The sequence below is a fragment of the Bos javanicus genome, chromosome X (assembly GCF_032452875.1).
Source record: "Bos javanicus breed banteng chromosome X, ARS-OSU_banteng_1.0, whole genome shotgun sequence".
NCBI classification, from domain to species: Eukaryota; Metazoa; Chordata; class Mammalia; order Artiodactyla; family Bovidae; genus Bos; species Bos javanicus.
The window spans coordinates 36421639-36493727 of NC_083897.1; the positions used below are offsets into that span (position 1 = coordinate 36421639).

At 42.2% G+C, this 72089-nt stretch overlaps 1 protein-coding gene and 1 long non-coding RNA gene across 2 annotated transcripts; one reads left to right on the forward strand and one right to left on the reverse strand.

Moving 5' to 3' along the window:
• Positions 1-12467: 12467 nt before the first annotated feature.
• On the reverse strand, positions 12468-30071 carry LOC133242741 (uncharacterized). The gene is made up of 2 exons (XR_009734891.1): positions 19234-30071; positions 12468-19051 (listed from the first exon to the last, which is right to left on the reverse strand). It is a non-coding gene; the product is annotated as an uncharacterized LOC133242741 (long non-coding RNA).
• Positions 30072-36911: 6840 nt separating this feature from the next.
• On the forward strand, positions 36912-53323 carry LOC133242742 (uncharacterized). Its single transcript, XM_061408884.1, has 2 exons — positions 36912-41985; positions 42393-53323. Exon 1 carries the CDS (start codon positions 39706-39708, stop codon positions 40618-40620), a length of 915 nt encoding a protein of 304 aa, XP_061264868.1. The 5' UTR covers positions 36912-39705; the 3' UTR covers positions 40621-41985; positions 42393-53323.
• The last annotated feature ends 18766 nt before the right edge of the window (positions 53324-72089 follow it).

Genomic DNA, 72089 nt, shown 5'->3' on the forward strand with positions numbered 1-72089 from the left:
TTTTTTTGCTTTTTATTTAGTTTGCAATTTGAAAGATGTTAAAGTCAGGTAAAATAAGATAAGATCAATTCATCCATTCCAGAAATATTTGTGGACTACCTACTTTGTGCCAAGGATTCTCCTGGGCACATCAGTTGGGACAATACAAAAGAACTCCTGGTTTTGTGGAACTCTGTTGGAAGGAGTTAATATCATGCATGTTATGAAGCAGTTCTTTACTTAATCCTCTTGATAATTACATACTTTAAAAACATTTAACATAAGGAACTGAGCACTAGAGCAAGCAAATGACTTGTGAACATCACATATCCAAGAAAAATCAGGGCCAAATTTATAACCTAAGTTTCCATTTTACTTTCTAGATAACGTCAGGAAATGGCATTGTTCTTGTTACAGAATGATGATGCTACATTTGAGTGAAGAAAATTTCGAAAGCAAATGGGAAAATAACAAAGCAGAGCCCCAGTCCTGCCTGTTCAAAATTTTTAGGATTTAATGGGCAATCAATGATTTCGGATAAATCCTCTTTTCTCTTCCAGTATTCAGGGCAGACATGGCTTAAAGCTCAACATTCAGAAAACGAAGATCATGGCATCCAGTCCCATCACCTCATGGGAAATAGATGGGGAAACAGTGCCAGACTTTATTTTTCTGGGCTCCAAAATCACTACAGATGATGACTGCAGCCATGAAATTAAAAGACGCTTACTCCTTGGAAGGAAAGTTATGACCAACCTAGATAGCATATTCAAAAGCAGAGACATTACTTTGCCAACAAAGGTTTGTCTAGTCAAGGCTATGTTTTTTTCCTGTGGTCATGTATGGATGTGAGAGTTGGACTGTGAAGAAGGCTGAGCACTGAAGAATTGATGCTTTTGAACTGTGGTGTTGGAGAAAACTCTTGAGAGTCCCTTGGACTGCAACGAGATCCAGCCAGTCCATTCTGAAGGAGATCAGCCCTGGGATTTCTTTGGAAGTAATGATGCTAAAGCTGAAACTCCAGTATTTGGCCACCTCACGCGAAGAGTTGACTCATTGGAAAAGACTCTGATGCTGGGAGGGATTGGGGGCAAGAGGAGAAGGGGACGACAGAGGATGAGATGCCTGGATGGCATCACTGACTCAATGGACGTGAGTCTCAGTGAACTCCGGGAGTTGGTGATGGACAGGGAGGCCTGGCATGCTACGATTCATGGGGTCGCAAAGAGTCGGACACGACTGAGCAACTGATCTGATCTGATCTATCATCTTAGATGCTGGAATTTGTATGAGAGTCAGAATACTTAAGGCACTTAGATCCAATATTTTAGACAGGGCTTTGTTTACAGAGATCCTAAAATAAATAGATGAAAATTTGTAGTGCATCTTGCTGCTGCTGCTAAGTCGCTTCAGTCGTGTCCAACTCTGTGCGACCCCATAGAGGGCAGCCCACCAGGCTCCCCCATCCCTGGGATTCTCCAGGCAAGAACACTGCAGTGGGTTGCCATTTCCTTCTCCAATGCATAAAAGTGAAAAGTGAAAGTGAAGTCGCTCAGTCATGTCCAGCTCTTAGCGACCACATGGACTGCAGCCCACCAGGCTCCTCCATCCATGGGATTTTCCAGGCAAGGGCACTGGAGTGGGGTGCCATTGCCTTCTCCGAGAGTGCATCTTAAATCATAAGAAAAGAAGCCCATAGGAACTAGATATATGAGAATGAAATAAAGCAGTACATCTTCTTCCCATGTAAGGTCATGTTCTAATCAGAAAACAGTTTTTCTTATAATCTATCCCTTCCTGTGCATATGGATTCAGTTGAGTCTGACTCTCTGCGACCCCATGGACTGTAGCCCATCAGGCTCCTCTGTCCATGGGATTCTCCAGGCAAGAATACTGGAGTGAGTTGCCATTTCCTACTTCAGGGGATCTTCCCAACCCAGGGATTGAATCTGCATCTCTTACATCTCCTGCACTGGAAGTGTATTCTTTACCACCATCCAACTAGGAAGTGTCACAATCCGTCTCTTTGAACCTATGCAATAAATGTGTATTTCAGAAGAATTATATAGCTTGTTATTATACAGTTAAATTCATCTCTATTTTTCTATAATTTCCCTCTTTGGGGAGAGAATTAGATAATAGTATGTTGACTACACACTGTAATTAATATCAATAAAAATTAAAATAAAAATAAGCCAAACATTCCCAAAGCACGTTTTATTTTGACCTTGATGTAGTCTCTTCTTTTTGTTTTGTTTTATATGGTTTACCTTAAATGATTTCCTTCATTCATATGGATTTAACTTCCTTACTATATACTTCAGTAACTTCTGTTCTGAATTGTCTTCTGAGGTCTTTGGCCATATTTTTCAGCTACAAGCTGGATATCCCATTCTGAATGACACAGAGGCAATTGAAACACAATGGGACTGGAAGCACATTATCTTTTTCCATTCAAATTAATGTCCCTTCTTGTATTCACTTAAGCCAGTTAATGTCTCCACAATCTATACTCCATGTTCCAAGATAGGAAAATAGAAGTCATCCTTAGTTACTTATTGTTTTGAAACTCCCATTGTCAATATGTCTTGCCAATTCCATTCTCGTAACCCAGATGCACCCTCTCTAATACATCCACAATGCTTTAGTTCATGTAGTACTGGGAATTTTGAAATATTAACCTATCATAGTAATGATTTACCCACATGAGAACAACAGTGCCATTGGAAGGAGACACGCATGCAATTACTGATTCTGATAACTGACTATAAAATAATCTGAGGATATAAGTGGAGTGACAGATAACAAAATGTTGTAGGTTCAGTGTATTACAGATCATAGAGTGATTGAGGAGTGTTTTAGACTTTATTCTTTCCAATAACCACAACTCTTCCACAATTCCCATTTCCAAAAGCTAGGTGGTTACAGTTAAGGAATAAGACTGTGAAAGAGTCATCATTATTGGAAAGAATAAAGTCTTAGGATATGGCCATGGGAATGTCTGGGCTTCTCAGGTGGCACTGGGTTGAGAAGATCCCATGGAGCAGGAAATGGCAACCTGCTCCAGTATTCTTTCCTGAAAACTTCCATGGAGAGGGGAGCCTGGAGGGCTACATCCATGGGGATGCAAAGAGTCAGGCACAACTGAGGAACCGAACACACACACGTGGGAATGATTGAGTAAGGGGGTGGAAAGTAAGTTCACTGGAGTAGATGAAAAGGAAATGAGAGGACAGGGGACTGTTTGGACCATCTTTGCTTATATTGAAATTGCCCGTAATTAAGACAAGAGTTGTGTGTGAGAGAGTGACAGCCAGCCAAGGGTCTGTAAATGCCTGCAACAAGGATGAGGGGCAATGGGGTCTATGGTGTGAAAAGATGAGATATTCTGCAAATGGAGGCATTTGTGTTGATGGTGATCATTTCCAAGGTTTCCAGAGAATGAGTTTCAGGAGTTGAGGGCAGGTCAGACAAATCGTCAGAAAATAGGATGCAGAATGCCTTTCAGAGTCCAGGAAATGAAGAATGCTTGACTCAGGACTCTTGGCTTCTTTTCATAACTGTCATTAACATATATAAAAAGCAGGAGGATATGTATGTTTTTCTTTTTCATTCTGGTAAAAAGCATATAACATTTAAACTCAAACTTTTAAGTGTACAGTGCACTCTTGCTAAATAGATGTCCACTGTTGTACAGCAGACATCTAGAAATCGTTCATCTAGGTGCAGAACTCAGTACCCATTGCAAAGCAACTCCAAAGCCTGACAACCACCATTCTACTATCTGCTTCTCTGAGTCTGACTAATTTGGATAACTTATACAGATGGAATCATTCAGTATTTCTCCTTCTGTGACTGGTTTATTTCACTTATAGTGGTCTCAAGTTTCAACCATAGTGTAGCATATGACAGGGTTTCCTTTCCTTTCAACGTTGAATAATATTCCTTTGTATGCATATCTCATACTTGAACCATTCACCTGTTAGTGGACGTTTATTTGGTTTCCGCTTATTGTCTGTTGTGAATAATGCTGCAATAAACATGAGATTGCTTGTATCTATTCTAGATCCTGATTTTATTTCCTGTAATAGATACCTAGAATTGAGATTGCAGGGTAATATAGTTGTGCATATTTTTAATTTTCTGAGGAAACATCACACTGCTTTCTCTACTGCCCACAGCAATTTACATTCCCACTGGCAATGCAGGAGAGTTTCCTTTCTCCACACCCTCCTGACAGAACTTACTTTCATTTGTCTTTTTGATGATAGCTATTCAGGCACGCTAAAGCGCAGGTGGCTGCGGCAGGCACACTAAAGTGCAGCCGAGAGGAGCCACCCCACGTCCGAGGTCAGGGACAGAAGCCGGGAGGACCCCATACCAGAAGGGCGACGGCCAAGAGGAGTTACCCCGCATCCGAGGTCAGGGGCGGTGGCCGGGAGGAGCTACCCCACGCCCCCACGCCCCCACGCCTGAGGCCAAGGGCGGCGGCAGGGAGGAGCAACCCAACTTCCAAGGAGCTGTGGCTACACGGGCACAGGAGGGCCTAGAGGAGCTATCCCACGTTGAAGGTCAGGAAGGGGGCAGTGAGGAGATACCCCTCATCCAAGGTAAGGAGCAATGGCTGCACTTTGCTGGAGCAGCCATGAAGAGATATCCCATGCCCAAGGTAAGAGAAAACCAAGTAAGACGGTACGTGTTGGAAGAGGGCATCAGAGGGCAAACACACTGAAACCATACTCACAGAAAATTAGTCAATCTAATCACACTAGGACCACAGCCTTGTCTAACTCAATGAAACTAAGCCATGCCCATGGGGCAAACCAAGATGGGCGGGTCATGGTGGAGACGTCTGACAGAATGTGGTCCATTGGAGAAGGGAATGGCAAACCACTTCAGTATTCTTGCCTTGAGAACCCCATGAACAGTATGAAAAGGCAAAATGATAGGATACTGAAAGAGGAACTCCCCAGATCAGTAGGTGCCCAATATGCTACTGGAGATCAGTGGAGAAATAACTGCAGAAAGAATGAAGGGATGGAGCCAAAGTAAAAAGAATACCCAGCTGTGGATGTGACTGGTTATAGAAGCAAAGTCCGATGCTGTAAAGAGCAATATTGCATAGGAACCTGCAATGGCAGGTCCATGAATCAAGGCAAATTGGAAGTGGTCAAACAAGAGATGGCAAGAGTGAATGTCTACATTCTACGAATCAGTGAACTGAAATGGACTGGAATGCATGAATTTAACTCAGATGCCAGCAGGAATCCCTCAGAAGAAATGGAGTGGCCATCATGGTGAACAAAAGAGTCTGAAATGCAGTACTTGGATGCAATCTCAAAAACGACAGAATGATCTCTATTCGTTTCCAAGGCAAACCATTCAATATCACAGTAATCCAAGTCTATGCCCCAACCAGTAATGCTGAAGAAGCTGAAGTTGAATGGTTCTATGAAGACCTACAAGATCTTTTAGAACTAACACCCCAAAAAGATGTCCTTTTCATGATAGGGGACTGGAATGCAAAAGTAGGAAGTCAAGAAACACCTGGAGTAACAGGCAAATTTGGCCTTGGAATACAGAATGAAGCAGGGCAAAGACTAATAGAGCTTTGCCAAGAAAATGCACTGGTCATAACAAGCACCCTCTTCCAACAACACAAGAAAAGACTCTATACATGGACATCACCAGATGGTCAACACTGAAATCAGACTGATTATATTCTTTGCAGCCAAAGATGGAGAAGCTCTATACAGTCAGCAAAAACAAGGCCAGGAGCTGACTGTGGCTCAGACCATGAACTCCTTATTGCCAAATTCAGACTTAAATTGAAGAAAGTAGGGAAAACCACTAGACCATACAGGTATGACCTAAATCAAATCCCTTATGATTATACAGTGGAAACGATAAATAGATTTTAGGTCCTAGATCTGATAGATAGAGTGCCTGATGAACTATGGAATGAGGTTCATGACATTCTACAGGAGACAGGGATCAAGACCATCCCCATGGAAAAGAAATGCAAAAAAGCAAAAGGGCTGTCTGGGGAGGCCTTACAAACAGCTGTGAAAAGAAGAGAAGCGAAAAGCAAAGGAGAAAAGGAAAGATATAAGCATCTGAATGCAGAGTTCCAAAGAATAGCAAGAAGAGATAAGAAAGCCTTCTTCAGCAATCAATGCAAAGAAATAGAGGAAAACAACGGAATGGGAAAGACTAGAGATCTCTTCAAGAAAATCAGAGGTACCAAAGGAACATTTCATGCAAAGATGGGCTCGATAAAGGACAGAAATGGTATGGACCTAACAGAAGCAGAAGATATTAAGAAGAGATGGCAGGAATACACAGAAGAACTGTACAAAAAAGATCTTCACGTTCCAGATAATCATGATGGTGTAATCACTGACCTAGAGCCAGACATCCTGGAATGTGAAGTCAAGTAGGCTTTAGAAAGCATCACTATGAACAAAGCTAGTGGAAGTGATGGAATTCCAGTTGAGCTATTCCAAATCCTGAAAGATGATGCTGTGAAAGTGTTGCACTCAATATGCCAGCAAATTTGGAAAATTCAGCAGTGGCCACAGGACTGGAAAAGGTCAGTTTTCATTCCTATCCCAAAGAAAGGCAATGCCAAAGAATGCTAAAACTACCACAAAACTGCACTCATCTCACACGCTAGTAAAGTAATACTCAAAGTTCTCCAAGCCAGGCTTCAGCAATATGTGAACCGTGAACTTCCAGATGTTCAAGCTGGCTTTAGAAAAGGCAGAGGAACCAGAGATCAAATTGCCAACATCCGCTGGATCATGGAAAAAGCAAGAGAGTTCCAGAAAAACATCTGTTTCTGCTTTATGGACTATGCCAAAGCCTTTGACTGTGTGGATCACAATAAACTGTGGAAAATTCTGAAAGAGATGGGAATACCAGACCACCTGATCTGCCTCTTGAGAAATTTGTATGCAGGTCGGGAAGGAACAGTTAGAAATGGACATGGAAAAACAGACTGGTTCCAAATAGGAAAAGGAGTATGTCAAGGCTGTGTATTGTCACCCTGTTTATTTAACTTATGTGCAGAGTACATCATGAGAAACGCTGGACTGGAAGAAACACAAGTTGGAATCAAGATTGCCAGGAGAAATCTCAATAACCTCAGATATGCAGATGACACCACCCTTATGGCAGAAAGTGAAGAGGAACTAAAAAGCCTCTTGGTGAAAGTGAAAGTGGAGAGTGAAAAAGTTGACTTAAAGCTCAACATTCAGAAAACGAAGATCATGGCATCCTATCCCATCACTTCATGGGAAACAGATGGGGAAACAGTAGAAATAGTGTCAGACTTTATTTTTCTGGGCTCCAAAATCACTGCAGATGGTGACTGCAGCCATGAAATTAAAAGACGCTTACTCCTTGGAAGGAAAGTTATGACCAACCTAGATAGCATATTCAAAATCAGAGACATTACTTTGCCAACAAAGGTTTGTCTAGTCAAGGCTATGGTTTTTCCTGTGGTCATGTATGGATGTGAGAGTTGGACTGTGAAGAAGGCTGAACGCCAAAGAATTGAAGCTTTTGAACTGTGATGTTGGAGAAGACTCTTGAGAGTCCCTTGGACTGCAAGGAGATCCAACCAGTCCATTCTGAAGGAGATCAGCCCTGGGATTTCTTTGGAAGGAATGATGCTAAAGCTGAAACCCCATTACTTTGGCCACCTCATGTGAAGAATTGACTCATTGGAAAAGACTCTGATGCTGGGAGGGATTGAGGGCAAGAGGAGAAGGGGAGGACAGAGGATGAGATGGCTGGATGGCATCACTGACTCGATGGATGTGAGTCTCAGTGAACTCCGGGAGTTGATTATGGACAGGGAGGCCTGGCGTGCTGGGATTCATGAGGTCACAAAGAGTCGGACACGACTGAGTGACTGATCTGATCTGATCTGATCTGATTCTGATGGGTTTGAGCCTCCCTGGTGGCTCAGGTTTGATCCCTATATGAGGAAAACCCCCTGGGGAAGAGAATGGCTCCCCAATTCCAGTATTCTTGCCTATAGAATTCCTCGGAAAGAGGAGCCTGGTGTGCTGCAGTCCGTGGGGTGGCAGAGAGTCAGACACAACCAACAAATGACACACACGCACACCAGCATTCCAAAAAAAAAAAAAAGCATTAATGATTTTGAACTGTAGTGTTGCAGAAGACTCTTGAGAGTCCCTTGGACTGCAAGGAGATCAATCCAGTCAATCCTAAAGGAAATCAGTCCTGAAAATTCATTGGAATGACTGAAGCTGAAACTCCAATACTTTGGCCACCTGATGGGAAGAACTGACTCATTAGAAAAGATTCTGATGCTGGGAACGATTGAAGACAGGATGGGAAGGGGATGACAGAGAATGAGGTGGTTGGATGGCATCACTGATTCAATGGATATGAGTTTGAGTAAGCTGCAGGAGTTGGTAATGGACAAGTAGGCCTGGATGCTGCAATCCATGGGGTTGCAAAGAGACAGACATGACTGAGTGACTAAACAACAACAATGCCGCATCAGATGTATGATATGTAAAACCTATCTCCATTTCTTTAGGTTGCATTTTCACTTTGTTTTTTTAATTGAAATTTAATTGGCTTACAGAATTAGTAACAGTATACAGCATAGTGATTCACTATTTTATAGATTATACTCCATTTAATGTTATTTTGAAAAAAATGGCTGTATTTCCCTGTGTTTTGCAATATGTTCTTCTTGCTGATCTATTTTACACATAGTAGTTTGTATGTGTTAATCCCATACTGCTATCTTGCCCCTCCCCACTGATAAACACTAATTTGTCCTCTATATCTGTAGGTCTGCTTTTTGTTCTTGTTCTTACATTCACACAGTTCAGTATTCAGTTCAGTCGCACAGTCATGTCCGACTGTATGCCACCCAAGGAATGCAGTACGCCAGGCTTCCCTGTCCATCATCAACTCCAGGAGCTTACTCAAACTCATGTCCATTAAGTCAGTGATGCCATCCAACCATCTTCTTCTCTGTCATCCCCTTATCCTCCCACCTTCAATCATCCCCAGCATCAGGGTCTTTTCAAAGGAGTCAGTTTTTCGCATCAGGTGGCCAAAGTTTTGGAGTTCCAGCTTCAGCATCAGTCCTTCCAATGAATATTCAGGACTGATTTCCTTTAGGATGCACTGGTTGGATCTCCTTGATGTCCAAGGGATGCTCAAGAGTTTTCTCGAACACCACCGTTCAAAAGCATCAATTCTTCAGCGCTCAGCTTTCTTTACAGTCCAACTCTCACATCTATATGTGACTACTGCGAAAACCATAGCTTTAAATAGATGGATATTTGATAACTCCTTGCTACAAAAATAAGATTCCTTTCTGGCTGACTAGGAGACACTTTCCCATTTTGTTCATTTTACCTATTGTAATCGTCTTTTCAAATCAACTCCCTCATTTCTTTAGAGCATATTTATCTCTTATCCAAAAAAGCTTACAATAAAAGGCAATTTATAGCCTTCAGTCCCTGCCATGGTTAACTTTATTTGTCAATTTGGCTTAGCCATAGTTCCTGGATAGGTGGTCAAATGTGTTAAGTTCATGTAACTACCAGCACAGTCAAGATGTGGAGTTATTTTGTCATGGAAAAGGATCTTCTTTGTGCTTCTCTTTTATACTTTCACTATCCACTGCACCCTGAAACTATGAGAGAATTTTAAGTAGAAGAGTAGAAGGACCTGAGAGCTGTCAACTGGAACAAGGATGTAGCTTATACAACTTCAGGTGCTCTAGAAGGCTTTGACAAAGTAAGTGGCATGTGAATGATTATTGTTTATTTGTTTCATTTTTAAGGTCATTATTTTTAGAGCAGTTTGATTCACAGCAAGATTGTGAGGAAGGTGTGGATATCTCCCATATATTCCCTGTGTCCACACATGTATAGCCTTCTCCATTCTCAACATTTTATCCAAGATGGCAGAGTAGAAGGACATGCGCTCAACCTCTCCCGAAAGAACTCCGAAATTACAAATTGCTGCTGAACGACCATCAAGAGAAGAATGTTGGATCCCACCAAAAAAAGATACCCCATGTCCAAGGGCAAAGAAGCCCCAGAAAGATTGTAGGACGGGCAAAATTGCACTTAGAATCAAACCCCATATCCATCAGAGACTCTCTGAGGGCTCAAACAAACCTTGTGTGCACCAGGACCTAGAGCATCCACAGAGACTGAGACAGAACTGTGTTTGAATGTTTCCTGCAGAGGTACGGGTCAGTAGTGGACTTCTGCAGGGGCTGGGGCTCTGGGTGCAGTAGACCTGGGTATGGTATAAGCCCTCTTGGAGGAGGTTGCCATTAACCCCACCATAGAGTTGCCAGAATTTACACAAGACTGGGGAAACAGACTCTTGGAGGGCACAAACAGAAACGTGTGTGTACCAGGACCCAGGAGAAAGGAGCAGTGACCCCAAAAGAGATTGACCCAGACTTGCTTTTGAGTGTCCAGGAGAGTCTCTGGCAGATGCATGGTTCAGCAGTGACCTGGTGCAGGCTTGGGGGCACTGAGTGTAGCAGTGCCTGCATGGGACCTTTTGAAAGAGGTCCCATTATCTTCATTACCTCTACCGCATTTGACCTCAGGTCAAATAACAGGAGAAGGAAATGGCAACCCACTCCAGTGTTCTTGCCTGGAGAATCCCAGGGACAGGGGAGCCTGGTGGGCTGCCGTCTATGGGGTCCCACAGAGTCAGACAGAACTGAAGCAACTTAGCAGTAGCAGCAAATAACAGGGAGGGAACATGCCCCGCCCTTGAATAGAAAATTGGATTTAAGATCTGCTGAGCATGGTCCCCCACCCATCAGAACAAGACCCAGATTCCCCCTCAGTCAGTCTCTTTCATGAGGCAGCTTCCATAAGCCTCTTGTCCTCCATCAGAGGGCAGACAGACTGAAAACTTCCAACACCAGTCACATCCACAACTGGGTATTGTTTTTGCATTGGCTCCATCTCTTCATTCTTTCTGGAGTTAGCTCTCCACTGATCTCCAGTAGCACCTGACAACCTGGGGAGTTTGTTTCAGTGTCCTGTTTTTATGCCTTTTCATACTGTTCATGGGTTTCTCAAGGCAATAATACTGAAGTGGTTTGCCATTCCTTTCTCCAGTGGACCATGTTGGGTCAGAGCTCTCCTACTTGATCTGCCCTTGTTGGGTGGCCCTACACTGCATGGCTCATAGTTTCATTGAGTTAGACAAGGGTGTGGTCCATGTGATCAGATTGGTTAGTTTTGTGTGCTTGTGAGTTTCATTCTCTCTGCCCTCTGATGGAGAGGGATAAGAGGCTTATGGAAGCTTCCTGATGGGAGAGACTGACTGAGGGGGAACCTGGATCTTTTTCTGATGGGTGGGGCCATGCTCAGTAAATCTTTAATCCAATTTTATGCTGAAGGGTGGGGCTGTGTTCCCTCCCTGTTATTTGACCTGAGGCCAAACTATCCTATAAGTAATGAAGATAATGGGACCTCCTTCAAAAGGTCCCTTGCTTGCACTGCTGCAATCAGTGCCCCCAACACTGCAGCAGGCCACCACTGACCCATGCCTCCGCTGGAAACTCCTGGAGGCTCATGGGCAAGTCTGGGTCATTTACATTCTGTAGTTTGTTGTATTTTTAGATTCCACATATAAATATTACACAGTATATGTCTTTCTTTTTCTCTAATTTGACTTATTTCACTAATGAAAATTTCTGACAAGCCCATCCATATTGTTGCATGTAGCAAATTTTCATTCTTTTTTGTGGCTTAGTAATATCCCATTGTGTGTGTGTGTGTGTGTCTGTCTGTCTGTCTGTCTGAGGCCTGGCATGCTGCAGGCCATGGGGCTGGTATGATAGGGACACCACTGAGCAACCTAACTGAGTAGTTCTTTATCTCTCTTTCAATTCTGAATTGAAAATCTTACTGGGGAGATAAACCAGGTTGTAAGTATTTCTCTTTCCACAATTTAAATATCAATATATCATGCCACTCCATTCTGGCCTGCAAAGTTTTTATACAAAATTCAGCAAATGGCCTTACAGGAGTTCCCTTTTATATGATTCTGTGTTGTCTCTTGATGCCTTTCGAATACTCTCTTTACGTCTTACTTCTGCCATTTTAATTATACTATATGTTAGTGTGGGTTTGTTTTGGTTCACCTTGTTGCATATTCTGTGTACATTCTGTCTTTGGTTGTTCCCTTCTTCTGGTTTGGAAAGTTTTCAGTCATAATTTCATCAAACATATTTTACCATCTTCTCTCTCTTTTGTCCTTCTGAGATGCCTATAATATGAATGCTGATATGCTTAATGTTATCCATAGGTCTGTTAAAATGTTCTCTTTTTTTGTTGGATTTTCTTTTAGCTACTCTGGTGATTTCCATTATTATTCATTCTTATGTATTATTTGGTGTTCTATTTACTTTTTGTGTTTCTCATATCAGTTACTGTATTCTTCAGCTCTGGTTGTTTTTTTTTTTTTTTTTTTTTTTTCTATTTTCAAGTTCCTTGTTAGAATTTTCATGGTGTTTTTTTCTTGTCTTTTTTTTTCCAGTTCAGTTAGCATTATTATTACTAATTCTTCTGAATCTTTACCTAGTACTTTATATACCTCTGTTTTTTGGTTGTTTTGTCAGAGGTTGTCTCGCAGTCTTTCAATGGAGACCAGTCCTACTGTCTTCCCATTTTTCTCAGTTCAGTTCAGCTGCTCAGCCATGTCCAACGCTATGCAACCCCATGACTGCAGCATGCCAGGCCTCACTGTCCATCACCAACTCCCAGAGTTTACTCAGACTCGTGTCCATTGAGTCTGTGATGACACCCAACCATCTTATTCTGTCGTACTAGTCTCCTCCTGCCTCCAATCTTTCCCAGCATCAGGGTGTTTTCAAATGAGTCAGTTCTTCACATCAGGTGGCCAAAGTGTTAGAGTTTCAACTTCAACATCAGTCCTGCCCATTTTTTTTTTCCTGTCTCTCTGAATTTAAGTGCATCAATTATCTATTATGGTCTTGATGGGATGTTCTTGTGGGGAAGCATGACTGTACAGTCTGTGTGGTACCCAGAGTGGGGCTGGATTTGATGCATCACAAGTCAAATCTTTCCTCAGGGTGTGCCATCAGCTATTGCCTTGGGAGGAGATCTGTGGTGCCAGGGATAAAGCCACATATGAGGCACAGACTTCCTCTATTCTCACCGGCCTTTTCAGCCATATTGGGGGGCAGGGTGGGGTCCCAAGTTTCTGGAGCAGAGGTCCTGACTGTCAGGCCAGACCTGCCTGTGTTCCCTCTAAGTGTGTGCCCTCCCTTCTCCCAGCTCAGCAACCCTTGCCACAGGGGGACAAGAGGAGCCTGTGCGTGTTGGGAAAAGGAGGCAATCTACAGGCTGGCTGCTGACAGAGGTCCATGCTACCTGCAATATACCACCTGTGCCAGCACCAGCAGTAGCTTCTCCCACCCTGCTTAAACATAGCTTCTGGTCTGAGACCTCTTGGTCCCTCACAACTGATCAGTTCCCACTGCCTCTGTTGCCCTTCCATGTTGAAGAGGGTTTCTATTGGGCAGGTGAGGCCCTCATGGGCTCTGGGCACGTGCTGGGTCATCTGCTGTGGCAGTCTGGCCTCCATCAGAGATCAGGTCATCTCCCGATGGGCTGCCTGTGTAAGTGCCCTCCATGAGCATGACCCCAGCTGTCCCACCCAGATTCCGCCCTGGGCCAGATGCTGCCCTGGACCAGATGTACCTCTGCTTCCCACATCCCAGTTCTCTGCCTCATCATGGCAGCCCCTGCTCCAGTGCGGAGCAGCCACACGAAGTAAGCAGGGCATGTGTAGGGGTGGGTAGTTGTGGGGAAAATGGGAAGCCACAAGTGTGGTCTCAATCAGTCCTCTTCACCCTGACTTGGGAGCAAGCCCTGAGCACATGCTCCTGGAGAGGGAAGTCCAAGCTTTCCCACAGTCCTCCTGTTAGTCCACATGGCCCTGTAACCAGCTAAGGGCGCTTGTCTTCCCTGTGTCAGACCACAGGACTGGCGTTTCCAATATATGGCTCAAATCACTCACACCCACGGCAGATGGGTGTAATCTCCCTTACATTCTGAGTCCTCTCCATGGGCACAGGTCAGGACTTGAATGCTCTTTTTCCCTTCTTACCCTATTCCCTGAGGAGGTTTAGGAATCGTTCTGCATTTTCCAATTAGTTTTTTGAGTTAATTGTGCCACATATTGATGTATTCTTTTTTTTTTTTTTTTTTTGAGTATAGTTGATTTCCCATGTTGTGTTAGTTTCAGGTGTACAGCAAAGTGATTCAGCTTTACATATACATTTACATATACATTTACATCTCCTGCAATGCAGGAGATGGAGGTTCAATCCCTGGATCAGGAAGATCCCCTCAGGTGGCCATGACAACCATCTCCAGTATTCCTGCCAGGAGAATCCCATGGAGAGTGGAGCTTAGCAGGCTGCAGTCCATAGTGTCGCAAAGAATCAAACATGAGTGACATGACTGAGCACGGGCATGCACGCATACATATACCTATTCCTTTACAAATTCTTTACCCATTTATGTCATTATAGAATGTTGAGCAAAGTTCCCTGCGGTTTTGAAGTAGGTCCTTGTTGGTTATCTATTTTAAATATGGTGGTGTGTATGTTAATCCTCAACTCTTGATTTATCCCTCCTCCCTCCCAACTTCCCCTTTGGTAACCGTCAGTTTGGCTTCTATGTAGATGTGTTTTTGATGTGTTCTTTGGGGGAGGCAGCTTTTTCCAGGAGTCATGTATGGATGTGAGAGTTGGACTATAAAGAAAGCTGAGCACCAATGAATTGATGCTTTTGAACTGTGGTGTTGGAGAAGACTCTTAAGAATCCCTTGGACAGCAAAGGGATCCAACCAGTCCATCCTAAAGGAAATCAGTCCTGAATATTCATTGGAAGAACTGATGCTGAAGCTGAAACTCTGATACTTTGCCCACCTAATGGGAAGAACTAACTTATTTGAAATGACCCTGATGCTGGGAAAGATTGAAGGCGGGAGGAAGAGGAGACGACAGAGAATGAGACAGTTGGATGGCATCACAGACTCAAGGGACATTACTTTGAGTAAACTCCAGGAGTTGTTGATGGACAGGGAAGCCTGGCATGCTGCAGTCCATGGGGTCGCAGTCAGGCACGACTGACTGATGGAATTAAACTGAGTCTTACTTTTTCTATTTTTCCTTTTGTTGCCTGTGTTTTGGTGTCACATACAGTAAATCATATCTAAAATGGATGCTATATAACTTCTCCAGTATGTTTTCTTCTAGTACATTTATAGTTTTGGATCTTACATTTAAATCTTTAATCAACTTTGAGTTTAGTTTTGTGTATGGTATAAAGTAAGGGTCCAATTTCATTCTTTTGCATTCAGATGTCTAGTTTGCCCACTGTGATTAATTGAAGAAAAGGCAAGGTGACATTTAATCATGATCTTCTTAAGGCAGAAATGTGTGACAAGCCTGTAGGAAAGGTAATGGGGTGAGGGACCTGCCAGGACCATGTAGAGTTTGGGGACTCCCATTTGATTCCTGCTGATATGTGGATGTGGTCCTGTGTAGATGTGTTCTCACTCTTAGAATATAAACCTCTGCCAAACAAGAGAAGCCTCTGGGCCAGCAGTATTGTGCTCTTATCATGAGTCCTTGGGCACTCTTTTGGCTTTTGCCTTCAGTGTCATTCAAATGGGTGGCCTTAATACAAGGACACAGAGAAGGCAATGGCACTCCACTCCAGTATTCCTGCCTGGAAAATCTAATGGACAGAGGAGCCTGGAAGGCTGCAGTCCATGGGGTTGCTGAGGGTCGGACACGACTGAGTGACTTCACTTTCACTTTCACTAATACAAAGACATGATGTTCCTCTTGACCACTGATAAAAGAAGCTTCTCATTTAAATTCCTTTGACTTCTGATCCACTCTCTAGTTTATGGTTTTTACTACATTTTCTAACAAATTCTTAGACATACTTGGCAGTGAGAGTGGTTCTCTCCCTTACAGTCTTAGATAATTCAACTTCTCATAATACTTTAAATCACCACACTGTTGCTTTCTAATCTGTTTACCTCTCTCGCATGTGTTTCTGATAAGATACTTACTCAAAAAACTATCATAAAAGCTGCATGTAAAAAACAGTAAGTGATTATAAAACATGAAAAAATAATACTCAAAAGAATGATTGAGGAAATTTCTTTGGGAGGTGACCATTAGGCTGGCCTCAGATGGTTGCTAGTTTCTGAGTCACAGAAGATAGAATGGATACAGGCAAAGAGGAAAGCAGAAGGGAAATCATTGTATTAGTCAATAGAGATTGTTGTGGATACAGCTAGAGAGGTCAGTTGGAATCTATTCATAGGGAACGTGTAAAAGTGGAAGTCTAAAGAGTTTGTACTACTCTTTGTAAGTGCTAATGAGCAAAAACTGCCACTGCAAAACCCAAAACAGCATTTGCAATAGGACTTGACATGTCTGAATCACAATATACCATCCTATTCCAGGAGAGCTACAGGCGACGGATATTGATATTTTGTGTTATCCTACTTGGATATATCCTTTCTCAACTCATGACTTATTATTTATGTTTTTCTCTTTTAACCCTAGGTGTCCTTGGATCCTTTTTAAACTTTATGCATCCTCACCTCTTTCTGGAAAGTGACAGTGTATCAGTGTATTTTAAAATATATACCAGGGCTACTTTGGGGAAACAAGGCCCTCTAACATCAGCTTTGGGTCCACTTCAGGGCTTCCCTGATAGCTCAGTTGGGAAAGAATCCATTTGCAATTCTGGAGATCCCGGTTCGATTCCTGTGTTGGGAAGTTCCACCAGAATAGTGATAGGCTTCCCATTCCAGTATTCTTTGGCTTCCCTTGTTGCTCAGCTGGTAAAGAATCCAACTGCAATTTGGGAGACCTGGGTTCAATCTCTGGGTTTGAAGATCCCATGGAGAAGGGAAAGGCTAACAACTCCAGGATTCTCACCTGGAGAATTCCGTGGACTACAGTCCATGGGCTTGCCAAGAGTCTGACAGGACTGAGTGACTTTCATTTCCAGTTCTTCAGGCCTAACAATCTGTTACCTTCCCCTATAACAGCAAGCATTTCAGTAAGACCAACAGCAGGGTGTTAAAGTATGATAGTGTTAAATGGTGATTATATATGCAGATCTGAAATCACAGTACTGACCTATATGTAGATATATGGTCTCTCTGTCCATATCATCCTGGTAGCTGCTTTAGGTAATTAATTTTCTGCAGGCAAGGCATGAAAGTGCTTCCACTTCCTTTGAAAGGACAGCACACCTAGGGTGTCTTTCATTCTTATTGATTTTAAATCACATTCAGTGACTGACTTTGGATCATCAACTGGATCTCCCAGGAGTTAAAGTGCCAGAAAGATTTAATTAGGGAGCTGCAGTACAGACAAAAAATACCATATCACTGACTTAAAATCTGAACCCAACTCTTTTGATGCTGATGGTGAAACTCTGTAATTTAGTTTTTTCTAAAAATTTTTCTGAAAACACACAGAATTTCTCTGGTCAGAGACTCTGCCTTGTATATTTCCAAATTTGATTGACTACTCCTGGAACCTTTTTAAACATTTCAAAATGAAAGTTAACACCAAACTAAATATTCCATACTCTTACTTTTAAACCATGATAAACTTGTAGAACATGGACTAACAAAAGACTTATTGTGGAAGAATGTTTTACCACTGTCGTTATTTAGAAATTATAGAGTATGGTGATAAATAAAAGACCAGCTTTTACTCAGTGGTATATTAATACTTGTATCAAAAGTTTATGTACAAACTTCCGTGGCTGTCCAGTAGTTAGGACTCCTTGTTTTCACTAGAAGGGGAACAGGTTCAATCCTTGGTCAGGGAACTATGATCCCACAACCTGCATAGTGCCTCCCTCAATTAAAAAAAAAAAAAAATATATATATATATATATATCTGTGTGGTGATCCTGTTTGTCATCTGCACTGCAGTTAGGCCACACCCACTGCCCTGCCTTTGGGAACATACTTCTCTCACCAATTTCTTTGCATAACAGTGGCCTAACTGAATTTGACTTGTTCCCTCCAAACATCATTTTAATCCTTGGGAGTGCTAGTTGTAGGTTTTAATTGTATCAGCATTTTGTGCCTCCTGAGCACCTGTAGCTGACAGCATAGGCAAGTGACGAAACAAACCGCATTATGAGGTAGAGGGGCCAGGAGGTGATTTCTGCCCCTCCTGGGGCAGAGTTTCATATTCACAGTCAGAGTTTCACAGTCAGGGGAGCTTCACATTCACCATCCCCATGTGAAACCCTCCTCCCACCTGGGTTCTGGCAATCTAGACCCTATTGTCATTCCACACCCCAAACAAAGGCAGTAATACCACACCACTACTCCTTGCCCCTGAGATCAATTGTTAAGCAGGATTATCCATCTTCAGTGCAGACTCCTGACTCAGTCCAGACCTCTACTCTCTGGCTAACTGGGGACCTGAGGGTCTGTTCCCCAACTTCTCGGGACCCCATATCCATCCCTTTTCAGGTGCCCACCTCTTCTCTTCTTTCCCTCCCTTCCATCAGAAAATTTACGCACACACAAATATCATCTTTTCACTCTTTCATCTTTAATTGCAGCCATCAGTTTCCTATGTTAGTGTGAGAGTCAGTCTTTTCCTGGTTGGCCATTTCTAAGAAAGCAGACCTCTGGAGACACAATTCTAAACTGTCTGACCTTTTCTATTCAGTTACTGGCTTCCCAGGTTGTACTTCTCCAGGGTCTCTCATTCTGAGGCGGCTGAGCTTATCTTCTCTTTTGATTCTGCCTCCTTCTATGACTCTGCCTCATATTTCAGTACTTTTTTTGCTTTGATTCAGTTTCTTACATGCACAGGAACAGGGAAAACACTTTGGATTTCTTGTTTTCTTCACCTTCTTCAATTGAGTGCATATGATCAGATTTTCATTTTCAGTGTTCCTTGTAGAGGTCTTCTGAACCTCATGGTCGTCTTTTGTGCCTGTAAAGGCAAGGGAAGGTTACTAACTTTGAGGAAAGAGCATAAAAACTGAGTTGGAAGGGAGATTTCATGAAAAAGGGATGTGGGCTGATGAGGGCTTTTGTGCCAGGAAAGGGTAGTGTAGAGGACTTGGGCAGCAAAGTCAATGAATAACATGCGGAGCGTAGATGGAGTTGTCTTACCTTCACACTGCCTCTGTATCTCCGTTGACAAAGGGTCCTCTTTTTCCCTTTCATCCTTGACGCAAACCACTTTGCAACTCTTCTTGGCTGCCATGGCTTCCTGGTTACCTTAGTCATGATGATACCATGAAGTGGCCTAACCCAAAATCTATGCCTCTGACCTCCCTATATATACCTTCTCAGGACAATGAGGAACCACACCCTTCAATCTGATTGGTCAGCTAGGCACTCCCCCAGCCAATGGTAGCTTGGGGGAATTAGACATCACAATGTACCACTTTGCCCATCAACATGGGATAGTGGATGCTAAGCGAGGCCTATGCTATAACTTTCCCACCCCTGACACCTCTGTGTGTCTGATTCTGGGGAGTGGTGATTCAGGGGCATGGTGCTTCTTCTCATGACCTTCAGGCTTTCCTTTAGTTCCCTTTATTCTCTGACTTCTATGTCTGCCTTCAACACTCCTGACTCTTCCATCCCTCTATGAATCTCTGAAAAACACTTTCCATCCCACTTCAGAAATTCAGAGTCCTCTAGTAACTTCAACTCTAGACCACCCTCTTCTTGTTGGGTATTCTTGAGGGACTTAAAGAACTTAAGAGCAAGAGCTCAAAGTGAAAAAGGTAATTAAGAACAGATTGGATGTTTTTCTACTCCAATGAGCTTTAGAGACCCCCAGACTTGGTGAATCCTCAGTCTGTTGCCCCAAGGTCAATACACAGTCTCCATAAGATTATACATCACAACAAAGAAAGTGTTAAATGTCTCCTCCACTAGTATTGTTGGGGACACTTCAACTCTCACATTGAGTAAGGAAACTCAACTTGCCCCATCTACCAGAAATACATTCCTGAATTTAAAAAAAAAAAAAATAAGGTCCTCAAAGGCAAGAGTCAGGTCATCACCGCACCACTGACTCTTGACTGAATCACTTCCCCAGTGGTCCCTCATTGACTGTTACGAGTAGGCAGGGCCCACTGTGGTGCTGACCAATAGCTGAACAAGACAAGTACCAGTAGGTAGCTCATTGATAGTTGGTTGCTTGTGGGCGGGGCCCAGTGAGGCCCTGACCAATGGCTGAGCAAGACCCATTGCCTAGTAACAGGATGCAGAGTAATAAGGCACAGTGATGGGTACCTGCTAAGGGCTGTGCTCATGCTGCTCTGTTACATAAGGACACTTTGGGTCCGGCATGCTGGAATCTTTTTGATTGACTCCTTTCCAACCTCAGATTTTGATTTCACATGCTAATTTAACTTTTGCACATCATTCTTTTCATTGTATTCCCAGGCCTACCTGTCACCAGTGCTTATCTCTATGCCCCTCCAACAACTGTCACTTGACCGCATTCTCAGCATATAGTATAGCTAATTGTTCAAAGCCAACAAGATTGTGAAGGCCAGACCACCTTTAAAACTATTTTGACCAACCTTAACCTCACAGTGATTTTTATTCTATTCACAGTTGAACAGAGCAGGATGAGCACAGTCCTTAGAAGATAGCCTTTAATGTGCTTCCTTTCAATCCACCCTGTTCCTAGGCAACAGGTGTTGCTCAGCCTTGCTTGGTGCCTCAGAGGGCCCCATTCACAAGCAGCCAATTGTAAATGAGTGACCATTAGTTGTCCTGCTCAGCTATTGATGAGCATATACACATCAGTGATTTTTTTTTTAATTTATACAAATTGAATCAAACTATATGCTATATTGTATCCATCCTTTTCTATGCAGTATGCTGGGAGAATTTTTCCATCTCAACGAACATGTATCTGCCATTATTTCTAAGGATTACTATAGTTTTCAAATGCTTGGTTATCCCATCCTAGTGCTAAGAAGACAGGAACCATGTGTGTCTTGTTCACTGGTTGCTTCCATATCTTTTCTATTGTAAATATGGCCATAATACACATTAAGGTTCATGTACCTTTTCAAACTAGTGTTCATTTTCTTCTTATATTTACCTAGGAGTAGGTTTGCTGGGTTACATGGTAGTTCTATTTTTAGTTTTTGAGAAACTTACATGATATTTTCTTTAGTGACTGTACAAATTTACTTTCCCACCAATTAAAGTACAAGTGCTTCCTTTTCTCCACACCCTTGCCAACATTTGTATTTTCAGACATTTTGATTTGAAGATAGCCATTCTGATGGGTGTGAGGTGATATCTTCTTGTGATTTTGATTTCCATTTCTTTGATGTTTAGTGATGTTCAGCAATTTTTTAATTTGCCTATTAGTCATCTACATATCTTCTTTGGAGAAATTTAGATCTTCCCATTGTTTAGTTTTTTTTTTCTTTCTTAAATATTGAGTTGTATAATCTGTTTATATATTTTGTATGCAGATCCCTTATTGTCATGTCATTTGCAAATATTTACTCCCATTCAGTAGATTGTCTTTTCATTTTGTCAATGTTTTTGCTTGCTGTGGAAAAGCTTTTAAGTTTAATTAGATCTCATTTTTTAATATTGTTTCCTTTGCCTTAGGAGACAGATGAAAAAAATATCGCTATGATTTATGTCAGAGTGTTCTCCCTACATTTCTCTTCTAGAAGTTTCATAGTTTCCAGTCTTTCATTTAGGGCTTGAATTCATTTTGAGTTCATTTATTAATTCTAATAGTATTTTGGTGGTGCTTTATAGTTTTCTGCATATAGTATCATGTCAACTGCAAGTAGTGACGGTTTTACTTCTTCCTACCAATTTGGAAGACTTTTATTTCTTTTCTTTGAATGATTACTGTGGCTAGAACATCCATCAATTCAGAAGTGGCAAGAGTGGACATCCTTGCCTTGTTCCTGATTTTAGAGGAAAAGCTTTCAGCTTTTTGCCACTGAATATTATATTAATTGTGTTTGTTATAAATTACTTTTATTATGTTCAGGTATATTCCCTCCATATCAAGTATGATGAGAGTTTTTGTAATGAATGAATGAATATTGAGTTTTGCCAAATGGTTTTATAGTATCTATTTAGATAATCATGTAATTTTTGTCCTTCTAGTTCCTAATGTGATGTATCACATTGATTGATTTGCAGATATTTAATGATCTTGGTACCTCTGGAATAACTCCAATTTGATCATGGTGTGTGATGGTTTCAATGTGTTGTTGAATTTGGTTCTCTAATATTTTGTTGAAAATTTTATCATCTGTATTCAGCAGAAATATTAGCATTTAATTTTCTTTTTTGATGGTGTCTTTGTCTGGTTTTGGTGTCAGGAAAATGGTGGCTTTGTAGAATGAATTTGCAGGTAGTCCATCTTCTCAGTTTTTTGGAATAGTTTGAGAAGTTTGTATATAACCTATTCTTTATAGGCCTGGAAAATTCTGCTGTGAAGCTGTGTGGTCCTGAATTTTATTTTGCTAAGAGATTTTTAAATATAAGTTCAAATTCACTACTAGTGATTCATCTGTTCAAATTATACACTTCCTCCTGATTCAGTTTTGCAATATTGTGTGTTCCTAGAGATTTGTCAATTTCTTCTAGGTTGTCCAATTTATTGGACAAAAAAAAATACTACAAATATTTATAGTATTCTTTTATGCTTTTTTTCATATTGCTGTGATATTGTTAGTAATCTATCCCTTGCATTTATTACTTTGTTTAGTTCAGTCATCTCTCTTTTATTTTAGATTAACCTAGCTAGTTCAGTTCAGTTCAGTCACTCAGTCATGTCCGACTCTTTCGACCGCATGAATTGCAGCATGCCAGGCCTCCCTGTCCATCACCAACTCCAGGAGTTCACTCAGACTCACATCCATCGAGTTGGTGATGCCATCCAACCATCTCATCCTTTGTTGTCCCCTTCTCCTCCTGCCCCCAATCCCTCCCAGCATCAGAGTCTTTTCCAATGAGTCAACTTTTTGCATGAGGTGGCCAAAGTATTGGCATTTCAGCTTTAGCATCAGTCCTTCCAATGAACACCCAGGACTGATCTCCTTTAGAATGGACTGGCTGGATCTCCTTGCAGTCCAAGGGACTCTCAAGAGTCTTCTCCAACATCACAATTCAAAAGCATCAATTCTTCGGTGCTCAGCTTTCTTCACAGTCCAACTCTCATATCCATATATGACCACTTGAAAAACAATAGCCTTAACTAGATGGATCTTTGGTGGCAAAGTAATGACTCTGCTTTTGAATATGCTGTCTAGGTTGGTCATAAATTTCCTTCCAAGGATTAAGCATCTTTTAATTTCATGGCTTCAATCACCATCTGAAGTGATTTTGGAGCCTGAAAGAATAAAGCCTGACACTGTTTCCCCATCTATTTCCCAGGAAGTGATGGGACCAGATGCCATGATCTTCGTTTTCTGAATGCTGAGCTTTAAGCCAAAGTTTTTACTCTCTTCTTTCACTTTCATCAAGAGGCTTTTTAGTTCCTTTTCACTTTCTGCCATAGGGTGATATCATCTGAATATCTGAGGTTATTGATATTTCTCCCAGCAATCTTGATTCCAGCTTGTGCTTCTTGCAGCCCAGCATTTCTCATGATGTACTCTGATTAAAAGTTAAATGAGCAGGGTGACAATATATAGCCTTGGCATACTCCTTTTCCTATTTGGAACCAGTCTGTTCTTCCATGTCCAGTTCTATCTGTTGCTTCCTGACCTGCATACAGGTGTCTCAAGAGGCAGGTCAGGTGGTCTGGTATGCCCATCTCTTTCAGAATTTTCCACGGTTTATTGTAATCCACACAGTCAAAGGCTTTGGCACAGTCAGTAAAGCAGAAATAGATGTTTTTCTGGAACTCTCGTGCTTTTTCCATTATCCAGCAGATGTTGGCAGTTTGATCTCTGGTTCCTCTTCCTTTTTAAAAGCCAGATTGAACATCTGGAAGTTTACAGTTCATGTATTGCTGAAGCCTGGCTTGGAGAATTTTGAGCATTACTTTACTAGCCTGTGAGATGAGGGCAATTGTGTGGTAGTTTGAGCATTCTTTAGCATTGCCTTTCTTTGGGATTGGAATGAAAACTGACCTTTTCCAGTCCTGTGGTCACTGCTGAGTTTTCCAAATTTGCTGGCATATTGAGTGCAGCACTTCCACAGCATCATGTTTCAGGATTTGAAATAGGTCAACTGGAATTCCATCACCTCCACTAGCTTTCTTCATAAGTGATGCTTTCTAAAGCCCACTTGACTTCACATTCCAGGATGTCTGGCTCTAGGTGAGTGATCACATCATCGTGATTATCTGGGTCATGAAGCTCTTTTTTGTACAGTTCTTCTGTGTATTCTTGCCACCTCTTCTTAATATCTTCTGCTTCTCTTAGGTCCATACCATTCCTGTCCTTTATCGAGTCCATCTTTGCATGAAATGTTCCCTTGGTATCTCTAATTTTCTTGAAGAAATCTCTAGTCTTTCCCATTCTGTTGTTTTCCTCTATTTCCTTGCATTTATAAGTGAGGAAGGCTTTCTTATCTCTCCTTGCTATTATTTGGAACTCTGCATTCAGATGCTTATATCTTTCCTTTTCTCCTTTGCTTTTTGCTTCTCTTCTTTTCACAGCTATTTGTAAGGCCTCCCCAGACAGCCCTTTTGCTTTTTTGCATTCCTGTTCCATGTGGATGGTCTTGATCCCTGTCTCCTGTACAATGTCATGAACCTCATTCCATAGTTCATTAGGCACTCTGTCTACCAGATCTTGTCCCTTATATCTATTTCTCACTTCCACTCTATAATCAGAAGGCATTGGATTTAGGTCATACCTGAATGGTCTAGTGGTTTTCCCTATTTTCTTCAATTTAAGTCTGAATTTGGCAATAAGGAGTTCATGATCAGAGCTACAGTCAGCTCCCAGTCTTGTTTTTGCTTACTGTATAGAGCTTCTCCATCTTTGGCTGCAAACAATATAATCAATCTGATTTCGGTGTTGACCATCTGGTGATGTCCATGTGTAGAGTCTTCTCTTGTGTTGTTGGAAGAGGGTGTTTGCTATGATCTGTGCATTCTCTTGGCAAAATTCTACTAGCCTTTGCCCTGCTTCATTCCGTACTCCAAGGCCAAATTTGCCTGTTACTCCAGATGTTTCTTACTTCCTACTTTTGCACCGCAGACCCCTATAATGAAAAGGACATATTTTTGGGGTGTTAGTTCTAAAATTTCTTGTAGGTCTTCATAGAACCATTCACCTTCAGCTTCTTCAGCATTACTGGTCGGGACATAGACTTGGATTACTGTGATATTGAATTGTTTGTTTTGGAAACGAACAGAGATCATTCTGTAACTTTTGAGATTGCATCCAAGTACTGCATTTCAGACTCTTTTGTTGACCATGATGGCTACTCCATTTCTTCTATGGGATCCCTGCCCACAGTAGTAGATATAATGGTCATCTGAGTTAAATTCACCCATTCCCGTCCATTTTAGTTCGCTGATACCTAGAATGTCGACGTTCACTCTTGTGATCTCCTGTTTGACCACTTCCAATTTGCCTTGATTCATGGACCTAACATTCCAGGTTCCTATGCAATATTGCTCGTTGCAACATCACACCTTGCTTCTAACACCAGTCACATCCACAACTGGGTATTGTTTTGCTTTGGCTCCATCCCTTCTTTCTTTTATTTTTTTAATTTTTTTTTTTTTATTGAAGGATAATTGCTTTACAGAATTTTGTTGTTTTCTGTCAAACCTCAACATGAATAAGCCATAGATATACATATATCCCCTCCCTTTTGATCCTCCCTCCCATCTCCGTCCCCATCCCATCCCTCTAGATTGACACAGAGCCCCTGTTTGAGTTTCCTGAGCCATACAACAAGTCCCTTCATTCTTTCTGGAAGTATTTCTCCAGTGATCTCCAGTAGCATATTGGGCACCTACCAACCTGGGGAGTTCCTCTTTCAGTATCCTATCATTTTGCCTTTTCATACTGTTCATGGGGTTCTCAAGGCAAGAATACTGAAATGGTTTGCCATTTCCTTCTCCAGTGTACCACATTCTGTCAGACCTCTCCACCATGACCCGCCTGTCTTGGGTGGCCCCACACGGCATGGCTTAGTTTTATTGAGTTAGACAAGGCTGTGGTCCGTGTGATCAAATTGGCCAGTTTTCTGTGATTATGGTTTCAGTGTGTCTGCCCTCTGATGCCCTCTCACAACACCTACCATCTTACTTGGATTTCTCTTATCTTGGACGTGGGGTATCTCTTCATGGCTGCTCCAGCAAAACACAGCCGCTGTTCCTTACCTTGGATGAGGGGTATCTCCTCATGACCGCCCCTCTTGACTTAGGATGTGGAGGAACTCCTCTTGGCCCTCCTGCGCCCGTGAAGCTGCCACTCCTTGGACATGGGGTTGTTCCTCTCGCCCGACACCCCTGACCTTGGGCGTGGGGTAGCTCCTCTTGGCCACCGCCCCTGACATCAGGCATGGGATATGTTAGGTTAAGTTGTTTATTTACAGCATCAAATTTTACTTCCATCCCCAGTCACAACCACAACTGGGTGTTGTTTTTGCTTTGGCTCCATCTCTTCATTCTTTTTGGAGTTATTTCTCCATTGATCTCCAGTAGCATATTGGTCACCTGCCGACTGCGGGAGTTCATCTTTCAGTGTCCAGTCTTTCTGCCCTTGCATACTGTTTATGGGGTTCTCAAGGCAAGTGGTTTGCTAATCCCTTCTCCAGTGGACCACAGTTTGGCAGAGCTCTCTACCATGACCCGTCCACCTTGGATGTCCCTACATGGCATGGCTCATAGTTTAATTGAGTTAGACAAGGCTGTGGTCCATGTGATCAAATTGGTTGGTTTAATGTTATTGTGGGTTTCATTCTCTCTGCCCTCTGCTGGAGAAGGATCAGAGGCTTATGGAAGCTTCCTGATGGGAGAGACTCACTGAGGGGGAACCTGGGTCTTGTTCTGATGGTAGGAGCCATGCTCAGTAAATCTTTAATCCAATTTTCTGCTGAAGGGCTGTGTTCCCTCCCTGTTATTTGGCCTGAGGCCAAGCTATCCTATAAGTAATGAAGATAATGGGACCTCCTTCAAAAGGTCCCATGCAGGCAATGCTACACTCAGTGCCCCCAACCCGGCAGCAGGCCACCACTGACCCACGCCTCCACCATGGACTCCTGAACACTCACAGGAAGTCTGGGTCAGTCTCTTATAGGGTCACTGCTACTTTCTCCTGGGTCCTGGTACACACAGGATTCTGTTTTTGCCCTCCAAGAATCTGTTTCTCCAGACCTGTGCAAGTTCTGGTGGCTCTATGTTAATGGTGACCTCCTCCAAGAGGGTTTATGCCAAACCCAGGTCTACTGCACCCAGAGGCCCTGTCCCCACAGCAGTCCACTGCTGACCCATACCTCCTCAGGAGACCAAAACACAGTTCTGTCTCAGTCTCTGTGGGGTGTCTGGGTCCTGGTGCTCAAACAAGGTGAGTTTGAGCCCTCTGAGCCTCTCTGAAAGTTATGGGGTTTGTTTCTAAACGCAGTCTCTCTCCTCCTACCATCTTGCTGGGGCTTCCCCTTTGCCCTTGGATGTGGGGTATCTCCTCAAAGTCACTCCAGTGGTGTGTAGCCACTGCTCCAGTGCCATGTAGCCAGCGCTCAAGTGCCTACTGCCTTGCTGGGGCTTTTCTGTACTTGGACGTGTGGTATCTGCTCCCAGTCCCTCCAGTGCATTGCAGCTGCCCTCCAGCACTGAGCAGCAAGCAAGGGGTATCTCCTCACAGTTGATCCAGCATGGTGCAAGTAAAGTCCAATGCTGTGAGAGCAATAATGCATAGAAACCTGGAATGTTAGGTCCATGAATCAAGGCCAATTGGAAGTGGTCAAATAAGAGGTGCCATCGAGTTGAACATTGACATTTTAGGGATTGGTGAACTAAAATGGACTGGAATGAGTGAATTTAACTCAGATGACCATTTTATCTACTAGTGTGGGCAAGAATCCCTTAGAAGAAATGGAGTGGCTATCATAGTCAAGAACAGAGTCTGAAATGGAGTACTTCGAGGCAATCTCAAAAACAACAGAATGAACTCTGGTCATTTCCAAGGCAGACCATTCAGTCTCACAGAAATCCAAGTCTATGCCCCGACCAGTAATGCTGAATAAGCTGAAGTTGAATGGTTCTATGAAGACCTACAAGACTTTCTAGAACTAACATATAGAAAAAGACATCCTTTTCATTATAGGGGACTGGAATGCAAAAGTAGGAAATCAAGAAACACCTGGTGTAACAGGCAAATTTGGCCTTGGAGTACAGAATGAAGCAGGGCAAAGGCTGACGTAGTTTGCAAAAGGAACGCACTGATCGTTGTAAACACCCTCTTCCAACAACACAAGAGAAGACTCTACACATGGACATCACTGGATGGTCAACACTGAAATCAGATTGATTATATTCTTTGCAGCCAAAGATGGAGAAGCTCTATACAGTCAACAAAAACAAGACCTGGAGCTGACTGTGGCTCAGATAATTAACTCCTTATTGCCAAATTTAGACTTAAATTGAAGAAAGTAGAGAAAACCATTAGACAATTCAGGTATGACCTAAGTCAAATCCCTTATGATTATAGAGTAGAAGTGACAAATAGATTCAAGAGGTTAGATCTGATAGAGTGGCTGAAGAATAAAGGATGGAAGTTCATGATATTGTACAGTGATCAAGACCATCCCCAAGAAAAAGAAATGCAAAAAGTCAAAAAGGTGGTCAGAGGAGGCCTTACAAATAGCTGAAAAAAGAAAAGATGTGAAAGGCAAAAGAGAAGAGGAAAGATATAACCATTTGAATACTGAGTTCCAAAGAACAGCAAGGAGAGATAAGATCAGTGCAAAGAAATAGAGGAAAACAATAGAATGGGAAAGACTAGAGATCTCTTCAAGAAAATTAGAGATACCAAGGGAACTTTTCATGCAAAGATGGGCTACATAAAGTAAAGAAATAATATGGACCTAACAGAAACAGAATATATTAAGAAGAGGTGGCAAGATTACACAGAACTATACAAAAAAAGATCTTTACAAACCAGATAATCAAGATGGTCTGGTCACTCACCTAGAGCCAGACATCGTGGAATGTGAAGTCAAATGGGCCTTAGGAAGCATTACTATGAACAAAGGTGGTGGAGCTGATGGAATTAAAGTTGAGCTTTTCAAAGCCTAAACGATGGTACTGTGAAAGTGATACACTCATATGACAGCAAATTTGGAAAACTCAGCAGTGGCCACAGAACTGTAAAAGGTCAGCTTTCACTCCAATCCCAAAGAAAGGCAATGTCAAAGAATGCTCAAACTACCACACAATTGCACTCATCTCACACGCTAGCAGAATAATGCTCAAAATTCTCCAAGCCAGGCTTCAACTGTGCATGAACTGTGAACTTCCAGATGTTCAAGCTGTATTTAGAAAAGACAGTGAAACCAGAGATCAAAATGACAAAATCCACTGGATCATCAAAAAAAGGAACAGAGTTCCAGAAAAATATCTACTTCTCCTTTATTGACTATGCCAAAGCCTTTGACTGTGTAGATCACAACAAACTGTGGAAAATTCTTAAAGAGATGGGAATACAGGACCACCTCACCTGTCTCATGAGTAATTATATGCAGGTCAAGAAGAAACAGTTAGAACTGGGCATGGAATAACAGACTGGTTCCAAATCCGGGAAGGAATATGTCAAGGTTGTATATTGTCACCCTGCTTAATTAACTTATAATCAGAGTACATCATGAGAAATGCTGGACTGGCAGAAACACAAGCTGGAATCAAGATTGCCAGGAGAAATATCAATAAACTCAAATATGCAGATGACACCACGCTTAAAGGCAGAAAGTGAAGAACTGAAAAACCTCTTGATGAAAGTGAAAGAGGAGAGTGAAAAACCTGGCTTAAAGCTCAACATGGTCAAGAGGGATGGTAACGGGATGGGGAACACATGTATACCTGTGGCGGATTCATTTTGATGTTTGGCAAAACTAATACAATTATGTAAAGTTTAAAAATAAAATAAAATTGGAAGAATAAAAAAAAAAAAAAGTTAAATAAGCAGGATGACAATAAAAAAAAAAAAAAAAAAACAAAGAAACGAAGATCATAGCATCTGGTCCTATCACTTCCTGGCAAATACATGGAAAACAATTGAAAAAGTGACAGACATTTTCTTGGCCTCCAAAATCACTGCAGATGGTGTCTGCAGCCATGAAATTAAGAGGCTTGCTCCTTGGAAGAAAAGCTATGACAAATCTAGACAGCACATTAAAAAGCAGAGACATTACTTTGCCAACAAAGGTCCATCTAGTCAAAGCTTTGGTTTTCCCCATATTCCTCTATGGATGTGAGAGTTGGACTGTAAAGAAAGCTGAGCACTGAAGAATTGATGCTTTTGAACTACAGTGCTGGAGAAGACTCTTGAGAGTCCGTTGGACTGCATGGAGACCACATCAGTCAGTTGTATATGAAACTAGTCTGAATATTCATTGGAAGGACTGATACTGAGCCTGAAGCTCCAGTCCTTTGGCCGCCTGATGTGAAGAAATTACTCATTGGAAAAAAACCCTGATCATGGTTAAAATTCAACACAGGAAGAAAAGGGAATGACGGAGGATAAATGATTGGATTTCATCACCGGCTTGATGGGTATGAGTTTGAGCAAGCTCCAGGAGTTGGTGATGGACAGGTAGCCTGGCATGCTGCAGTCCATGGGGTTGCAAAGAGTCAGACACGACTGAGCAACTGAACTGAACTGAATATTTTCCCACCCAATCAACAGTGGATTATAGCTCAAATTTATAATTTGCTGCTGTTATTTAAGAAGGCATTATTAGGGAAACCTAAAGGCAGTAGAAGAGAGAAATCCACGGACAGAACTAGAGGTCTTTGAAGCCTCTTATCTATAGGAAACCTTAAATAAGCCCAACTAATAATCAGATTAACATGAAACCTGGCAATTTTGAAATTTACCAGAGCCCTGTGATCCTGTAAAACCATTATTATTAAAGAAACCCACCATCGTTTGTGGTCTGAGAAACAGCAAAGTGTCACTCCTTCCCTGATAACCTAGCTAAGATTTGTAGGTCATCCCCTTGTTAACCTAGAACAATCAAGGCATAGACCCTCCAATTTCACATTGTTTGTCTTATAAATGATTAATTAGCTCAACTGTTTGTCCCAGTGATTTGTGAGAAATGTAACTTGAACAAATTTTAAAGTTTTTGTTCTGTGTATATGGTTCTGAACTTTAACTCACCCCTAAGTTTAAACAAATATTGGGATGCTTAAACAAATAAATGAATCTTGGAACAACACTCCCAAATGGATCCCTCTTGAGAAGGTGTGGACTGTCAGGAAAAACATTTTTGACTTCCTATCACAGCAGCTTATGAACCTAAACATCATATAAACTGTCTGATCATGCCACTGGTTCATGTCACTCTTGCATAAGCAATTCTTTCTAGCCTTGTTAAGTCCTTGTTACAAAAATAAAATTCCTTTCTGGCTGACTAGGAGACACTTTCAGCTTTTGTTCATTATACAGATTGTAATCATCTTTTCAAATCAACTCCCTCATTACTTTAGAGCATATTTGTTTTTTATCCAACAAAGCTCAAAATAAAGGACAATTTATAAATCTTAGTCCCTGTCATGGTTAACTTTGTTTGTCAACTTGGCTTAGCCATAGTGCCTGGATATGTGGTCAAATGTGTTAAGTTCATGTAACTACCAGCACAGTCAAGATGCAGAGCTATTTCATCACCAAAAAGGAACTTCTTTGTGCTTCCCTTTTATACTTTCACTACCCCCTGCAACCTGAGAGAGAATGGGAGAATTTAAAGTAGAAGAGTGGAAGGATCTGAGACAAGTCAACTGGATCAAGAACGTAGCTTATCCAACTTTGGGTGCCCTAGAAGCCTTAGAAAAAGTAAGTGACCCGTGAATGTATATTGTTTATTTGTTTCATTTTTAGGGTCATTATTTTTAGAGCAGTTCATGGCAAAATTGTGAGGAAGGTACAGATATCTCCCATATATTCCCTGTGTCCACACAGGTATAGCCTTTTCAATTCTCAATATTTTCTCCAAGATGGAGGACTTGAAGGACATACGTTCAACTTTGCCTGCAAGAACTCCAAAGTTACAACTCGCTGCTGAACAACCATTAATAGGAGAATGTCAGATCCTATCAAAAAAAGATACCACATGTCAAGGTGCAAAGAGGAAGCCCCAGCAAGACGGTAGGAGGGGCGAAATCACATTTAGAATCAAACCGCATACCCTCCAGAGACTTTGTAAGGGCTCAAACAAACCATGTGCACACCAGGACCCAGAGATCCACAGAGACTGAGACAGAACTGTGTTTGAGTGTCTCCTGCAGAGGTACGGGTCAGCAGTGGACTGCTGTGGGGGCAGGGGCTCTGGGTGCAGTAGACCAGGTTATGGCATAAGCCCTCTTGGAGGAGGTCACCATTAACCCCACCATAGAGCTGCCAGAAGTTACACAAGACTGGGTAAATAGACTCTTGGAGGGCACATACAGAAACTTGTGTGTACCAGGACCCAGGGAAAGGAGCAATGACACTAACAGAGATTGACCCAGACTTGCTTGTGAGTATCCAGGAGGCTCTGGCAGAGGTGTGGTTTGGTGGTGCCCTGCTGGAGGGTTGGGGGCACCAAGTGAAGCAGTGCATGCAAGGGACCTTTTAAAGGAGGTCCCATTATCTTCATTACCTCTAGGATAGTTTGGCCTCAGGCCAAATAACAGGGAGGGAACACAGCCCTTCAGCAGAAAATTGGATTAAAGACTTACTGAGCATGGCCCCTACCATCAGAACAAGACCCAGGTTGCCGTCAGTGAGTCTCTCCCATTAGGAAGCTTCCATAAGCCTCTTATCCTTCTCCATCAGAGGGCAGACAGAATGAAAACCACAGCCACAGAAAACTAACCAATCTGATCACATGGACCACAGTGTTGTCTAACTCAATTAAACTATGAGCCATGCAATGTAAGGCCACCCAAGGCAGATAGCTCCTGGTGGAGAGCTCTGACAAAACATGATCCACTGGAGAAGGGAATGGCAAATGACTTGATTTTCTTGCCCTCTGAACCCCATGAACAGTATGAAAAAGCAAAATGATAGGACACTGAAAGATGAACTCCCCATGTTTGTAGGTGCCCAATATGTTATTGGAGATCAGTGGAGAAATAACTCCAGAAAGAATGAAGAGATGGCAGGCAAAAATAACAACCAGCTGTGGATTTAATTGGTCATGGAAGTAAAGTCTGATGCTGTAAAGAGCAATATTGTATAAAAACCTGGAATATTAGTTCCATGAATCAAGGCAAACTGGAAGTGGTCAAACAGGAGATGGCAAGACTGAACATCAACATTTTAGGAGTCAGCAAACTAAAATGGACGGAATGGGTGAATTTAACTCAGATGACCATTATATCTACTGCTGTGGGCAAGAATCCCTTAGAAGAAATAGAGTAGCAATCATTGTCAAGAAAAGTGTCAGAAATGCAGTACTTGGATGCAATCTCAAAAACAACGGAATGATCTCTATTCGTTTCCAATACAAACCATTCAATATCACAGTAATCCAAGTCTATGCCCCGACCAGTAATGCTGAAGAAGTTGAATTTCAACGATTCACTAAAGATGTACAAGACATTCTAGAACACCCAAGAAATATACCCTTTTCATTATAGGGGACTGGAATGCACAAGTAGGAAGCCAAGAGATACTTGGAGTAACAGGCAAATTTTGCCTTGGAGTACCAAACGAATCAGGGCAAAGGCTAACAGAGTTTTGCCAAGAGAACTCACTGGTCTTAGTAAACACCGTCTTCCAACAACACAAGAGGAGACTCTACACACGGACATGACCAGATGGTCAATACCGAAATCACATTGATTATATTCTTTGCAGCCAAAGATGGAGAAGCTCTATACAGTCAGCAAAAACAAGACCAGTAGCTGACAGTGCCTCAATTCATGAACTCCTTACTGATAATTCAGGCTTAAATTGCAGAAAGTAGAGAAACCACTAGACCATTCAAGCATGACCTAAATCACATCCTTTATGATTATTCAAGGGATTAGATCTGATAAACAGAGTGCCTGAAAAACTATAAACAGAGGTTCACAACACTGTACAGGAGGCAGTGATTCAGACCATCCCCAAGAAAAAGAAATGCAAAAGGCAAAATTATTGTCTGAGGAGGCCTTACAAATAGCTGAAAAAAGAAAAGACGTGAAAGGCAAAGGAGAAAAGGAAAGATATACCCAACTGAATGCAGAGTTAGAAAGAATAGCAGGAAAGATATACCCAACTGAATGCAGAGTTAAAAAGAATAGCAAGGAGAGGTAAGGAAGCTTTCCTCAGTGATCAATGCAAAGAAATATAAGAAAGCAATAGAATGGGAAGGCTAGAGATCTCTTCAAAAAAATAGGAGATAGGAACAGAAAATTTCATGCAAAATGGGCCCAATAAAGGACAGAAGCGGTATGGACCTAACAGAAGTAGAAGATATTAAGAAGAGGTGGCAAGAATACACAGAAGAACTACACAAAATAGATCTTCATGACCCAGATAACCACAATGCTGTGATCACTGACCTAGAGCCAAGCATCCTGAAATGTGAAGTCAAGTGGGTTTTAGGAAGCATCACTATGAACAAAACTGGTGGAGGTGATGGAACTCCAGTTGAGCTATTTCAAAACTTAAAATATGATGCTGTGAAAGTGCTGCATTCAATATGCCAGCAGATTTGGAAAACTCATCAAGACCACTGGACTGCAAAAGGTCAGTTTTCATTCCAATCCCAAAGAAAGGAAATGCCAAAGAATGTTTAAACTGCTGCACATTTGCACTCATCTCACATGCTAGCAAAGTAATGCTTAAAATTCTGAAAGACAGGCTTCAACAATACGAGAATGGTGAACTTCCAGATGTACAACCTGGATTTAGAAAAGACAGAGAAACAAGAGATCAAATTGTCAACATCTGCTGGAACATCGCAAAAGCAAGAGAATTCCAGGAAAACATCTACTTCTGCTTTCTTGACTATGCCAAAGCCTTTGGCTGTGTGGATCACAGAAAACTGTAGAAACTTCTTAAAGACATGGGAATACCAACCATGCAGATCAAGAAGCAACAGTTAGAACTGGACATGAAAAAACAGACTGGTTTCAAATTGGAAAAGGAGTACATGAAGGCTGTATATTGTCATCCTGCTTGTTTAACTTATATACAGAGTACATCATAAGAAAAGCCTGGCTGGATGAAGCACAAGCTGGAATTAAGATTGCCAGGAGAAATATCAATAACCTCAGATATGCAGATGACACCACCCTTATGGCAGAAAGTGAAGAAGAACTAAATAGCCTCTTGATGAAAGTGAAAGATGTGAGTGAAAATGTTGGCTTAAAACTCAACATTCAGAAAACTGAGATCATGGCATCTGGTCCCAACACTTCATGGAAAAGAAACTGGCAAGCAATGGAAACAGTGACAGACTTTATCTTTTTGGGCTCCAAAATCACTGCAGATGGTGACTGCAGCCATGGAATTAAAAGAGGCTTGCTCCTTGGAAGAAAAGTTATGACCAACCTAGACAGCATATTAAAAAGCAGAGACTTTGCTTTTCCAATAAAAATCCATCTCATCAAAGCTACGGTTTTACCAGTAGTCATGTATGGATGTGAGTGTTAGACTATAAAGAAAACTGAGCACGTACAAATTGATGCTTTTGAACTGTGGTGTTGGAGAAGACTCTTGAGAGTCCCTTGGACAGCAAGGAGATCCAACCTGCCTATCCTAAAGGAAATCAGTCCTAAATATTGTGGTGTTGGAGAAGACTCTTGATAGTGCCTTGGGCAGCAAGGAGATCCAACTTGTCTATCCTAAAGGAAACCAGTCCTAAATATTCATTGGAACTATTGAAGGCAGAAGGAGAAGGTGACAATAGAGTGTGAGGTGGTTGGGTGGCATCACCGACTCAATGGACATGAGTCTAAGTAAACCCTAGCAGTTGGTGATGGACAAGGAAGCTTGGTGTGCTGAAGTCCATAGGATCGCAGAGTCAAACGCAATAAGGCAATGGAACTGAAATGATTCTCAACAGCCCCTACAAGTGTGGTACATTTGTTCCAATTGATGAATCTGCATTGGTAGATCATTTTCACACAAATTCTTTAATCCATATTAGGGCTCACTCTTGGTATTGCATAGTCCATGGATTTGGCCTCCTGTATAATGACATATATCCATCATTATAGTATCATACAGACTAATTTCACTGACCTAAAAATTATCTGTGTTCTGCCTATTCATCCCTCCACACCCCTCTGTCACCACTGATCTTTTCACTCTTTAGAATTTTGCTTTTTTTCATAATGCTGTATAGTTGGAATCATACAGCAAGTAGCCTTTTCACATTAGTTTGTTTCACCTAGTAATATGCATTTAAGATTTCCCCACGTCTTTCATGGCTTCATTGCTCATTACTTTTTAGGACTGATTAATATTGCATTATCTGAATGTACCACAGTTTATCCATTCACCTACTGAAGGACCTCTTGGTTGCCTCCAAGTTTTCACAATTATGAATAAGTCTTTCACAAATATTTGTATATAAATTATTTTCTATGGACTTAAGTTTCAACTTCTTTGGATAAATACCAACCAGCACAATTGCTTGACTGTATGTTAAACATATGCTTGGTTTTGTAAGAAACACAAGACTGTCTTCTAAGGTGGCTGTATTGTGTTGCATTTTCACCTGTAGTGAATAAGACTTTTGGACTCTGGGAGAAGGTGAGGGTGGGATGATTTGAGAGAATAGCATTGAAACATTATTTTACCATATGTGAAATAGATGACCAGTCCAAGTTCGATACATGAAGCAGGGCACTCAGAGCTGGTGCACTGGGACAACCCAGAGGAAAGGGATGGGGAGTTAGGTGGGAGTGGGTTTGGGACAGGGACACAGGTACACCCGTGTTGATTCATGTGAGTATATGGCAAACACCACCACAATATTGTAAAGTAATTAGCTTGAAATTAAAATAAATTAATTAATTTTAAAAAGAGTGCTTATTGTTTTACATCCTTACTTCACATCCTTTGGTGTTGTCAGTGTTTTGGATTTTGGTCATTCTAATAGGTGTGTAATGGTATCTCACTGTTGTGTTATTTTGCATTTCTCTGATGACATATTTCCTGATGTGGAGTATCTTTTCATATTTTTCCCCTTCTATGTATCTTCTTCCAGAGAAGGCAATGGCACCCCACTCCAGTACTCTTGCTTGGAAAATCCCATGGACAGAGGTGCCTGTTAGGCTGCAATCCATGGGGTCGCTAAGAGTCGGACACAACTGAGTGACTTCACTTTCACTTTTCACTTTCATGCATTGGAGAAGGAAATGGCAGCCCACTCCAGTGTTCTTGCCTGGAGAATCCCAGGGACTGGGGAGCCTGGTGGGCTTCCGTCTATGGGGTCGCACAGAGTCGGACACGACTGAAGTGACTTAGCATAGCATAGCATATATCTTCTTCAGCACAGTGTCTGTTAAGATCTTTGATTCATTTTGCATTCAGATTTTTTAAATTTGATTTTTGAGTATTAAGGGTTCTCTGTATGCTTTGGATAACAGTCCTTTATCAAATATGGCTTTTACAAATATTTTCTCCCAATCTGTGGCTTGTCTTCTCATGGTCTGGACATTGCATTTTATAGAACAGAAGTTTTTCAATTTAATGAAGCCCAACTTATCAATTACTTCTTTCAAGGTTCATGAAATATATGTAATATAATATATATAGTCCATAACATCTTATGGGAAAACCTGAATGAATGTTTTGGTCTGTCTCCCTGGGGAATTCTAATTAACATCGTCCAAATTACTTGATATATCATCTACATTTCAACAAAACATTACAAACCACCCTAAAAGGCAAGAACAAAACACAGTCTAACGAGGCTAACAAATCATCACAATAAGATTCAGGTATGATACAGATTTTGGAATTATCAGACAGGGAATTTAAAATAACTTTAATTAAAATGTTAATAGCTCTAATAGAAAAAGTGGATAATGTGCAAGAATAGATAAGCAATGTTGGTAGAAAGATGGAAATGCTAAGAATATGTTAAAAGAAAATGTCAGAAATCCAGCATACTGTAATAGAATGAATAATACCATTGTTGGACACATAAATAAATTGAACAGAGCCAAGGGAAAAATAAAGTCTGACACTGTTTTCCCATCTATTTCCCATGAAATCATGGGACCATATGCCATGATCTTAGTTTTCTGAATGTTGAGCTTCAAGCCAACTTTTTCACTCTCCTCTTTCACTTTCATCAAGAGGCTTTTTAGTTCCTCTTCACTTTCTGCCATAGAAAGCTAATTAAGGATAGCTAAACTAAGAGTCTAAGAAAACTACAATCATGGCATCTGGTCCCAATACTTCATGACAAATAGATGGAAAAACAATGGAAATAGTGACAGCTTTTATTTTGGGAGGCTCAAAAATCACTGCAGATGGTGACTGCAGCCATGAAATGAAAAGACGCCTACTCCTTGGAAGAAATGTTATGACCAACCTAGACAGCATATTAAAAAGCAGAGACATTACTTTGCCAACAAAGATCCATGTAGTAAAAGCTATGTTTTTTCCAGTAGTCATGTATGGATGTGAGAGTTGGACTATAAAGAAACCTGAGTGCCAAGGAACTGATGCTTTGGAATTGTAGTGTTGTTGAAGACTCTTGAGAGTCCCTTGGACAGCAAGAAGATCCAACCAGTCCCTCCTAAAGGAAATCAGTCCTCAGTGTTCATTGGAAAGACTGATGCAGAAGCTGAAACTCCAATTCTTTGGCCACCTGATGCGAAGAACTGACTCTTTGGAAAAGACCCTGATGCTGGGAAAGATTGAAGGAGGAAAGAGAATGGGACCACACAGGATGAGGCGGTTTCATGGCATCACTGACTCAATGGACATGAGTTTGAGTAAACTCCTGGAGTTGGTGATGGACAGGGAGGCCCAGCATGCTGCAGTCCATGGGGTCACAAAGAGTGGAACACGGCTGAGTGACTGAACTGAACTAGTCTATTGTATTACTTAATGTTTGTGTTTCCTTTTTAATTTTCTGTTTGGTTGGTCTATCCATAGGTGTGAGTCGGGTATTAAAGTCTCCCACTATTATTGTGTTACTGTTAATGTCCCCTTTCCTACTTGTTAGCATTTGCCTTATGTATTGAGGTGCTCCTATGTTGAGTGCATATATATTTATAATTGCTATATCTTCTTCTTGGATTGATCCTTTGATCATTGTGTTCTGTCCTTCTTTGTCTCTTTTCACAGCCTTTATTTCAAAGTCAATTTAATCTGATATTGATTATACAATGGAAGTGAGAAATAGATTTAAGGGCCTAGATCTGATAGATAGAGTGCCTAATGAACTATGGAATGAGGTTCATGACACTGTACAGGAGACAGGGATCAAGACCATCCCCATGGAAAAGAAATGCAAAAAAGCAAATGGCTGTCTGGGGAGACCTTAAAAATAGCTATGAAAAGAAGAGAAGCGAAAAGCAAAGTAGAAAAGGAAAGATATAAGCATCTGAATGCAGAGTTCCAAAGAATAGCAAGAAGAGATAAGAAAGCCTTCCTCAGCGATCAATGCAAAGAAATAGAGGAAAACAACAGAATGGGAAAGACTAAAGATCTCTTCAAGAAAATTAGAGATACCAAGGGAACATTTCATTCAAAGATGGGCTCGATAAAGGACAGAAATGGTATGGACCTAACAGAAGCAGAAGATATTAAGAAGAAGTGGCAAGAAAACACAGAAGAACTGTACAAAAAAGATCTTCATGACCCAGATAATCACAATGGTGTGATCACTCATCTAGAGCCAGACATCCTGGAATGTGAAGTCAAGTGGGCTTTAGAAAGCATCACTAGGAACAAAGCTAGTGGAGGTGATGGAATTCCAGTTGCACTATTTCAAATCCTGAAAGATGATGCTGTGAAAGCGCTGCACTTAATATGCCAGCAAATTTGGAAAACTCAGCAGTGGCCACAGGATTGGAAATGGTCAGTTTTCATTCCAATCCCAAAGAAAGGCAATGCCAAAGAATGCTCAAACTACCACACAATTGCACTAATCTCCCACACTAGTAAAGTAATGCTCAAAATTCTCCAAGCCAGGCTTCAGCAATACGTGAACTGTGAACTTCCTGATGTTCAAGCTGGTTTTAGAAAAGGCAGAGGAACCAGAGATCAAATTGCCAACATCCACTGGATCATGAAAAAAGCAAGAGAGTTCCAGAAAAACATCTATTTCTGCTTTATTGACATGCCAAAGCCTTTGACTGTGTGTATCATAATAAACTGGAAAATTCTGAAAGAGATGGGAATACCAGACCACCTGACCTGACTCTTGAGAAATCTGTATGCAGGTCAGGAAACAACAGTTAGAACTGGACATGGAACAACAGACTGATTCCAAATAGGAAAAGGAGTACGTCAAGGCTGTATATTGTCACCCTGCTTATTTAACTTATATGCAGAGTACATCATGAGAAATGCAGGACTGGAAGAAACACAAGCTGGAATCAAGATTGCCGGGAGAAATATCAATCACCTCAGATATGCAGATGACACCACCCTTATGGCAGAAAGTGAAGAGGAACTAAAAAGCCTCTTGATGAAAGTGAAAGTGGAGAGTGAAAAAGTTGGCTTAAAACTCAACATTCAGGGAACGAAGATCATGGCATCTGGTCCCATCACTTCATGGGAAATAGATGGGAAACAGTGGAAACAGTGTCAGACTTTATTTTGGGGGGCTCCAAAATCACTGCAGATGGTGACTGCAGCCATGAAATTAAAAGACGCTTACTCCTTGGAAGGAAAGTTATGACCAACCTAGATAGCATCTTCAAAAGCAGAGACATTACTTTGTCAACAAAGGTCCGCCTAGTCAAGGGTATGGTTTTTCCTGTGGTCATGTATGGATGTGAGAGTTGGACTGTGAAGAAGGCTGAGTGCCGAAGAATTGTCGCTTTTGAAGTGTGGTGTTGGAGAAGACTCTTGAGAGTCCCTTGGACTGCAAGGAGATCCAACCAGTCCATTCTGAAGGAGATCAGCCCTGGGATTTCTTTGGAAGGAATGATGCTAAAGCTGAAACTCCAGTACTTTGGCCACCTCATGGGAAGACTTGACTCATTGGAAAAGACTCTGATGCTGGGAGGGATTGGGGGCAGGAGGAGAAGGGGACAACAGAGAATGAGATGGCTGGATGGCATCACTGACTCGATGGAAGTGAGTCTGAGTGAACTCTGGGAGTTGGTGATGTACAGGGAGGCCTGGCTTGCTGTGATTCATGGGGTCGCAAAGAGTCGGACACGAATGAGCAACTGAACTGAACTGAACGGAACTGAGAGAAAAGAGGAAGAGAGAGAGAAAGGCCAATATTTTTCGGGTTACATGGAAAACCCATAAAGCCCTTACACAGGACTTTTACCACTCACAAAGGCACAGGACTTCCTCTTGAGGAGGTCTTGAAAGCCTGGGCTGGAAAGTGAGCTTGGCAGGCGTCCACACCCTGAAGAGCTGGCTGTGGAGAAGAGAAGGAACCTCAACCTCCCAGGTTTCAGCACCAAAAATGTAACGTAAGGGAGTTAGAGAAGGCGAGGTTCAGAAAAAGAATGAGACTGGCACTTTACAGGAACAGATCACCTTTAATGAGGCAAGAAGGGGCAGCAGTCACATTAGCGAGCTGCTGCGCTTATCCAAGAAAATAGTAAGTATATATAGGCATGTATGTGGAAAGTTACTGTCTTAAGGGGGCTTGTTCTTCTCCAAGGTTGTTCGGAGTAGTTATCTCTTAAATGGCTTGGGCAAGGAATTTTGGAGATAGACCAGAGGCTGGACCAGCTGGGAGCTGGGCGTAATAAACCTTAATGTCCATTTTTTCCTTCGGGTGAGAGAGTTCTTTGTTTTGCATAGAATGGTGGGGAGGACCTGGAGGAGAGTTTTAACTCCAGGCTATTTTGAGCCATGTAACTTTCCTTCAAAGGGAAAAAGGAAGTTTGCCCCATCCACTCATGTTATGGGCTTCCAAGTTACCTAATTTTCCTGCAACTGTCTTAGGCTGTCGATCTGTAAGCAAGTCTCCTTGTAGATCTGTATAACCACTGTTTCCTCCAGGACCTGTGGTGGAAAAATCTAGTACTGGCCAGCCTATGGGACTGTAATGAGAAGAGAGGGGACCCGGAATTAGCTGTCCAGACCTGCCAGATGAGTAAGTGCAACCTTATGTTATGTGGGGCCACAAATGCTGGGAGGAGGGTAGCACCCATTCCATCAGCTGTAAGATTATTTAACATGGTGTTTAAATGTCTTCCCTGAGTCTCTAAAGTAGGAACTTCCAACAATGTCAGGATCACTCCCTGAGCGCTGCTCAGACACTATGTTTATAATGGACGTCTTTAATTAGTCAGTGGCATCTTTTTCCAGTCCACCGTGAGTGCCATTATTACAGACACTGAATTTATTAGAAGGTCACATTTCCAAAAAGCCTGATATTGCCATTTTCACATCAGAGTTCTGATCTGTCTTTTTATCCTTTTGGAAATCACTTGTAATACCAGACAGAAGCAAGCTGGACTGGATGGGACTGTGAAAAACAAACTTCAGGAATCCAGAGACTGTGGAGTGCTGTTTTTTTTTTTTTTTTTTTCAGGTAGGGGAACAAGGATTTGAATGTAATTTAAAGCCAGCTCTATTTAGGAAAGCGGAGCAAGATGAGGCCTGTACACCAAGTTAGTGGCAGAGAATGATAGTCTGCCAGTCTGTCCCCTCTATAAGTGGGTGGGCATTTACTTTGCAGGGGTCCTGGAGGTGTAGGCTCCATATTATTCAAATAATATGCTGGTCAATACTTCATTAAATATTTACCCTTCCACAGTTCGTCTTTTTTTTTTTTTTTTTGCTTTGCAGATGTTGCTGAGACAATACATCGTGTTTCATTAAAAATAAATTTTAGTATCTGAGTATGACTCTTTCTTACTGTCATCTTTGAGCCTCAATTTCCACATTTGCAAAATGGGAATCACACCTTGCTCTCAGGTGCCGGGAGCCAGAACGGGAGTTCCCACCCATGACAAAGGTCATGCGGAGAGGCCTGATATGCAAAGGCCAGTCAGGACTCGAGGGCCCACTCCCCCAGACCTGCCTGAGCATCTACCCCAAAACCAGAATCTGTTCGTTTTACTATTTCACGACTTTCACCAACTCTTCTGACATTAACGGGGGCTATCCCCGACCACCTTTCTCTGAAGAAAATCAACTTAGAGCTCTAGTTAATAAGTCCCCTGGGCATAATAGGAGTGTTTCCATTCAAACCCCTCTGATGACTTTCTAGCTTGCCTAACAGGTTTGTTCGGACTTCTGCAGCTATGCATGTGATTGTTCACAGCCTCCCAACCAGAGAGGCACAGGAAGCTTACGATATTCTAATGCAGAGCTCCTCAGAGAGTTAAAATTGTTAGAATAGAACTAGTAGAGGATTTCTTTGTTGAGCTAATGCTTGCTGCCAAGTTTCCATATCCCTTACCTACTGTGTCCCTGGGAGTGTATTGATTAATATAGTTGGTGTATAGAAATGTAAGTAGTAGCTTTAAGGTTTGTAACCTTGGACCCTTGAGTTAATTCTTTTCTTGTTATAGCCCACCATACTTTTTCCCTATAGGAATGCAACTTTATCTAATGCTTTCGGAGGGTGGTGCCTGACTTTAGAATAGTCACCTTTAGAGAAAAATAAGTTTTCTGAAGAAAGGGTCATAAAATGTTAACAGGCCTCCTGGCCAGAAGATGATGTAAATCACCTAAAGCTTTTGTATATGATAAGTTTGCAGAAAGAAAGCCTGGCTTCGATAAGGATCAAGGACTGCTGACCTTGCATGACTCTACCTCCGCCCCCCACCATTATCCTCTATGCACAACTTAAGGTATAAAAACTACTTTGGAAAATAAAGTATGGGCCTTGCTCATCAGGCTTGGTCTCCCCGTGTCGTTCTTTCTTGTTTCCTTTTCTCTACTTTTCTTCTCTGTTCTTCCTTCAGGGTGACTGATCGGAGCGTGGGGGCTCTCTGAGACCACTTACCTGCCTGGGCTTCTAAGACCCAGAGAAGGTGCCTAAGGTGGGGCACCTTCAGCTATTCGAGAGGACGCCTGCGGCCTCTGTGGTCAGAGCAAGTTCGGTGTCATGAACCTTATTAGTTTCCCATGTAAACCAGTCAGGTCAAGCCTCTGTCTCTTTCTCCTTTTATCTATCCTTTCGCCAATGCCGTCCTCCTGAGGGAATCCCTGGATCCAACCGGGGCTGGACCCCAGCACTCAGGGATATCTATTCTATGGTTTTTCTTGAGTGCTTACCACACAAGAGGTACTGAAGGAATTAGTACACCATTTCCAGAACCCATATATGGGAGCAGAACATTGTGGCTTCATTTAGCTCATCTCCCTACCTGTCCAGACCCCATTTCAACCAAACGTTTGTTTCCTTTCACAGGGCCAGCAAATTTCCTCAGATATCACTGGACTTCTCTTTGAAAACCAGCCTCTTTAATCCTGCTATGATGCCAAGAGGCAGCCCAGCAACTCACACCTTGCCTTGCTCTGAGCCACTTTCTTTTCTGGCCATCTATGATGCCTTATGCCAAAGCTGATATGGCTCAGCACCAAGTTCAGGCACCAAGAGGGTGCTTGTTAACTGGCAGTGCAGAAAAGGTCCCCTCCCTTTCATTGTCTGTATCAAGTTACTTCTTTTCTGGGCAGTGGTTAATTTGTTGAAAATCTGTGGAAGAGTTTTCACAATTGGGGTGGGGGGAAAGCACTAAATAGAAATATGAACTCTTATAAGATGCATTCAAAGACACTTCTAACCTCTAGGTTCATAGAAACCTCGGGCTCCTCTGTTGCTTTATTAGCACAGGTTTTATCCATAAGGTGGCATCATAGAACCTGAATTTCATTCACCAAAGGTTAAAATAAAATCCACATTTCTTTGTGATTGGAAACTAAAGTGTGAGTATAGTCTTTAGAGGGCATGTTGACATTTTAAAGACTTTTTGTTTATCCCTGTAATTGGTGAAATTACTTTAAAGCTGTGAAAGAGGGGGTCATGATAATTTCCTACCCAGTGAAAACCTGAGGCCTGAGATACTTAGAAAAACCTATCCTGAGCCCATATTCTTTCACCAAGTGACATGATGATGATCAAAGCTGGCTTATTTCCTAGTCAAAACAATTGTGAAACTTAAGAATAACTGTGATGCCTTCTTCCCCTTCCATACACACTTATTCCCACTGCCCATCATAGTCATCTTGGCTGACTTCTTTAGAGGCAGGGGTCAAGAAAACCTAAATGAATGGTTTAATAGGTAAATCTGCTATGTATTGGCACTTAAAAATAAGTCACAAGGTTGAGGATTCCAAAAAGATGACTCTCCAATTGGTGACAGTTTCACACATCAGGGCTCTCATGGAAAGCGAAGGTAATCCTCCACTGAATTTGAGATGGAATCTGGCTTGCTGGTTCTTTCCCAGAAATTCATTCCTAGGCCAGCCATGTCACTTAGGCTCATGAGACTATACTTCAATGAATGTCTACTCATTTGTGGGAATGTTAATGTTCTATAAATTCTTGGTGCAAAGTATTCCGTTGGATACATACCACAAGTGGGATTGCTGGACTAGATGATAGTTCTGTTTTTAATTTTTTGAGGCACTTTCATACTGTTTTCCATAGTAGCTGTACCAATTTAATCTTGAACTAAATGAGTTTCATGAGTGGTTCTCAGGCCACTTTTGATTGTCGGTTCTTTTCAGGAGAAGTACTGTAGAGATTAAAGGGTCAAAGCGGGAAGGACTTCCCTGATCAGGAAAGATGGAATGACTAACAATGTGTGGACCTTCGTTGGGGTGCCTAAAGCCTAGAGGTGGGGAAGGGGCTGGGAAGAGTGAGCCTCTATAGAGCTGTTCTCAGAGCACAAGGAGAAAGCTGGACAGGAGGACATAGGCCCTCAATGTGAAAGGTGTATTGGACTTTCTGTGGTCAAAAGTGTCTCCTACCTATTTCTCAATCCCTGGTATTGTCTGGGATCATTGTAGCAAGGGTACTGAAAATATAGTGCACATCACTGAGTGTGACATGAGAGTGGATTACTTTCTGACAAAGGTGAGACTTTCATGATGAAGGCTTTACCCTATGCTACAGCATTCCCCAGAATTTTGGACTTCACTATTAGAGACGTTCTTGTGTTCCTGCTTCAGTCTGTGTACTGCCTTAGGCTGTGAAAAGCGACTCAAGAAATGTGGCCTTTCCCCTTCCTATACTGTGGCCTAGAGCAGTAATCTGAGGGAGTCTCCTGGGAGGTGCCCACTGATGTTGACTACACTTGGTTGAGTGGTCTCACTCAACTCTTCTATTGAGACTGCCTGTGGCTGTAAAGAGGCAAATGAAACTGAGTTGCTGTTGCTGGTGCTTCACTCTTCCTTCAACACTCACACATCCCAGGTGCCTTAGTAAAGTCCTAAAGAAGGCGTATATTGGCCAATGAGCCTGGATGTGCAGGAACCTCCTGAGTCAGGTACTCCAGCTGGAGGATCAAGCCCTTGTATTCCTCTTGCTGAAGAGGGCTACACACCCAGGCTGTAGCTGTCTCCCCCCTCTCCTCCCGCCCCGTGTATCTGCTAGAAATCCTTTCTGCTTGATGGTGGCTCCTCTTCCATTTGGTCCTTCCTGTTTGTGGGGGTGACACTGCCTCAAGGGGGCCTTCTATGCGCTCTCAAAGAATAAGGTGTTGTTGTTACAACAGTGGAGGGACAGTTATGCATTGTTTGTGATGGTGTGCTACTGGAGTGGTGGAGATGAAAGGGGAGCTCAATTTGGGGAGGGAAAAGGTCCAATGGTTTCCCTATTTCAGGCTTTTGCTTGCTCTTGATTAGGGAAATTTGGGCCCAGCAGGGCTTTGAGGAGGAGGCTCTGAGAGTATAAGGAAAGACTGACAGTGGGAAGGACAAATGTCTTTGGTGTGGTGATTGTGGTGGACATTGTGGGTTCAGGGCTCTTTCTCCTGTCTCCTTCCTCCATTCTTGTGCCCTTCCTTTAGGCTAGCATAGCTGAGAGACAGAAGATAACAATGCACCCTGATGGATATAAGAAAATATGGCTTTCTTATAAACTAGGACATTTATTATGGGATCAGGACTGGTTTCCATTTTCCCAAGAGAATTGTGATTTTGTCTGCAAGTGAAGGCTTTGCTGTCTCTTCCTTGTTCTGTTGTCTAGACCTGTGAAAAATGGCTGTTGTGGAAGGGGAGCTCTTTTCCCTGCTGTACTGTTACACAGTATATAATCTAAGGGAGTTCTGAGAAGGAACTGCTATTGCTTACAGTTCTTTTTTTTTTCTCCAGAGATATTTTTCATCTTTTTCCTGTAGCTTTATGGGCTCTTGGTCACTACTTTTGCTGCCAGATCCCCGAAGGAAAACACTTGGTTTATCAAATTACCAAGAGGCTTATTTAACTTATAGAAAAGATTTGCATACATTGCAGAGAGTCAGAAATGGCAACCCACTCCAGTATTCCTGCCTGGAGAATCCCAGGGACAAAGGAGCCTGGTGGGCTGCCATCTATGGGGTTGCAAGGAGTCAGACATGACTGAGGTGACTTACGAGCAGCAGAGTCAGACAAAGAACTGACACATATTCCAAAGTTTTTTAGGAAAGGCAAGAAAGAAGGCCTTATCCCTTTTCAATATGAGCAATTTAATTGTCCTTATTTTAGTTTCCCTTACAATATGCTCTGGTGAGATACCAGGTCCCCTGAGTATCTGCATCCTCCCTCCAAGTGCTAATTGTAAAGTCCTGGCCATAATCAGACCTGTGCAGAGAACTTCCTCATGAGGAATTTGTGAAAACAGCACCTGAAGGATAAGTACAAAGTGTGAGTGACTTCTTATCGTCTAGCTGCTTTTTAACCCATACATATGTCCTCAGTGGGGATTCTCTGTGATCAATAGGATCAATGGGGATGAGAATTAAAACTACAAACCTTGTTTAGAGATGGTTTAAATCACTCTGCTGATGTCAGCAGTCGGTTGGCAAGTGGAGCTGAACTTCATCTCTCACCGTCCCTTTCTCAAGTACTCTGAAGGAGCAGAGATTTGATCTCTGATTGGTGGAGGTCTGATTTCTGTGTCTTGTGGTGCACAGGACCTGCTAGAATACTTGGTAGGAGGCAAGGACTCAGATCCTGCAGAGTTTTAGTTATGGAATTTTAGTGTGCAGTTCTTTCAGAAAGAGTGGACAGAATGAGCAAAATATGTGCATTCCTATACAATTTGAGTGGTCTCTTCATCCCTCTGGACTTGAATTTGCCCTCCCAGTCTACTATGCTGACTCCAGCACACACACAAAATGGGTTACTGAGCATTGCCTGCCAGGCCACCTCACAGTTTAGATTTGGGTTGGCTTTCTGAGCTTCCTTCACCTCTCCTTATTCATGTGCAAGCCTACTGTACTACTTCTTATCAGTTTTGGAAAAGAACAGCAGTGAGCTCACTTCAGTGAATCCTAAGAAGATTCACTGGTTTACTCAGCTTCTCCCCATCAGTCAGACAGAGTACCTTCCAGAATGCTGAAAGGCCTGTTGTAGATTTTCCTCTAGTAGATTGTCAGAGTACTGAGCTACAGGATATAGGATATAGTCAAAGTCAGGAACCAAGCACCTGTGCATCTCCTCCAGACCCCAGGACTGACGTGTACTGAAAATGCTGAAGGTTGATCTTATTCCATCATGTTTTTTTTTTTTTTTACCAAGTAATAATAATAAATTATGAAGGTGGAATTTAACTTCAGAGTGTATAGGTGTATTTATGGTATAGATTATGGAGATGCTTTATGGATGTATAATCTCCAGACTCATTAGATTGTATACATTAAATGTGTACATTTTTTAGTATGTCAGTCATTCCTCATACCTCAATAAAGGGGTTTAAAAATAAAAAAAAAAAAAAGACCCTTCCATGATCACAAATGAGTGCCCCCCCTCAAGTGTTTTTAGATTTTAGAACTGAGAGGGAAGAATGTTTCTCCTTGGGGAAATGGGTGGTGCCATTTACGGCTTCTGTATTATGGTTTTGCCTTGGTTTTTCTATGTAAACTTGGTGTTTGTATTGGTGGAATGTAAGGTTAACCTTTAGTCTGCAGGATTTTGAATTTCATAGAAAAACAGCAGTTCTGCAGAATTCGTTAACTTCACGCGGAGGACTTTGCCTCAAAGAGTGACCCTGTGACATCAGTGAGTTGTCGTTTGACCAGAAATTGACCTTTGGGTATCGTGCCTTTGGGAATGGCTTGGACTTTGGGTTGTTTTCATTTTTTATAATATTTGCTTTTGTGCTTACTCAAGAAATCTTTAAAAATATTGTACCCATGGGGACATGTCAAAGTGCATGTGTCCTGTATTTGTATTCCACAGGGTGGAAGGCCCTGTCTCAGGCTCGTTGGTCTCTCTAGCAGGCCTCTTTTCTCTGAGACCTTCCCACAGCCTTCTATTTTCTGTGTCACTGAGTTTCCTGGCCATAGCTACTTCGTTTGGTACACTTTTCATCTTATCCTAGTGGAGCCAATAATATTTTTGTTATAGTTTGGGACTAGACCCACAAGAATGAGTGAGAGCCTATAAAGGTTCACTAGTAACTTTTTACTGCACAGAATATAAAAAGACATACTGTTTGGACTTCCCCAGCAGTCCAGTGGTTAAGACTCCGTGCTTCCAATATGGGGGGGGGGGGGCGGTTTCAATCCCTGGCAGGGGAACTAAGATCCCGCATGCTGCATGGCATGGCCAAAAAAAAAAAAAAAAAAAGACATACTGGTGAGTTTCCCTGAGCTAGCCTCATTTCTGTGTCTTTAAAAAGTATTTGTTGCCTAAGTTTCTTGTACTTTGTTAAATATTTGTGTTCTTCCAATAAAATTCATTTGCTTCAGAAGGCCTCACTTTCATGTTTTTCTTACTCTCAATGAGCACCAGCATGATCAAGAAAGCTGCAGCTCTGTTATGTGCATTGTCACCTGAACCGGGGCAGAGCTTTAAGCTCTGGAGTCTGATGGCTTAAGAACAGGAGCTGGTGGCAAGAGGATGGGGTCTCCAGGCCATGCTAAAAGTTCCCTCTTTGTTAAGCTCTCCCCTTTGTTTAGGGAAGTATTCCCCTTAATGTTACTCAGTCATGTCCAACTCTGTGTGACCCCATGGACTGTAACCCACCAGGCTCCTCTGTCCATGGAATTCTCCAGGCAAGAATACAGGAGTGGGTTGTCATTCCCTTCTCCAGGGGATCTTCCTAACCCAGGGATCGAACCCTGGTCTCCTGCATTGCAGGCAGATTCTTTACCATGCGAGCCACCTGGGAAGCTTGATCCCCTAAAGGTAGCAAGTAATCTAGTGCCTCCCTATGAGAAGCAATACTTTTAGCCACTTCATAAAGGCCATGAATGCATATTTGAAGATCGGGGAGAAATCTTCTGATACTCCCAAGCGCAAGTAAAGGTAGAGTGAACAGCATGACTTTATAGAAGATTAGTTCAGAAGTCAGTAGGACCAAACTAGAAGCAGCAAGTACACAATTAATTCCTGCTGAAGCCTGCATTAGAATCTCAGTCCGTTGAGCCTGAGACCTCTTTTATTACACCACACCACTAGGTCTTATAAAGACTTTGTAATAGTGGAATTAAATTAGCTAAGTGGGTAGAATTTTTTGGCATTTTTTATTCTTTAAACATATCAATACACTTTTCAGTTCTCACTGGAATTAGACATGCAATTAACTGAAATTGCATGTCCTATGCATAACTTCAGTTCAGTTTAGTCACTCAGTCATGTCCAACTCTTTGTGATCCCATGAATCCCAGCATGCCAGGCCTCCCTGTCCATCACCAGCTCCAGGAGTTTACCCAAACCCGTGTCCATCGAGTAGGTGATGCCATCTAACCATCTCATCCTCTGCTGCCCCCTTCTCCTACTGCCCTCAATCTTTCCCAGCATCAGGCTCTTCTCATGAGGTGGCCAAAGTATTGGAGTTCCATCTTCAACATCAGTCCCTCCAATGAACATCCAGGATTGATCTTTTTTAGGATGGACTGGTTGGATCTCCTTGCAGTCCAAGGGACTCTCAAGAGTATTCTCCAACACCACAGTTCAAAAGCGACAATTCTTCGGCGCTCAGATTTCTTCACAGTCCAACTCTCACGTCCATACATGACCTCTGGAAAAGCCATAGCCTTGACTAGACGGACCTTTGTTGGCAAAGTAATGTCTCTGCCTTTGAATATGCTATCTAGGTTGGTCATAACTTTCCTTCCAAGGAGTAAGTGTCTTTCAATTTCATGGCTGCAATCACTATCTGCAGTGATTTGGGAACCCCCAAAAATAAAGTCTGACATTGTTTCCACTGTTTTCCCATCTGTTTCCCATGAAGTGATGGGACAAGATGCCATGATCTTAGTTTTCTGAATGTTGAGATTCAAGCCAACTTTTTCACTCTCCTCTTTCACTTTCATCAAGAGGCTTTTTAGTTCCTCTTCACTTTATGCCTTATAACTTACCATGGTTTAAACATTTCAGCAGGGACTTCCCCGGTGGTTCAGTGGCTGAGACTCCATGCTTCCAAAGCAGGTACCCAAGTTCGATCTCTGCTTGGGAAACTAGATTCCACATGCTACAAGTAAGACCCAGCACAGCCAAATAAATAAATATTTTAAAAATTTTCCAAACAAATAGCCTTATTGGTCAGTAATCCCCTCTTCACCCCCACAGGAAAGGAGAGTGAGACTGGCAGTCTGTTCTGCCTGTAGATCTTCAGGGTGGCTGGGTGCCTTTCTCTTCCTGGGATTTCAAAAAGATCATGGGCTGAAGGAGGCAGCAATTCTGTTCTTGCCATTCAGTCTAGAGGGCCCCAAGCTTCAATCTCTCATTTCCTACCCAAGAGGTTCATCAAGATGCAGAGATCAGATCACTTCTCTTTTTCTCCAATTGCAGCTGGAATTTTATATCCTTTTTATTATCCTCTCATGCTACAGAATGAGTCTCACATAAGACTGCAAGCCATCTCCCATTGGCCCTATTTCAGGTCAGTGGGTATGATTTTACCTGAAGCATTTGTATTTAGACTGCCAAACACCATGAAATCCCACTACCATTCTGATCTTAATTTACACTCCCAAGCCTCACCAGAAGCGCTTTCCATGGAGGCGGGCCCAGGGCAGGGGTGGGCAGGCCCTGCCCTCAAGAGTAGATGGTTGCTAGTGTGCATATTCAAAAGCAGAGACATTACTTTGCCAATAAAGGTTCGTCTAGTCAAGGCTATGGTTTTTCCTGTGGTCATGTATGGATGTGAGAGTTGGACTGTGAAGAAGGCTGAGTGCCGAAGAATTGTCGCTTTTGAAGTGTGGTGTTGGAGAAGACTCTTGAGAGTCCCTTGGACTGCAAGGAGATCCAACCAGTCCATTCTGAAGGAGATCAGCCCTGGGATTTCTTTGGAAGGAATGATGCTAAAGCTGAAACTCCAGTACTTTGGCCACCTCATGGGAAGACTTGACTCATTGGAAAAGACTCTGATGCTGGGAGGGATTGGGGGCAGGAGGAGAAGGGGACAACAGAGAATGAGATGGCTGGATGGCATCACTGACTTGATGGACGTGAGTCTGAGTGAACTCTGGGAGTTGGTGATGGACAGGGAGGCCTGGCGTGCTGTGATTCATGGGGTCTCAAAGAGTCGGACACGACTGAGCGACTGATCTGATCTGAGTGTGCAGGTGCAATATGGAGGCAGAGCTAGGGCTGGAGGGGGTGGGGGAAGAGGGTTGGGGAGGGGTGGAGCTAATGGCCATAAGGAGGTGGGGTCAGAAATGAGGGGCACAGCCTAGGTTGCCCCAGGTGGGTGGTGGGTGAGGGGAAGGGGCCAGGAGCCAGGTGAGGAACCCAGGACTCTGCATCTTACAGAATGGGGATGAGGCCCGCTAAACATGGAGCAGAAGAGTCAGCCAGGTGCCCACCCTCCCTGCCCAGCCCGCTACTCACTTGTCCTTCTGAGTTCCTTGGCTTGCATGAGGTTCTGTGAACACATTTTCCTGCTTATTCATGCATCTCTCAGACAGATTATTGGCCCCTATGCTGCAGATATTGCCTGCAATATTAATCATAAAGCCCCAAATACTAATCCAGAGCAGCATGTTCAAAGAGTGCACCATTACCAGGGAATGTAAGGAAGGTTGAATGCTAAGAAATCGCTCAATTTTCTATATTAAAAGACTGAAAGAAAATAATCATCTGGTCATCTGCATCAGCTTTGAAAAGATAAAAATCAAGGGTTATCTGATATTAGCAGAGGCATTTGCTTTTAGTCTATTACCAATACCAGAAAATCAAATTACCACTCAGATCATTAAGTTACTTTCTCTGATATCATCATCACATGTATGTACATAATTCACTGTTTACTTAGGGCAATGACACTCCAATTTCTTTCACAAATCATGTGTTTTTAAGAGACAGTGCTACAGGTCAACCTCTCTGGATAGCCACAACAGCTCAACCCAAAGAGGATGTGACTCTTGTTCCAGATGAAAATATGTAATTAACTAACCTGTTCGGAGTTGGGATTTTAGTTGAACTCTTACTTAATATATTGCATATATATCAGAACATTTAAGGGAATCTTAGTTTTATGGATTTTATAAGTTTACTTTTTAAAATAGATTGATTTAGTATCCATGAAGGTTTTACTCACTGACTGCTTTTTTCCCCCTCCCAAATCTGTTCTTCCTCTGCCTTCTTCCCCTTGATAGATGAAAGTTCTTTTCTTCCTATTGCTTAGGCCAAGTACCTTGGCATTCTCCTTGATGCCTCTGTTTCTTCCATGTCCCACACTAACTCCATCAGCAAATCCTCAGCTCTGCCTTCAACATATAACCAAAGGGCTGCACATCCAGGGACAGGAGGAATTGCTGTGGCTTTTTTTTTCAGTCAATCTACCACAGTCTGTATGTGGAAATATGAGCCAATACCTAGAAGCAGAGTCCCATAAACAGAATATGGACTCATAAAAAGACATGAGCTAATATATAGACGCAAAGTCAGTATGTAAGGAATGTGCTTACTCAAGGTGTATGAATCCCTTCTAATCCCCTAGGGTGAGCACAGAATCAAAAATGGGTGTAAAGGAAACATCTGTGGATTTGCAAGGGGTTAGAAGTTCAGCTCAGTGTTCTCTCTCCATATCCTAAGAGGAGTAGAAAATAAAAGGAATCTCCTTTCTACCTCCAGGAGAGTGGGGGAGAAAATAAGCATATAGCCCACAACTTGAATGTTGTGCAAAGTTCAGATGCAAGATTACAGTTTTAGACTACTGTTTGGGATCAATAAAACTTTGTGATTGATGCAAGAAATTTTCACAACTGAGCTATGGGGAAGTCATTCTGACTTATATGTGACTTAGCTTGAACTTTATATTAACCAGAACAACCTGTCTTATGACCTGTTTATCATGCAGTGTTCATCTGCTTTAGCCATTAAGAAAAGAATTCATTATCCAGAAGTAAAGTATGTCCACTTTGAAGGTAGGGATAAGTGCTATCCTCTCTTATGATGCTTGTGCTAGTATTCCTTTAAAGATAAATTTTCCTTCCCAGATACCAAGGTCCTGCTAATTCACTCTGTACATGCTAATCCCTTTTGAAATCTTGAAGGAATGTACCCCTGCATGTTTCTGTTTGATGGTTCTTTGTTCTGAAAAGATATAAAACTGTGATGAAAACCATGCTTCTCCAGCACAGCTTCTGAGCGTTACTGATAAGTTGTTCCCTAGGCTATAGCCCTCAGTTTGGTTCAAATAAAACTCTTTTCTATTTTTATTCCTGTTACAGATCATTTATTGGTTATTTGTATTGACATGATGATAAATAAGGCGTGGCTTTTCACCATCTGAGTTAGAAGTGGTAAGGTGATATAGACTAGTGTTCTGAGCAGGTTCAGAATATTGGTTCTTATTTTGGTTCCAGTATTAATAGAAAGGACAATCTCCCCTCCCCCACCCCCAAAGGATTTGTCATCATGGTAATACTTTGTTCTTTGGCAATATCTTTCATTGGAGGCACTAAGAACACTTATAAAATACACCTCTGTGAGGTTATCTATACTATTTTCCCACCAGAAATTCCTTCATATTGTGAACAATGATTCATCAAAACAAAATGGTTCACTGAGAATCTTAGGATATAGACTTGGAGTGGCCTTGGATATCTTCTAGTGCTGTTGCCTGACTTGTGTAACCACTCTTCGCCCCAAATTAGTCTTTTCAAGACTTAACTCTAATTTTATTATATTTGAAGATAGGAAGTTTTTGAGATAAATTTAAAAGAGGTCATGGGTGGGGAGTCTTAATCCAACAGGGCTTATAAGAAGAGGGAGAGAGAGAAAGATCTCTTTCTGCCCACACACACTGAGGAAAGGCCATGTGAGGACATAGGGAGAAGGCAATGGTATGCTGGCGCCTTAATCTTGGAGTTAACAGCCTCCAAATTTGTGAGAAATAGATTTCTGTAGTTTAAGCTACCTACTCTATGATACTTTGTTTTGACAATCTGAGCTAAGACACCTACTCTAGGATTTTCTTAACTGTGATCTGGAAAATGCTGTTGTGCCTGGACTGTTAGTAGGTGTTGGTTCTATGGTCAAATGCTTTTGAGAATGTTGCATAATGTTAACATCTATTGATAGTTCACAACTTACATTAGACTGTTAAAGGCTTTCAGAGCCCTAGAGTGAGGAAACCTGGTTACCATTGTAGGACGAGCACCTTTTAACATCTACATCCCAGATTTCCTACATGGGGCCTATGGAAGCCCTGATGGATTGTTTTTATTCTTGTTTCACACCTGTCCGGGCATTGACTTTGCTAACTCCACACCTACTGAACCAGAATACCTGAGGGAAGAGTTCCCAAATTATGAATGACTAAAAGCATACAGATTTTTGTGGAGCTGAGTTTGAGAACTACTATTTAAGGACAACAACACTCTCATGTTATAGGCAAGGAAATTAAGATTCTTGTAGGGAAATTGCTTGCCCAAGTGTGAGCACAGAGCAAATATTTGGACCATCTTCTCCTCCACTATAAATAACCCCTGAGGTTTTTGATATTTCTCCCAGCAATCATGATGCCAGCTTGTGCTTCATCCAGCCCGGCATTTTGCATGATGTACTCTGCCTATAAGTTGAATAAGCAGAGTGATAATATACAGCCTTGACATACTCCATTCCCAATTTTGAACCAGTCTGTGTTCCATGTCTGTTGCTTCTTGATCTGCATACAGATTTCTGTCTAACTGTTGCTTCTTGACCTGCATACAGATTTCTCAGGAGGCAGGTAAGGTGGTCTGGTATTCCCATCTCTTGAAGAATTTTCCACATTTTGTTGTGATCCACGCAGTGAAAGTCATTGGCATAGTCAATAAAGCAGAAGTAGATGTTTTTCTGGAACTCTCTTGCTTTTTTGATGATCTGACAGATGTTAGCAATTTAATCTCTAGTTCCTCTGCCTTTTCTAAATCCATCTTGAACTTCTGGAAGTTCATGGTTCATGTACTGTTCAAGCCTGTCTTGGAGAATCTTGAGCATTACTCTGCTAGTGTGTGAGATGAGTACAATTGTGCAATAGTTTGAACATTCTTTGGCATTACCTTTCTTTGGGATGGGAATCAAACTGACCTTTTCCAGTCCTGTAGCCACTGCTGAGTTTTCCAAATTTGCTGGCATACTGAGTGCAGCACTTTCACACCATCATCTTTTAGGATTTGAAATAGCTCAGCTGGAATTCTATCACCTCCACTAGCTTTGTTCATAGTGATGCTTCCTAAGGTCCACTTGACTTTGCATTCCACCATGTCTGGCTCTAAATGAGTGATCACACAATCATAGTTATATGGGTCATTAAGCTCTCTTTGTATAGTTTTTCTGTGTATTCTTGCCACCTCTTTTTAATATCTTCTGCTTCTGTTAGGCCCCTACCATTTCTGTCCTTTATTGTGCCCATCTTTGCATGAAATGTTCCCTTGGTATCTCTAATTTTCTTGAATAGATCTCTAGTCTTTCCCGTTCAATTGTTATCTATTGTAACTGTGTGCCAATTCCTTATAATCAATCTCTTTCTGAATCTTTTTCAGTCTCTGTCTCTCTCTCTCTTTACACACACACACACACACACACACACACACACACACCACATAGTACATCTTATTAGTTCTGTTGCTATGGAGGACTCTGACTAATACAAATGTTGTATTTTATATTTCTTTTAAAATAGATAAGTGCCTTTTATTTTTGTCTTCAATATTTAGCTGAATGTAATGCTGTATCAATTATCTGATTAAGTTCATTCCTAGTCTTCATTTATAAGATATTTAAGAATCTTTCTTCATGATATTTTTATTGTTCCTCATCCCCTCATGGATGATGTGCAAGTGACTGTTTTCCTGCATTCTGAATGTTAGATTTTTCAACCTTCAATCAGAAACCTTATCATGAAAAATAGTGTTTTAATTTATTTAATATGTTCTGCTTCTGTTAGGTCCATATCGTTTCTGTCCTTTATTGTGCCCACCTTTGGGTGAAATATTCCCTGGGTATCTCTAGGTTTCCTGAAAAGATCTCTAGTCTTTCCTATTCTATTCTTCTCCTCTGTTTCTTCACATTGATCACTTAAGAAGACTTTCTTATCTGTCCTTGCTATTCTTTGGAGCTCTGCATTCAAGTGGGTATATTTTTCCTTTTCTTCTTTGCCCTTAGTTTCTCTTCTTTGCTCAGCTATTTTTAAGGACTGCTCAGACAACTATTTTGCCTTTTTGTATTTCTTTTTCTTGGTGATGGTCTTGATCACTGCCTCCCATACAATGGCACAAACCTCCATCCCTAGTTCTTCAGGCACTCTATCAGATCTAATCCCTTGAAAATATTTGTCCCTTCCACTGTATAATCATAAGGGATTTTATTTCAGTTCAGTTCAGTTCAGTCGCTCAGTCATGTCTGACTATTTGGGACCCCATGAACTGCAGCACACCAGGCCTCCCTGTATAGCCCCAGCTCCCGGAGTTTACCCAAACTCATGTCCATTGATTCTGTGATGCCATCAAACCATCTCATCCTCTGTCATCCCCTTCTCCTCTTGCTCTCAATCTTTCCCAGCATCAGGGTCTTTTCAAATGAGTCAGCTCTTTGCATCAGGTGGCCAAAGTATTGGGGTTTCATCTTCCACATCAGTCCTTCCAATGAACACCCAGGTCTGATCTGCTTTAGGTTGGACTGGTTGGATCTCCTTGCAGTCCAAGGGATGCAAAAGAGTCTTCTCCAACACCATAGTTCAAAAGCATCAATTCTTCTGCACTCAGCTTTCTTTATAGTCCAACTCTCACACCCATACGACTACTGGAAAAACCATAGCCTTGACTAGATGGACCATTGCTGGCAAAGTAATGTCTCTGCTTTCTAATACACTTTCTAGGTTGGTCAAAACTTTCCTTCCAAGGAGTAAGCGTCTTTTAATTTCATGGCTGCAATCACCATCTGCAGTAGTTTTGGAGCCAATAAATAAATAAATAAATAAATAAATAAAATCAGCCACTGTTTCCCATCTATTTTCCATGAAGTGATTTAGGTCATAGCTGAATGGTCTAGTTGTTTTCCCTACTTTCTTCAATTTAAGTCTGAATTTGGCAATAAGGAGTTCATGATCTGAGCCACAGTCAGTTTCCATTCTTGTTTTTGCTGATGGTATAGAGCTTCTCCTGGAGAAGGCAATGGCACCCCACTCCAGTACTCTTGCCCAGAAAATCCCATGGATGAAGGAGCCTGGTAGGCTGCAGTCCATGGGGTCGCGAAGAGTCAGACACGACTGAACGACTTCACTTTCACTTTTCACTTTCATGCATTGGAGGAGGAAATGGCAACCCACTCCAGTATTCTTGCTTGGAGAATCCCAGGGATGGGGGATCCTGGTGGGCTGCCATCTTTGGGGTCACACAGAGTTGGAAATTACTGAAGCGACTTAGCAGCAACAGCAGCAGCATAAAGCTTCTCCATCTTCAGCTGCAAAGAATATAATCAACCTGATTTCAGTATTGACCATCTGGTGATGTCCATGTGTAGAGTCGTCTCTTGTGTTGTTGGAAGAGTATGTTTGCCCTGAGCAGTGCATTCTCTCAGCAAAGATTGCTGGGAGAAATATCGATAACCTCAGATATGAAAATGTCACCACCGTTATGGCAGAAAGCAAAAAGGAACTAAAGAGCCTCTTGATGAATGTGAAAGAGGAAAGTGAAAAAGCTGACCTAAAACACAACATTCAGAAAACTAAGATCATGGCATCCAGTGCCATCACTTCATGGAAAATACATGGGGAAACAATGGACACAGTGACAGACTTTATTTTCTTGGGCTCCAAAATCACTGCAGATGGTGACTGCAGCCATGAAATTAAAAGACATTTGCTCCTTAGAAGAAAAGCTATGACCAACCTAGACAGCATATTAAAAAGCAGAGACATTTTGCTGACAAAGGTACATCTATCAAAGCTATGGCTTTTCCCTGGTCATGTATGCACGTGAGAGTTGGCCCATAAAGAAAGCTGAGCAAAGAATTGATGTGTTTGAACTGTGGTGTTGGAGAAGACTGTTGAGAGTCCCTTGGACTGCAAGGAGATCCAACCAGTCAATCCAAAAGGTAATCAGTCCTGAATATTCATTGGAAGGACTGATGCTGAAGCTGAAACTCCAATCTTTTGGCCACCTGATGCGAAGAACAGAGTCATTGGAAAAGACCCTGATGCTGGGAAAGATTGAACCCAGGAGAAGAAGGGGATGACAGAGGATGAGGTGGTTGGATGGCATTACTGACTCAATGGACATGATTTGGATATGTCCCAGGAGTTGGTGATGGACAGGGAAGCCTAGTGTGCTGCAGTGCATGGGCTTTCACAGCATCAGACACTATTGAGAGACTGAACTGAACTGAACTAAACTGATAAATAACCCCTATGTGGCAGTCTATGTCTTCATTTTAGTCTGTGCCTGCACAGGTGGAGAAGTTGAATGACTTTGAATCTTGACATACAACAGTTCTGTCAAGTGAGTGTCATGAATTAGTGCCACGGATGAAGCATCTGCTGGGCTGCTTATGTGTCTTCCTCACAGGCCAGGTCTACGACCTGGGAAGAGGAGAACTTAAGCAAAGGGAAGTCTAGATTAGGAAAAGAGAGGTGAGGGGTACCTTTCCTGTAGAGCTCACTCTGCCCACAGTGCCATATCCTAAATCTTGAGATGGGCAGAGATATATGTCAGGCTGAGACAGCTAGTTTTCCCAAGCCATCCCTCTGTTGATATATTATTTTAAAATGCATATTTTAAAAATATATCTGATGACAGGTCATTTAGAGAGATGCCTCTTGAAAGTCTGTCATTTTGATATCTCTTTTTCTTGTCCCTGCTACTCTTCATTAGCATCCTAGAATATTTGGAGAGTTGCAGCCTCTCCTAGGCCAATACTAGGATTCTAGTCTTATATCTGCTACTAACTTTCAGAGTGACCTTAGGCAAATCTCCTCCCCTTCTTCAGCCTCTGTTTATTCATCTAATTTATTTGCATCAAACTCCTTCCATAAATCAGTACCAATTTGGATGATGGCTAATACTTGACTTCAGTGACTTTAATAATTTAGTTTTTAAATGACTTTTTTTTTTTTTTTTTGGTTGTGCTGGGGCTTCATTGCTTCATGTGGGCTTTGTCTGGTTGTGGAGAGTGAGGACTACTCTTTGTTGTGGTGCATGGGCTTCTCACTGCAGTGGCTTCTTGTTGTGGAACACAGGTTCTAGGTGCACAGGCTTCAGTAGTTGCTGCATGTGGGCTTGGTAGTTGCGGCACATGGGCTTAGTTGTTCCACGCATGTGGTATCTTCCAAGACCAGGGATCAAACCTGTGTCCCCTACATTGGTAGGCAGATTCTTATCCACTGTACCACCAAGGAAGTCCTGCTACTGCTAAATCGCTTCAGTCGTGTCTGACTCTGTGCGACCCCAGAGACGGCAGCCCACCAGGCTCCTCTGTCCCTGGGATTCTCCAGGCAAGAACACTGGAGTGCGTTGTCATTTCCTTCTCCAATGCATGAAAGTGAAAAGTGAAAGTGAAGTCGCTCAGTCGCGTCTGACTCTTCATGACCCCATGGACTGCAGCCTACCAGGCTCCTCCATCCATTGGATTTTCCAGGCAAGAGTACTAGAGTGGGGTGCCATTGCCTTCTCCAAGGAAGTCCAGTGACTCTAATAATTTACATTGAGCAAGATACATAGTGTCATCAGTGGAGAGGTCCAGAGGTATAGCAGGCTCTAGACACAGAGCTCCAGTTTCACTTCTTTGTGATTCCCTTGTATCTGTCATCCTCCATGATTTGGCTTCATTATCAGGCTCTTGGCAAGATGGCTACAGCAGTTCCCAGGAGTCACATCCAGATCTAACAATTTCCACAGGAAAACAAAAGGACCACCCCTCTGTGCATTTAGTTCTTAGGAGAGGGAACATTCCTAGAAGCACCCTAGTGCACTTTTCACCTCTCACTGCCAAAGGGAAGAAGAATCCACTATTTTGAAAACTGATACCAATTCTTTATTTTCCATTGTGAAATGCTTATAGCAAAAGTCACATGTCCTGACTCACTGCCCTAGGCATAAGGGGGCCTTCTGACAGATGGTAACAAAGGTCAGTCAATCAGGCATTATTTCTCCATGATGGTCTAAACTTAAACTTCCTCTAGCACACCTTCCAGAGACTAACTGAAATGCCTTTAAGGCAAAACTTGCAGGGGATATGGAGGTTAGGAAAAAGGGTTGGCTCAACAAACTGTTCCTTTCTAATTAGCCCAGGATACTTATAGTTTTCTAACTTCTTATTTTTTAAGGGTTGAAAGCGTGCCTCTCACGCAGCAATCACATGTGGTCATAAGAACCTTCCACTCTTGACACCCAAGATTGACTGGAGCTCTAGGTTAACTCCTTCTCCGAAAGAGGTGGTGGGGGACAGCATAAAGTCAGCTAGTAAAGTAGGCAGGCTCCTCGAGGATTTCCAGGGGGACTCCTGAGGCTCCCCGCCTTTGCCATGTCGAGCCTCCTTCCTAGACCTTTGTCATGGGCGGAGTACCTCACTCTGGCCCCAGCCAGATGCAGCTCAGTTGCTGAGCCTCCAATGCTCTGCCAAGAATCCTGCAATGGAAGAATCTAGCAGAATATTTTCCAGAAATCGCTGTCCAGTGAAAATCCAGTCTGTTCCAAGGTCTCACAAGTCATAGGCAGCAACTGGCTGTCTCAGATGTCACAGTAATCAGCTGGCCTCTGTCAGTGGCCATCTTCTAAGGCGTCTATTCATCAGCTTCCTGTTTGCAGAGTTAAAGAAACACATCTAGGGGTGCCTGTTGTCAATGATTGCAGTAAAGAAGTCATCAAAGTGATATTCTTAGCTAAGCAAGAGGAAAAAGGCTGAGTTGTTGTAAACAGTGAGGTAAGATAGGGTGGGCGCGCAATCATTACATTGCATTTTGATCACTACAGGACCTGAATAATTTTTGACATTGAGTTTGTTGGAGTCCATGCCTACCTGGTTGGAGTTCACGGCTGCCCTGTCAGTCTCTCTCCATCCTCTTCTGGGGGAACTGGATGTGGGGGTTTGCAACATGGAGAGAGGTCTTTGCCCTGTGGAGCTCCAGGACCACTTTCATAATGCAGGACCCTTCCATTGTCCTGAGACAAGGTCCTGAGGCTTTGCATTCAATTGACCTTGGAAGTTGCCCAATGTTTGAGTGCACATGGCATTGCTGAATTGTGCTGTAAACAAAATTCTGTTAGAAGGTTTGTCCAGAGCTTTCCCAAATATGAAAAACAGAAAGAGATATAACATCTTTAACTAGTATTGCAATAATAACCTACAGTTACATGAACAAAAGAAAGTTTTCCAAATGAAGAGACATGAGTTACATCCCTTTTTTTAACTCCCAGAGGCTCAGTCAGTGGCGAGCGCACAATCAGCAGTTTCTCTGGGAATTTGGAATAGACATTTTGCTCTGGCTTCCTCAGCCAGAGTCAGCCAAGTCATTAAAGGCTTTTAAAGGAGGCAATCCGGAATTCCACTTCCAAATTTGTTGAATTTAGTAACCAAAAACGCAGTTTCAATGTAAACAACCTGACAATGAGAATCAGAATAAAGGTTAAATTCTTCATCCAAACATAGCAAAAGCCTCTATGCTGCATGTTTCTAAAACCTTTTGGTGATTTTTAGTAACTATGGAGGACCATTTGCTGAGTATATCTGAGCATTTGGAACATCTCAGGGAAAATAACTGGATGTCCAGCAAAACATGCGAAGTAAATGATGCAAATTTTGACCAAAATAGTCTGCCAGTCCTCATCAAACATTAGAAGAGCATCCCTCAATTTCTGATGGCTGCTCTGCTCCTTTAATATCCTGGATATACAGTTTGATTCTAGCTCCAATTCACCTATGCAAGCAGTTTCAATTTAATTTTTTAAATTTACATTTTAACCATTTTTGCACTCCAAATTTAGTGCACTAAATTGTCATGGCGACACTGGTAAATAGTACATGTCACACATGCAGAACATATATCATTCGTGACCATGGATTAATTAAGGATCCATCCTGAACTGAATTAGGCAAATAGCCACCTGTTGATAACTCCCTTCTCTGAGTACATTTGAGACAGCATACTAGGAACTTAAAAGTTCCCACTTCAATGCCAATCTAACATTTTTGAACTTTTAACTACTGATTTTGATCTATCAGGGCAACTTGCAATCATCACTATTTTGTTTGCAGTTGATCCTTATTGAATGGAATTACTATATTTGCTACTTCTTTTCTATTCTGTGCCCCAAGCCCTGTAGAATAATTTAATCTCATCTTTTGGTGATCATTTTCTCAGATGTTTCATTAGAACTTTCAGAACTAATTAGGATCCAATCAAATTTTAAATCTGTAGTTCAGTTTTAAATGTGGGCGTAGATAATTTTTGGGCAATAGCTGTTATTTTTTATTTTGTACACTCTTTATAAGCCTCCAAACCTACTGGATGACAGAAGTTCTTCCAATTTCTTCAAGGCACCCTGCATTTTATTTTCTCTAATCACCAAGGAAACTTAGCAATGTTCAATAGGTTGTATTTTCCCTTGAAATTCATGATGTCAACCTTGTCATAACCTGTCTCTTTGAATTTAGGCCAAAACTCGATGAACAAATATTGTAAGTTGCCCTCATAAACTTCCTCTTCTTGGGTGAATCGGACCCATCTGTTTTACACCTGATTTGTTTGAAAGTGCTGGGCCCTTATAGGCATACACAGACCCTGTCAGGAGAGGCTGCAAAAGAGAGCTTGCAGAAGTCTGCTGGCCTAATTAAACCTGGGAAAGGGACACCCTTAAGCCCTGGGAGGTTAATGGCCTAGCCCCATTCCACCCAGAACCCAAAAGCAAGGAACAGAAACTGTAGATTCTACCTAGTTTGACCAAAGCTGGCTCCCTGGTCATGTATGCACGTGAGAGTTGGCCAGAAAGCTGAGCAAAGAATTGATGTGTTTGAACTTGGTGTTGGAGAAGACTTGAGAGTCCCTTACTGCATATCCAGGGTATTCATTTGCCCTGAGTGGGAAAGATTGAAGAAGAAGGGGATGACAGAGGATACTGACTTCAATGGACACTTGTCCCAGGAGTATAAGGATGGGAACAGCATCAAACTGAACTGAACCCTATGTCTTCATTTTAGTCTGTGCCTGCACAGGTGGAGAAGTTGAATGACTTTGAATCTTGACATACAACAGTTCTGTCAAGTGAGTGTCATGAATTAGTGCCACCTAGATTAGGAAAAGAGAGGTGAGGGGTACCTTTCCTAAATCTTGAGATGGGGAGAGATATATGTCAGGCTGAGACAGCTAGTTTTCCCAAGCCATCCCTCTGTTGATATATTATTTTAAAATGCATATTTTAAAAATATATCTGATGACAGGTCATTTAGAGAGCTTAGCATCCTAGAATATTTGGAGAGTTGCAGCCTCTCCTAGGCCAATACTAGGATTCTAGTCTTATATCTGCTACTAACTTTCAGAGTGACCTTAGGCAAATCTCCTCCCCTTCTTCAGCCTCCGTTTATTCATCTAATTTATTTGCATCAAACTCCTTCCATAAATCAGTACCAATTTGGATGATGGCTAATACTTGACTTCAGTGACTTTAATAATTTAGTTTTTAAATGACTTGCTTCATGTGGGCTTTGTCTGGTTGTGGAGAGTGAGGACTACTCTTTGTTGTGGTGCATGGGCTTCTCACTGCAGTGGCTTCTTGTTGTGGAACACAGGTTCTAGGTGCACAGGCTTCAGTAGTTGCTGCATGTGGGCTTGGTAGTTGCGGCACATGGGCTTAGTTGTTCCACGCATGTGGTATCTTCCAAAACCAGGGATCAAACCTGTGTCCCCTACATTGGTAGGCAGATTCTTATCCACTGTACCACCAAGGAAGTCCTGCTACTGCTAAATCGCTTCAGTCGTGTCTGACTCTGTGCGACCCCAGAGACGGCAGCCCACCAGGCTCCTTTGTCCCTGGGATTCTCCAGGCAAGAACACTGGAGTGCGTTGTCATTTCCTTCTCCAATGCATGAAAGTGGAAAGTGAAAAGTGAAAGTGAAGTCGCTCAGTCGCGTCTGACTCTTCATGACCCCATGGACTGCAGCCTACCAGGCTCCTCCATCCATTGGATTTTCCAGGCAAGAGTACTAGAGTGGGGTGCCATTGCCTTCTCCAAGGAAGTCCAGTGACTCTAATAATTTACATTGAGCAAGATACACACACAGAGGAAACCATATACATGTGTTTCCAATACCTGTTACATACTTAATAAGAGCTCCCCCCCCCCACTTTTTTTTTAGTGTCATCAGTGGAGAGGTCCAGAGGTATAGCAGGCTCTAGACACAGAGCTCCAGTTTCACTTCTTTGTGATTCCCTTGTATCTGTCATCCTCCATGATTTGGCTTCATTATCAGGCTCTTGGCAAGATGGCTACAGCAGTTCCCAGGAGTCACATCCAGATCTAACAATTTCCACAGGGAAAACAAAAGGACCACCCCTCTGTGCATTTAGTTCTTAGGAGAGGGGAAACATTCCTTAGAAGCACCCTAGTGCACTTTTCACCTCTCACTGGTCCTGACTGAATCATATTTCCATTTCTTTTTAATTCGCTGACAAAGGGAATGATAGAATCCTGAATAGCTTGCACTAATCTTTTCCGGGGAAAAGGAGTACTGAAATCAACTGCTTATTAACCCTCCTTTGTCCCCAAGTTGGAAAGATAAAATGCTTATAGTGCAAAGATGAAGTCATTCCTACTGAGAAGGATTAAACTGTCATTTTCATGATATGATTCAATAATTGCTGTCCGTTTATTCCATCCCATGGGCCCTATGTATTTATGTGCAGAGGAAAAGGGGCCACTTCATGACAGAAGTGTCTAGCATTTTAGTCACCACACTAGCCTAACAAAGGAATAGCTCATGTTCAATTCCCAGGCATGATTTTTTCACACCCAGAGTCCTTAGAATAGAGGATGGTCAGATGAATCCATTGTAACACTTGTGAAACTTCCTCTAGGCCTCGCCCCAAAGTACCTGTACCAGTTGATGCTGGAAACTTACAGAGGGAATCAGGACAGATACACACCTTCCAGAGACTAACTGGAAACTGCCTTTAAGGCAAAACAACTGCCAAGGGATCAAGGACACCCCTGCAGTAATACCTAGCACAGAGTGGAGGGAGTGCTTATGGAGGTTAGGAAAAAAGGGTTCTTCTCAGAGGCTGAAACTCAGAAGGCTCAGGGAGATCCTGACCCCCTCCTCTGGGATTATTCTACCAGTTCCCAGGAAAACTTACCATCAGGTAACATCTGCACACTGCTTAGCATATGCATTTTTGTAATTGTGGTTGATGTCAAGCCTGAAGGTATTCGAACTCCCCTGATAAAGCCAAGGAACCTCTCAAAAAGGACATTTAGGCCTCCATTTAGAATCCACCAAACCAAGCCTAACCCCTTCTTTTGTATGAGATTTGCACATATTATATAAACTTGAGAATATTAAGGACCTTTTATGTGTGTGTATGTGAGTGTGCACACACTGTTGGAGACTAGTTCAATGTGAACACTCAAGGCCTGGGCAGAGTGAGAGCATCCAGGAGTTGGGCAGTCAGGCAAGTTGGGTGGGTCACAGGCCCACACCTGCCAGGAGGTGGGGGTATGCCAGGGACACAAAGAGAAGTACCAGAAGGATGGCCCAGGCAGGCAGATCCCCTAGGACATCTGCAGGCCGCCCTAAGCCAGGTGGTGAGGGCTCAGGCTAGAGCCTGGCTCAGGCAGGCAGGGTTGAGGCCTGGCTCCTGAGCCCTTAGGGCTCCACTAGGGGCTGCCAATCACTTGGGGCCTCTGAGCATGGCTGCTGGAACTCAAAATGTGTCTGCCAGTTAGATTCAAGCACTCCTGGAAGTGGCCAGGGAGGTGGACATTCCTCTCCTTCAGGTGGTCCAGGCAGGTGTTGACCTGGTTCAACATGGGGTTGATCGCTGCCTATTCTGCTTCTCGGGTGAAGCTGTCATCCTTTCCTTCTGTGCCAACATCCACAGTCACGCCCAGTTCCACATGGCCGTGAGACCTGGTGGGGGCTCATGCAGGCACAAGGCTCACGTGGCCTTGGAGGGAGGCAGCACAAGCTGGGCGCATGGAAGGCCGAGGCAAGGAGGTCGGAGGGCAGTCATTAAAAGCTTGTGCTCACTGAAATCGTCCTCCTAGGGAAAAGAAGCAAGACTGTCACAGTCTGTCCTGATTGAAGATTGCCCGCTGAGTGGGTGGGCTCGGGTGTCTCCCCAGTTATTCATAAATATCTTATAGGCTGTGGGTGTCTGCAGCTCACATCTTGCCATCCCGGTCTAGGGGTCCCCAAAGCTGCAAAGTGTTACCTCCTGCTCGAGGGGTTCCTCAGGATGCAGATGTCAAAGAAAGTCCTCTGTTCTCTCACCAGAGCTGGGGTTTACCTGTTTATCTCAGTATTATGACCTACTCGTGTTAAAGAATGACTTATCCATTAAGATGTGAGCTACCAGACTTAGCTATGCAAGTCCAAGTCAGCAGCCAGGAGAGAAACAGGCTGAGATTTGGATGTGGGGGAGTGGGTCTTCTTCTCATCTGTACTCCTACTATAGTATCGGCAGGTATTAATTAAATAATTAATCAATTGACACATTTTGCATTTTATATGATAGCAAGGGATTTTGGACCTGGGTAGACTTGAGAGGACTGTGCATAATTTTTTTTCATTTATTGAGGGCTTTTTATGGGCCAGGCTATACATGCCTCCCTCACAATCATTGCTGTGAGGATAAATATGGTGATGAATGGTCATCTATTTCTATGTGTCTGGTAAGTGTCAGGGCTATCCTAACGTTCTGTTGCTTCCTATAATCTCTGTGCTCCAACTGGTTGTACCTCTGAAAACACTGAAATCATCTTCTGCCGCTTCTGAGGGATGCAGAGTTAAGACTGGGTGTGGAAGTTTGTCCCCATCCTTTTCTTCCATAATCCACCACATAATGGTCTCTGCTCACCCTGCTGGAATAGACTGCTCCAGGAAGCCTCCTGACTTCATAAATTTCTGGGCAGAGACAGACTCTCATCTCCTGTCTACTGCCCCATACTCCCTGGCCACTGGAGAAAGAGCTATGAGGTTCAGAAGGAGCAAATCACCTTTCTTATAAATAGAGGAAGTAAAATGGGGTAGCTTATCCTTATGGTAATTGCAGAGATTTTGGCCACCATCCAAGAATTCAAAAAGCACTTGTTATTCCTACCACACCCAGGCTAATGTGGATCCACAGCTAAAACAGACTCTCCATGCTAGTAGGTCAGCCTCTTGACTCTTATCATGTAGCAGATCCTGTGGTGCCCAAAACGTTTAGGGTGAATTGGTATGCTTTCTGTATGGAGCATGTGGCAAGGAGAATCACAGCTCAGGCTGCTAGGAGGTAATATCCACTAAGAACCTGGAACCCATTTATGGTGCTGTTTCTCCCATTGCCAAGATTTGCAAGTTTCAGAAACATACTAGCTAGGATATACTCAAAATCCTTAAAGCTAGACCTTAGCAGTACATGAACTTTCAGATGTAAAAGTTGAGTTTAGAAAAGGCAAAGGAACCAGAGATCAAATTGCCAACATTTGTTCGATCATGGAGAAAGCACAGGAATTCCAGAAAAACATCTACTTCTGCTTCACTGACTACACTAAGGCCTTTAATTGTGTCAGTCAGTTCAGTTCAGTTCAGTCACTCAGTCGTGTCTGACTCTTTGCGACCCCATGAATCACAGCACGCCAGGCCTCCCTGTCCATCACCAACTCCCGGAGTTCACCCAAACTCATGTCCATTGAGTCGGTGATGCCATCCAGCCATCTCATCCTCTGTCGTCCCCTCTCCTCCTGCCCCTAATCTCTCCCAGCATCAGAGTCTTTTCCAATGAGTCAACTCTTCGCATGAGGTGGCCAAAATATTGGAGTTTCAGCTTCAGCATCAGTCCCTCCAATGAACACCTAGGACTGATCTCCTTTAGGATGGACTGGTTGGACCTCCTTGCAGTCCAAGGGACTCTCAAGAGTCTTCTCCAACACCACAGTTCAAAAGCATCAATTCTTCAGCGTTCAGCCTTCTTCACAGTCCAACTCTCACATCCATACATGACCACTGGAAAAAACATAGCCTTGACTAGATGGACCTTTGTTGGTTAAGTAATATCTCTGGTTTTCAATATGCTATCTAGGGGTGGACCACAACAAACTGTTGAAGATTCTTAAAGAGATGGGAGTACTAGATCACCTTATCTATTCCTGAGAAACCTGTATGCAGGTCAAGAAGCAACAGTTAGAAAGAAACAACTGACTGGTTCCAAATTGGGAAAGGAGTATGACAAGACTGTATATTGTCACCCTGCTTATTTAACTTATATGCAGAGTACATCATGTGAAATGCTGGGCTGGATGAAGCACAGGCTGGAATCAAGATTCCTGGGAGAAATATCAGTAACCTCAGATATGTAGATGATACCACTCCAATGGCAGAAAGTGAAAAGGAACAAAAAAGCCTCTTGATCAGAGTGAAAGAGGAGAGTGAAGAAGCTGACTTGAAACTCAACACTCAAAAAACTAAGATCATGGCATCCAGTCCTATAACTTCGTGGCAGATAGGAGGGGGTGGGGAAGTGGGAGTAGGGACATATTTTATTTTCTTGTGTTCGTTACTCTGTTGTGTCCAACTCTTTGTGACCCCATGGACTGTAGCCCACCAGGCTCCTCTGTCCATGAAATTTTCTAGGCAAGAATACTGGAGTGGGTCGCCATTGCCTTCTCCAGGTGACTTTTCTGACCCAAGGATCGAACCTGGGTCTTCTGCATTGCAGGCAGCTTCCTTACCATCTGAGCCACCTTTATTTTCTTAGGCTCCAAAATCACTGTGGACAGTGACTGCAGCCATGTAATTAAAAGACGCTTGCTCCCTGGAAGGAAAGCTATGACAAACCTAGACAGTGCATTAAAAAGCAGAGATATCACTTTGCAGACAAAGGTCCATATAGTCAAAGCTATGGTACTTTTTCCAGTAGTCATGTACAGGTGTGAGACCATAAAGAAGGCTGAGCAGCAAAGGATTGATGCCTTCAAATTGTGGTGTAGGAGAAGACTCTTGAGAGTCCCTTGGACTGCAAGGAGATCAAACCAGTCAGTCATAAAGGAAATAAACCCTGAATATTCATTGAAAAGACTGTTGCTGAAACTGAAACCAAAGGCCACCTGATGCGAAGAGCCAGCTCATTGGAAAACACCCCGATGCTCGGAAAGATTGAAGGCAAAAGGAGAAGGGTGAAGCAGAAGATTAGATGGTTGGATAGCATCACTGACTCAGTGGACATGAATTTGAGCAAACTCTGGAGACAGTAGAGAACAAAAGAGCCTGGCATGCTGCAGTCCATTGGGTCGCAAAGACACAGATATGACTTAGGGACTGAAAAACAACAACAACATGATCTATAGCAGTTTCCCTCTTTCATTCCTGATATTGATGATTGGTGTACTTTCTCTTCTTTCTTCATTAATTTTGGTGATCATTATAAATTCCATGGTTTTTTAAAATGGATTCTTTTGCTAATTTTCTCCATGGTTTGTCTTCTATTTCATTGACTTAAGCTCTTAGTTCTATTATTTCATTGTTTCTACTTATTTTGGATTTACTTTGCTTTTCCTTTTCTAGCTTCTTTACATGGGAACTTAGGGCATTGCTTTCATACCTTTCTTTTATAATATATTCATTTAAAGCAATAAATTTTCTTCTTATCCCTCTTTTGTTGCCTCCCAGTAATTTTGATGTTTTATTTTCATTATTATACCATTTGAAAAATTTTCTAAATTCCTTTGTGTTTTCTTCTTTGATCCATGGGTTTTCCAGAAGTGTGATGTTGAACTTCTAAATATTTGGAGATATATTATTGTTATTAATTTGCAATGGGATGCAACTGTGGACTCAGATAACTTACTATACAAAATTTCTCTTTCTATTGAGACTTGTTTCATGGCCTGGCATTTGATCTACCCAGATGAACGTACAGTGTGCTCTTGCAAATAATCTATATTCTGCAATTGTTAGATATACTATTCTATA

What these genes read in the sequence shown, in the direction of transcription:
- LOC133242742 (XM_061408884.1), top strand. Translation starts at nt 39,706, where the DNA reads ATGCAAAAAAGCAAATGGCTGTCTGGGGAGACCTTAAAAATAGCTATG.